At 33.7% G+C, this 72,089-nt stretch overlaps 5 protein-coding genes and 1 long non-coding RNA gene across 13 annotated transcripts; 4 read left to right on the top strand and 2 right to left on the bottom strand.

Annotated features, from left to right (window-relative positions):
• The first annotated feature begins 6,163 nt into the window (after positions 1 to 6,163).
• LOC129889542 (trypsin inhibitor DE-3-like) lies at positions 6,164 to 7,479 on the top strand. The gene is made up of 2 exons (XM_055964896.1): positions 6,164 to 6,485; positions 6,947 to 7,479. Exons 1-2 carry the CDS (start codon positions 6,224 to 6,226, stop codon positions 7,318 to 7,320), a joined length of 636 nt encoding a protein of 211 aa, XP_055820871.1. The 5' UTR covers positions 6,164 to 6,223; the 3' UTR covers positions 7,321 to 7,479.
• Positions 7,480 to 11,769: 4,290 nt separating this feature from the next.
• LOC129889539 (uncharacterized) lies at positions 11,770 to 13,136 on the top strand. The gene is made up of 2 exons (XR_008766927.1): positions 11,770 to 11,922; positions 12,896 to 13,136. It is a non-coding gene; the product is annotated as an uncharacterized LOC129889539 (long non-coding RNA).
• Positions 13,137 to 35,852: 22,716 nt separating this feature from the next.
• On the top strand, positions 35,853 to 40,567 carry LOC129880120 (transcription factor TGA7-like). 3 transcript variants are annotated; one of them, XM_055954018.1, is made up of 9 exons: positions 35,853 to 36,018; positions 37,344 to 37,511; positions 37,592 to 37,669; positions 37,852 to 37,911; positions 37,998 to 38,075; positions 38,156 to 38,213; positions 38,555 to 38,826; positions 39,442 to 39,669; positions 39,969 to 40,567. In XM_055954018.1, exons 2-9 carry the CDS (start codon positions 37,347 to 37,349, stop codon positions 40,119 to 40,121), a joined length of 1,092 nt encoding a protein of 363 aa, XP_055809993.1. In that variant the 5' UTR covers positions 35,853 to 36,018; positions 37,344 to 37,346; the 3' UTR covers positions 40,122 to 40,567. The 3 variants fall into 3 exon arrangements, with proteins under 3 accessions (XP_055809993.1, XP_055809999.1, XP_055809985.1); XM_055954024.1 differs by lacking the exon at positions 35,853 to 36,018 and adding an exon at positions 36,316 to 37,081; XM_055954010.1 differs by lacking the exon at positions 35,853 to 36,018 and having other exon boundaries at positions 37,305 to 37,511.
• Positions 40,568 to 41,159: 592 nt separating this feature from the next.
• On the top strand, positions 41,160 to 46,283 carry LOC129880113 (uncharacterized J domain-containing protein C4H3.01). Its single transcript, XM_055953997.1, has 5 exons — positions 41,160 to 41,562; positions 42,945 to 43,019; positions 44,404 to 44,543; positions 45,171 to 45,308; positions 45,813 to 46,283. The coding sequence occupies exons 1-5, from the start codon at positions 41,289 to 41,291 to the stop codon at positions 46,020 to 46,022; spliced, it is 837 nt and encodes a 278-aa protein (XP_055809972.1). The 5' UTR covers positions 41,160 to 41,288; the 3' UTR covers positions 46,023 to 46,283.
• Positions 46,284 to 46,614: 331 nt separating this feature from the next.
• Positions 46,615 to 52,566, bottom strand: LOC129880087 (phosphopantothenate--cysteine ligase 2-like). Of its 6 annotated transcripts, none has more exons than XM_055953976.1 (11): positions 52,427 to 52,566; positions 50,788 to 50,855; positions 50,368 to 50,546; positions 50,141 to 50,264; positions 50,011 to 50,055; positions 49,809 to 49,894; positions 49,327 to 49,379; positions 49,189 to 49,248; positions 48,909 to 49,010; positions 47,990 to 48,109; positions 46,615 to 47,116 (listed from the first exon to the last, which is right to left on the bottom strand). In XM_055953976.1, the coding sequence occupies exons 3-11, from the start codon at positions 50,510 to 50,512 to the stop codon at positions 46,877 to 46,879; spliced, it is 975 nt and encodes a 324-aa protein (XP_055809951.1). In that variant the 5' UTR covers positions 50,513 to 50,546; positions 50,788 to 50,855; positions 52,427 to 52,566; the 3' UTR covers positions 46,615 to 46,876. The 6 variants fall into 6 exon arrangements, with proteins under 6 accessions (XP_055809951.1, XP_055809935.1, XP_055809926.1 ...); XM_055953960.1 differs by lacking the exon at positions 52,427 to 52,566 and adding an exon at positions 52,173 to 52,404; XM_055953951.1 differs by lacking the exon at positions 50,788 to 50,855.
• Positions 52,567 to 61,989: 9,423 nt separating this feature from the next.
• LOC129880080 (ATP synthase delta chain, chloroplastic) lies at positions 61,990 to 62,984 on the bottom strand. The gene has a single exon (XM_055953927.1). The coding sequence runs from the start codon at positions 62,890 to 62,892 to the stop codon at positions 62,140 to 62,142; it is 753 nt and encodes a 250-aa protein (XP_055809902.1). The 5' UTR covers positions 62,893 to 62,984; the 3' UTR covers positions 61,990 to 62,139.
• Between the last annotated feature and the right edge of the window lie 9,105 nt (positions 62,985 to 72,089).

The following is a 72,089-nucleotide window of genomic DNA, read 5'->3' as shown; positions in this document are numbered from 1 at the left end:
TAGATTAGAATAATACTCATAGATAGTAAGTGTGTCTTGACTCATAGTACAGATCTCTCGATGCAGTTGGTATATCCTAGTTAAGTGTTTCTTATCAAATCTCTCCTTTAAATCCTTACAAATACTGTGTCCATTGTGTGAAACATCAAGCTATTTACTAATTCTTTCGAAATTGAGTTGGTGATCCATGGCAATACAAAAGTATTACATCTATCACATTCATATTCTAAATCTCCTTTATACTGATACTTATGACATTTTCCATCAATAAAATTAATTTTATTCTTTGCTAACAATGCTACTTTCATGAAATTACTCCATCCAGTACAATTTTCAATGTCAGTAAGTTGTTAAGGGATCAAAATTCTAGTTGGAGTATCAGATGGATGAAGATATAGATGGTTTCTGGGATGAATGTCTGAACTTCCCAATCTACTCTGGATTTGTTGCATTCCTTTCCTAACTTGAAGTTTCTAACATTCCAGCTCCATTCGCCATTCTCTGACTTCTTCACTGATCAATTTGAGTTTTCTAAGGTGATTAAGGTCGGTTATCAATTGTTCTTCCAATTCTTGATTGTGCGAAGGGATATGGCTTCAAATTGCTCTTTTACATTAGTTAGAACTCCATTAAACTAAGTTCTGATACCATGTTGAAAGTTATACTTCCTAGCTAAGTGAGAGTCGTAGTGGTCTCAGACTTGAACTATGACTGCTTAAGAGAAATAAAATATTACTTCTCACACATAATAATCAATATGTTGACATGAGCTTTAATAGCCAGCATATTACGGACTTGTGCTATCCCGGTTTCATGAGTGACTTTGAAAATAAGCCCAATTCTCATAGAAAGCAGCTTATTTCCACACTCACATAGGTGAAATTATTCGAGAGTGCTCCTGTAAGTTACACTCCATCCATATGGGCTACAAATTTTCATTAAGAGTTTTTTAAACTCAACCTACACAACTCACTACAAGAAATAATGCACTCACATCATAGGGAGGGATTTTAAAAAATAATGCATTTTTTCACAAGTCACCATATGATTCGTTTTTCCCATTGAACCTGGTTATAAGATCTCTAGTCCCCAGGTTGGATTTTCTCATCTATGACTCATAGATTTAAAGGTTTCAATCTCATCCACCTCGATGTGCTCCTGATCTTTTTTTTTGTTAAGGCCTTAGTAAGAGGATCTACAAGATTATCACAAGATTTGACATAATCAATATTAATGGTGCCACTTGTCAAATACGATCTACAGTAATGTGTTTCCTCTTTATAGGTCTGGATTTACCGTTGTAATAACGGTTTTGAACTCTACCAATTGCAGCGATGCTATCACAATAAATTAAAATAGGAGGAATAGATTTTTCAAAATAAGTTATTTGAAATAATAAATCTCTCAACTAATTCGCTTCTTCACTAGCTGAAGCTAAAACAATTAGTTCAACTTTCATGGTAGATTTAGCAACTATAGTTTGTTTTTTATATTTCCAACAAATAACACCACCACCCAATATAAACATATAACTAGTGGTAGAACAGGAATCACCTGTTAAAGTGTTCCAATCAGCATCAGAAAAGCCTTCAAGTACAGTAGGATATTTTTTATAGAATAAACCACAAGTTTTTGTCCTAATTAAATATCTCACAACTCTTGTTATAGCATGCCAATATTCATTACATGTCTTTCTTGTAAATCTGCTAAGTACTCCTACTCCATATGCAATATCACGCCGAGTATAATCAGTCACATATCTTAAACTTCCAATTAGGCTAGCATATTCCTTTTGATTTATCACATCATTTTCACTTTGAACAGGAAACAAGTGTACACTTGAATCAAAAGGAGTTAAAACATGCCTGCAATCAAGAAAGTTATATTTTTCAAAATTTTCTCAACATAATGTGACTGATCAAGAAAAATTCCATCACATGTTCTAGTAATTTATATTCCAAGAATAAAATTTGCCTCACCAAGATCTTTCATATCAAAATGGCTTCTAATAATATTTTTAGTATCATCAATAACATTCATGTTAGAGCCAAAGACCAATAAATCATCAACATATAGGCAAATAATAACATGTGAATTATTTCAAGACTTATGATATATGTACTTACCACACTCATTTTCTTTAAAACCATTTTCAATCACGCAGGAATCAAACTTTTTATGCCATTGTTTCGGTGCCTGTTTCAAGCCATATACGAATACCTTGCCTGCTTCAACAAAGCACTCGGGTTGATCCATATAATTTTCTCATTAAGGTCTTCATTTTAAAAACAGTTTTTACATTCATTTGATGAATATACAAATCAAATATTACAGCCATAGCAATTAAAAGTCTAATGAATGTAATTCTGGTAACCGGAGAAAAAGTATCAAAAATTCTAGGCTTTCTAGTTGCCTGAAACCTTTAGCAACTAGTCTAGCCTTATATTTATCAATTAATCCATCCAGTTTCAACTTTTTCCGTAAGACTTATTTGCAATCAATTGCTTTACAACCTGGTGGTGAATCAACTAACTTCCAAGTTTTATTAGAAATTAATGATTCCGTTTCATCATTTACCGTCTCTTTATAAAAAAATAGAATCATGTGAAGATAAAGTTTTTTGTAAAGTGAGAGGGTCATCTCTAACATTAAAAACATAAAAATCAGAACCAAAATATTTTTCTAGTCTAGCTCTTTTACTTCTTCTTAACTCAAAATCATCAATTTTTTTATTTTTTAAAGTAGAATAAGAAGAACTAGGCAGTGACAAAATATTTTGTTCAATCCTTTGACCCCCACTATTTTTAGAATCAAAAGAAAATTTATTTTCATGAAAAATAGCATTACCTGATTCTATTATAATATTATCTTCAAGATTAACAAATCTATAGGCTGTCTATTTGAAGCATAACCAAGGCTAGACAATCCCAAACTCTTAGATATCCAAACTTGATTTGTGACTTTTTCACAACTCAAAAGGTGTCAAAAGGCGTATTTGACTCAATAAGCATGGCATTAGTCAATTCAACTAAAGTTCTATTTTTTTATTTTCGCCACACTCACTTGACTCATATTCACGGCATCTATCACTTCTAATTCGTTTTATTTTCTTTCCAAACTGATTTTCAATATCATGGAGATAGATTTTAAAATTTTCAAAAGCATCTCATTAAGTAAACATATGTAAACTTAAAAAAATCATCAATGAAAGTGATAAAATATCGATTTCCTCCATGAGTTAAAATACCTCCAAGTTCACAAATATTAGTGGGAGTTAATTCTAATAAATAAGTTTTTCTTTTAACTTGAAAATGAGGCCTTTCAGTGATTTTGACTTTACTACAAGCCTTACACTTTTGAAATTTCTTTATAATCATTGGGATTAATCCTAAATAACTCTTGATTCCCACATAAAGATCATTAACATGACACAAACGAGCATGCTAAAATTAGTAGAAGAAAGCATATAAACAGAATTAGAAACTTTATTCATTTCAACATTCAGTTTAAATATCTCATCACAAGCATATCCCTTTCCCACAAAAATATCATTTTTCACAATTACATATTGATCAGATTCAATAATCTGTTTGAAGCCTGCTTTATTCAGAAGAAAACTAGACATTAAATTTTTTCTCATTCAAGGAGTATAAAGTACATATTTCAAAGTTAATATCCTTTCAGAGGTTTAACACAATTCAACATCTCTCGTTCTAAGCACTTGAGTAGTGTGAGAATAACCAAGCATGATGGTTTTAGGCTCTCCAAAAGGAGTATATTTTTAAACCAATCTGTCATAACAGACATGAAGGTTTGCACCAAAATTAGTCCACCATCCATCAACATTCTCAATCATATTTATGTTTGTAATCACCGCCACAAAAGGCTCTTCGGTAACATTTGCCTGACGTGTAGGCCCACATTTTTCAGATTCTGCAAAATCAAGCAATATTCCCACTTTTGTCACAGACAAAGCACGCTCTCTTAGCTTGAACTTGTTGATTTTGTGCTTGGTTATGTCTATCATCATTTTTCTTGGGAGGTCTACCATTATTTTTCTTGAAATTTTTGTTTTTATGCATCAAAGAGGATTTTTGTTAGATTTAAGAGTAGCATTATTTGAAGTAACTAAATTTACCTTCGTTGTGATGTTGCTCTCTACTTTTTGTAAAAGTGTATCTTGGTCCCTTGCCTCCTCTTCCATGAGAATTTTCATTATCAGCGTCTCAAAAGAGGTTTCCTTTTGTTTGTAGCGCATAATTTTTTGAAACTCCTTCCAAGAAGGTGGACGTTCTACTATGCCACAAATAATAAGGTTATCTCCAATTTTGACTTTCTTTGACCTAAGCTCTCCAACGATCATTATGAAGTCTTGAGCTTGGTCTACCATTGATTTGTTATCCACCATTTGGAAATGAAATAAATTGGCTAGAAGCATATTTTTTTCGCTCTAGCTTCTTTGGTATCATGTTTACTCTGTAATGCTTTTCAAATATTCTTTGCACTAGAGTAAGTTCTATCATAATAATTATAAAAATTACCAGATATACAATTAAGAATGTAATACCGACACTTGTAGGAATCATCATTATACTTTTCCATTTTCTCTTGATGAGAAATAAGTTCATCAATATCTATAAAGAGTATGTCAACTTTATTAGGATTCTTCTCTGTTAACACATAAGAAACATTGAGAAGACTTAAGTAGAAAAGTACTTTATCCTTCCATCTCTTGAAACGATTACCATTGAATCGAAATGGTTTGTTAAGATCTTTCATCTTGATATCCGCGTATTTTTCAATTGTAGCCATTTTGAATTCTCCTTAAAATTGTTGGTGAAATTACAGGATTGCAAAATTACAACTGAAAAATAAAATGAAGAAAATAAAGTATCTTAAGGTTGAGGCACAGATATCTCGTTCTCTTTAAAGAGATTCAAGCTCAGTACAGTAAATCTTTTCACTGGTCCAGCAGTAGTCCTCTTGATTTGTCTCCTCCAGGATACAACAGTCTTATCACAAAATGTAACTCAACAAACTCTGGACAAGAGTTGAGTCTTAAGCTCTACAAAAAAATACACCTCCCTTCAACTAATAAGAATTCTCTTTTTGACTAACTTTTATGCACTCTATATAAATTATTATGAGTTTTTTTTCTTCATATAAAATATTCATCGGTTATCTAATAGTGGAGATTTGATTTTTAATCATTAGTTGTTTGGCTTACAATTAAACTTTTCATCGTTGATAATTGGTGTTTGCTTAGAAAATAAACAGGTCATCCATCAGACGATTTCGAGAATTGATCCTTAAAATTTAAGATAAACTTACTATAATATCTTTAGTTTGTTCTTGACGTTATATGATAATTTATTATTGTGTATTCTTGATAAATAATTGTAAATTAAAATATTATCAATTATGATTTTTATATATAATATCTCATATATGCCTTTAATAATTTTTGAAACGACTTATTTATAATTTATGTACATATTATTCGGACCATGTCACGATAATTTGTTAGCATTCTAACTCATATCAATGGAAATCCATTAATGTGGACTAAATGATGATAGTATTTGACGCTATGGAGTTATCAAAGTGAATTAAACTATCTCATGTGGATAAATATCAAGTCTCAATTACGTACTGTCAAATGCGTTTAATGAGCCTTTGGCTAATATATCAGCGGTTGAAATAAGTCCTAATATAATGTACATTATGAGCCGTTAAAAATTTGTTGTAAAATATTAATTTAATATTATTCATTATTTAGACTTAAAATTGTCATTATTAATTTTTTATGCGGTTGAAATAAGTCTAATATAATGTATATTATGAGCCGTTAAAATTTGTTGTAAAATATTAATTTAATATTATTCATTATTTAGACATAAAATTGTCATTATTAATTTTTTATGCGGTTGAAATCATTCTAATATAATGTACAATATGAGCCGTTAAAATTTGTTGTAAAATATTAATTTAATATTATTCATTATTTAGACTTAACATTGTCATTATTTTTTTTATGCGGTTGAAGTAATCTAATATAATGTACATTATGAGCCGTTAAAATTTGTTGTAAAATATTAATTTAATATTATTCATTATTTAGAATATCAATTCACATCTTCTCTATAAATTCATCATCCAAATTAACAAAAAATTCATACAACCTACATAGTAAGAAATAAACCAAAAAAAATAAAAATTAAGGATGAAGATCATCGTACTCTTTTTATCACTTGCATTTCTTTTCTTGTCTACCGTAGCCACTTGTACCACTGATACACCAAATAAAGAATTTCCAACTATAAAAGACACAGAGGGTAATCCCCTAAACAAAAACTCAAGGTACTTTATAGTTTCGGCTACATGGGGAGCTGGCGGCGGAGGCGTTAAGCTTGCTAATCTCGGAAATCAAGATCAAAACAACTGTCCCACATCGGTGGTGCAATCCCGAAATGACCTTGATGATGGTATTGTCCAATTGCACTCCCTTCGTACTATATCAGTTGTTATGTATACTACTTTCTCCGTCCAATAATATTTGTCCATTATTGATTATTCACGATTCTTAAGAAACTATAAATAGAAGGACCTTTCAAATCATTCCACCTATTATATATATAAAGAGAAAAAGTCAAAATCACTTATTTATTGAAGTAGTTATATACTTTTCTCTTTTTTTAATATAGCTGATGGGTTGTGTTAATCACTTGAATATTCTTTTTTTAAAATACAACTTGTATTGAACTTTCATGAGAAGCTTGAAAAAATAAGCTATATATACCAAACTTGTTTTAATTTAGACTATAGCTTCTAAAAAATTCATTTCTTTCATAAACTAATTAAAATCATAAAATACTATTGAATTACGTGATTATGTCAAATATAAAAGCACCATTTAATCATTTTTAATTATATTATGTCATAACAGGTAAAGCAGTCTACATCATACCTAATCATCACAAACATGATATCATTACTGAGAAGTCTACCGTACACATCAAATTCTATCTTGATTCTCCGACTTGTTCTGACTATGCCATGTGGAAGGTCGACAACTTTCCTGAACCCGCGGAGAAATACCCTATAAGCACAGGTCGTTCCAGGAACATGAACGTCCAATTTCAGATTAGGTCACTCAGTGACTCGACGTATAAGCTAGTGTTTTGTCCCCAAGGAAATAAACTTACTTGCCAAAATGTTGGCATTGCTTCCGAAAATGGATTTAACCGTTTGGTTCTCACAGAGAATGCAAAGGCATTTGTGTTCAAAAATGAAAAGAGAATCGGGATGTCAATCGTGTAATCTTCAAAACCTTATGAGACTATTTCAAATTAAATAATGTAAGAGCTATGTAATGCAGGGCCTTAGTGCTTATGCATGCTATGTTTTGTAGATGAAAATAAAATAAAATAAATAAATAATGTATCGTATGACCATGCATGCTTTATTTGTTCCATGTGATACTAGTGTTATATTGCTACATACCTTTTTTACTTCCTCTATTTTAATGTATGTGAATTCGTTTAACTAGATTCGAAATTTAAAAAAGAAATAAAGATATTGTTTGAAAGTTATAATTATAAACACGGCTTATAAAATAATCAATCTCAAGAACTAGTGAAGTTGTATCGTTTGATTAACACCAATATTAACCGACGGAAATCGAAGATGGGAACGTTGGGTGGGTGAGGAGGAAACTTAGAATTTACATATGGAACATTTTTTTTCATACTTACATAAATTAGAGAATCAGCCACTAGCAACCAAGAATTGATCTCTTCCTTATGGAGTTATTGCAAATTTGGAGATCTACTAAGGGAGATATTGGCGATTGGAAATGTTTTGAATCGATTCGAGCAGCTGAATAGTTGATGAAGAAGATAACATGGATAACATTTGATTTTGTGTATAAGAGTGTGGATACATTATTTATACGCTATGTATACAATATAGATACATTATATTGCAATATATAAATATTGTATAGCAATGCATATACATCTCTTATACATATTATACATCATATATATATATGATTATATATTGTGCATATAATATAATATAATAAATTATATATACATGCGATCATTTAACTAAAAAATAATCTTGTTGCGCGATACATTTGTGTAAGATAACCCAATTATAATGTTGTGTTCAAAATGGCCCAATTGGTAAATAGTCCAATCCAGGATTCTCTTGATGTATTCCAACTAGAGCTTCAATGGATAAATTGCACATTTACCCATCGTTATTCATTGCATTTCAAATTTTGACTCGTATAAAAAATATGAATTATGTATGAAATTCTTCGTTAATCTGTTACTAAATAGTCCATAACTAACAATATTTTTTTATCATTCATCGGAAATCCATCCTTAAATAAGATTAACGACGGATTTTTATGTTTTAGCAACTAAATTATCTGTCACTAATTCAAAATAATTATTATTTTCAAAGAGGATCAATAGTGCTTCCACTTACCCTCCAGCGTAACTCTATCCCTCAACACATTGATTGATGCCTGATGGCAAAGATGGTCAACCTCTTGAGCAAATCTCATTTGAATTGGTGAGTTTCATTATAGATAAAATAGTTGTTGGATGTGCCTAATACAAAAGAACCAGTAAAAAGATCCAAAAACTTTGAAATTAAAAGGCATATGGCCTTTTACTTCTTTCTCAAAGTATTACCAAGTTGAAAAATACAATCAAGATTTCACTCACCTACATCTTTGACTTGCCATTTGTCACCCCCACACAACAATTTTGTAGTACTACTCTTAACAGCCAAAATTATTATTCAACCTTGAAACACCTACAACTTAAAGAAAAAAGAAGCAAACAGAGGATAATGTTGTTTACATTATTATTATTACTAGAAAAATATATATAATATATATACAATTTGTTAGGCAAAGTACTTTTCAAACTTAGTACACTACCACTTCTCTATGATCTCTTTCCCTTTTTTTTCATTTGTCTTTGTCTATCTTAAACTTCTGGTTTGCTTTCTTTTCTTTCCAATTCCTTGCAACATGGCATTCCCTACTTAAAAAAGAAAGGTAATATCAATAAGCAACAAAGCAAAAGAGATGTACCAGAATATATAGCATATGGAACACACATACAATTCACAAAGTTCTTTTTCCTTTTCCTTTGCTTTTGGATTGCAAAGATTGATCTTCCATAAGCAAGTCCAATCATGTCCAAAATTATTGTTGTGCATGCCCTTTTCTTTACCTTATCATTCATTCATTTGTGATATAGCTCTTTTTATTTTCTCTTAGATTCATTATATATATATATATATATATATATATATATATATATATTGATATTATATTTTATCACATATGTTTTTTGTAATTGATCCAACTTCAAGCTGCTATACATGAGTAGATCAAGCAACGGAGGGTTGGATGTTGGGCTGAATCTAAACGGGTCAAAATCAAATGAGTTAATAAATAAGTGGGGAATGAAACGCCCAAAGGTTAATTGGATTGAGATAACATTGGATAAAGATGCACTCAACACTGAGTCACTAATATCCAACTCGTCAATTAACTCTTATATAGTTTTTATTTATTCATTTGTTGTCCTATAAATTGTTAGAGTACGTAGTAAAATTTTAATTTTTTTTATTATAATTTATAAAATATATCAAATAAAAAAAGGTTTTTTCTAAAAATATTTAATAAAAAAATTATGAGTCAATTTATATTACATATTTAGTCCAAAATCAACTTAGCTAGCTTTTAGATGAACTTAATTAGACGGTCAAAAGGACAGAATTATTAAGTGGGCGAGTCAATATCTGTTCAAATATAAGGGAATCATGTTTTGTTGAATTAATTTTTCCACCCCTTGAATTAATCTAATCAAAAGTTTAAATGTAGGAAAGTTAAACGAGATAATCTTGAAAAACGTTTCATTAGAAAATCAAACCAAAAGAATATTCAGGACTGTGAATGTGATCAATTGAGAATCTATCCATTTTCTTTTATATCCCAACACCAACCATTTGTAGTTAAGACATATAGGAATCATGTACTCCACAAAAGCATCAACCAAGACATAAATATTCCATAGTTTTTTATATATAACCTAAATATGTCTATATATACTGACTATTCCATATAGGGGGGGGGGGGGGGGAGTGTTGAAGAATTGGAAGTATACGTAATTTAAAATGTCACATAGAATCATGAGCCTAAATTCTTCCAACTTTGATTTGAATCATTATGCCTATATATAGTATAAAGTATACACTATTTATACATTGTGTATATACTTTGTAAATTGGATAGGCCAAAGCATTGAGCTGTAATTTTCGCTAATGTTTGAGAGGGGTTATGACTCATCTAGTTATCAACTCAAACTTATTTTAACACGTCCAAAGTCAGGCTAACTCATCAATTAGATACTCAATTTATTTCACAAGTTAATTCCAACTCCAAAAAGAAAAAGGACAAGAGAAGTAGACTTGAATTTTGTGTGTTAAGTGCATTTGCCACTTTGGAAAGCACTTTTAGAATAAGGTTACCCCACAAATAATAAAAGAAAGCAACATGAATGGCTCATAATGTTTCATTCTCCTCTCAATCCACCAAAATCAGTAATTAAGCTCTCTATAGTCTAAAAAGAATATGAAACCAAAGAATATTTTAAAAGGGGAAATGAACGACTTAGATTTTGGAGAATCACCTCTAAATTGCTCCAAATTCTATACCTATATTTGCCCATAAATTGCCCAATAATGCATCCTTAGATCCCATATTGCCTTTGATTTTTCGACGAAGAATGCTCAACTAATCATTTTTCGCGAGCACTAATCACCTTTTCGTAAATAAATTAAAGGCGAAACACAAGCAGTCCAACCCGGCCCATTAAGAGTGAGTTAAAAAGTCGTATGATAGGTGGTAACTATCTTGTACGGTTCGGGGTTATCGATCCTTGTTCTGGGTTGATTTTTTCCCTTAATGGGACAAGGGTGGGGGAGGGGGCATTCTTATTAAGAGAAAAGGCTGGGGGTATTTTACACGACTATATCATGCAACAACAAAAATCAGCTAAATGATTGCATGTATACATAATATATCTATATTGTATAAATATGTCACTGTAACAACCCCTAAAATGTTGTATGTCGGTATTTCAATTCTCGACAAAAATAATACAGCCTCTGTATTTTGGGCATAACTTTTCATAGGTTGGTCCAAATTAGGTGATTCAAATTTCTGGGTAATCACAACATCCTTACCTACAACTTTCATGAAGAACATAACTTCAAATTCGGAGTATAAGTAGGTCAAATAAATTAATCTTTGCAAGATATAGTGCTGTGACGAAATTGAGTGTTGATAGAAGAAAATTCATATCTCACTGTAGGTTGCTCCAAATTGGTTGATTCTTGAACGATATGAAACTAGACTTCCATATCTACAATTCTTATGAAGAAACCAAATCCTAATAAGGAATTTATCTTATTCAAACGTAGCTTCGAAAATGAGTATTCTGTTAAAAAGAACTCATCTTACCTACCATGGAAACATCTAGATGCATTTGACATCATGCATGACATAAATTGTCCTCCATTTAACATCATCCATGACATCAATATATTCCATTAAATTTTCAGATTTTTCTTTATAATTATTTTATTTATTGTTAGGTCCCTCTTTCCCACCTATAAATACCCACCTTATTTCCTCATTTTATTCATCAAGCTTTCCTAAGCATTTCTTCTCTCTATATACTTCTTCTCAAATATAGTTTTAGTTTTAGTAGTATAAAAATACTACTCCGGTTATTCTTATACTCCGGGTAGTACACAAAACGCTCCGGCGAGAAGAAAAGGCTAGGGGTCCAAGAGTGTTCAAATTCGGAGTAAACCTTCGGATTTAAGGTATGTAAGGCTTTCATAGCATTGGATTGAGTTCGTCCATGCGCCCAATATTTAAATTTATTATAATTGAGTTATAGTTGAGTTTTATTCAAATCTTGAATTCTAGATGAATTAATTCTTCTTCTATTGAGTTTGATATATTTATGCATTAATATTATTATTATTGTTATCTCTCATATTATTGGAATTATTGTTCATGGCTACTTTCCCATGAATTCTAATTGATTTGATGTTCATGAATATTTTTACATATGTTTTGAGTAAAGATGTTGGCTTTTTATTATTTTTATTGATAAAAAGAGAGTTATATGAATTAATACTATATATGTATTTTATTGAGTTTTGAAAGAGTAAAAGAGTTGAATTTGAATGAATTTGAGAAAATGATATTTTGAGCAAGATGTTTTGATGAGATGTAAATGATGTTTTTGGAAGTATAATGATTGATGAACATGAAATGAGATGAGTTTGATGATTTAAATTAAAGTCCAATGAGACTAGATGATGAGTTTAATATGAGCACATATTTTGGGAGTAGTATTGAGCACCGAGTTGGGTAAGAGTTTAATTGACTCAAACCCCAGAACTACGTAGCCAGCGTAGGATGGAGGCTATGCCTCTTAAGTCCCAAAAAGAGGACTTTGATGAATGGATCCAAGATGGTGATGTCCTTTACCCTGGCAAGGTATTGGATGGATGTGGCAACGACATCGCTTCGTTGTATCATCGCTAGCTCATAAGTGATGGTTGTCGGTTAGAGAAACTCCCAACTGAGTAAGCATTGCTTATTACTATTATTTTTATTATTATATTTTAAACTTGCATTACATATTCATGTTGAGATGATGTTGAGTTCTGAGCTGAGTTTTCTTGAGAGGAGTTTCTTGATATCTGTCCTTACCTTCCTGCCATTTTACATACTCGTACATTCCACGTACTGACGTCATTCGACCTGCATCGTTTTATGATGCAGATACAGGTGTTAGAGATCCTCAACAGGCGCATCGTTGAAGATCATTTCTTTTCAGCTATTTGGTGAGTCCTTCTTGTATTCGAAGGAACTCCTTATCCTTTTATTATTGTTGAGTGTGATGTTTCTTTTGAGGTAGCCATGGACATGTCATTGGCACCATCTAAGAGTATTAGAGGCTTCATAGACAGAGTCTGATGATGTAATCGGAGTAGTTCTCCTTAGAAACTACTTCTTCTAAGAATTATATATTTTTCCTTTGATTATGACAATCCCACATTAGTATTATTAAGTCTTCCGCTGATGAACAAATGAGTAATGAGACCAAATGGTTCTCTCGGAAGCCAGAGATGGTTTCTGAGTGCCGGCCACGCCTAGGGTACCCTCTCGGGGCGTGACAAACTTGGTATCAGAGCACAGAGTTCAAGAGTCCTAGGGTGTCTATGAAGCCGTGTCTAGTAGAGTCTTGTTTATGGGTGTGTCGTGCACCACACTTATAATCAGGAAGCTATAGGACATTAGGAATTATTTCACTTCTTTCATAATCTGAGTTCGTGCGATAGAGTTTAACTCTATAAAAGCTTTCTTTCTAATTCGTGCGTTTACACGTTTCAGACATGCCTCCTAAACGTTCAGCCAGTCAGAGGAACGCTCCCAGCACTGAGGTTCCACAGTCAGTGATGCCTCCACGGAGAACTAGGGGCCGACCTGCAAGGTCTACTGAGGTACCCCAAGTACCTACTGTTCAGACCACTCCTACTTCTGAGGATGATTTTCGAGGAGCGATTGCTATGCTCACCCAGTTGGTGGCTGCTCGAAATAGTAGCCAGAGTTCACCAACTCCTAGCTCTAGTTATCAAGAGCCGTCTGCTGCCACGAGGATCAGAGATTTTCTGAGAATGAATCCACCGGTCTTCACGGGTTCTAACGTTGATGAAGACCCCCAAAATTTCATTGATGAGATGTGGAAGATACTAAAAGCGATGCATGCTACAGAGATTGAGGGTGTTGAGTTGGTGTCTTATCAACTCAAGGATGTCGCAAATGTCTGGTATAACCAGTGGGAAGAAAGTAGAGGTGAAGATGCAGAGCCTGCTCTTTGGGATGAGTTTGAAAGAGCATTTCTTGATAACTTTTTTCCCCAAGAGCTACGTGAAGCAAAAATTGAGGAGTTTGTGAACCTCAAGCAAGAGAGTATGACTGTGAAAGAATATAGTTTGAAGTTTATTCAATTGTCCAAATATGCCCCAGAAATGATTCCCCATATGAGGTCTAAGATGAGGAAGTTTGTCTCTGGCCTAGGCAAACATGTAAAGAAAGAATGTAAGGCAATGCTAATGATTTCTGACATGGATTTTTCTAGATTGATGGTGTATGCTCAGCAGGTTGAGGATGATAAGAAAAAGGACCGAGAAGAACACCTAAGCAAGAAGGCTAAGTCTGCTGGGCATGAGAATGAGCAGAAGCAAGGGAAGGGTAACAAGTCTTTCTTTCAGAAAAGGTCTTCCAATTATGCACCTTCCCCAACAAATACTTTTACACCTAATACCAGGTATGATCAAAGATCTCTAAGTCACCAAAACTTCCGATCTCAAGGTTCTCAGTCCCAATTAAGTATGGCTCAAGGTTCTAGAGGGAAACCACCATGTGCTAGATGTGGAAGGCTCCATTTGGGAGAGTGTCGTGTGGGCACCAATGCTTGCTACGGATGTGGAAAGATAGGTCACTTCCAGAATGAGTGTCCTTCAAAAAGGCAGGGAGATGGAAGTAGTAGAGCTCAGTTTTCTTCTGCAGCTCCACAGAATAGAGGTAATCATAGAGGTGCAGCTTCAAGTGCAGGTGGGGGAACCAACCGCCTGTATGCTATGGGTAGTCGCCAAGACCAAGAAAACGCACCCGATGTTGTTACTGGTATGCTTCGAGTCCTTTCTTTTGATGTGTATGCATTACTTGATCCAGGTGCTACATTATCTTTTGTGACTCCTTACTTGGCTAGTAAATTTGAGATCCTTCCTGAGTGTCTTCTTGAGCCTTTCAGTGTGTCTACTCCTGTTGGTGATTCTATCTTAGCTGAGAGGGTCTATAGAAATTGTACTGTGTCAATCTATCATAGGGATACCATGGCTGACTTAGTTGAGTTGGACATGGTTGATTTTGATGTGATTCTTGGTATGGACTGGCTTTATTCTTGTTATGCTTCGGTTGATTGTAGGACCCGAATTGTCAAGTTTCAATTTCCAAACGAGCCTATCTTAGAGTGGAAGGGGAATTCTGTAGTGCCTAGGGGTAAATTTATTTCCTACCTTAAGGCCAGAAAATTAATCTCTAAGGGATGTATATATCATATAGTTCGAGTCAAAAATATTAATGATCAGACTCCATCTTTTGAGTCAGTTCCCATTGTGAATGAGTTTCCTGAAGTCTTTCCTGAGGATCTACCCGGAATTCCTCCTGATAGAGAGATAAACTTTGGTATTGATATCCTTCCTGATACACAACCTATCTCTATTCCTCCTTATAGGATGGCTCCTGCTGAGTTGAAAGAGTTGAAAGAACAACTGAAAGACCTCCTAGATAAGGGGTTTATTAGGCCAAGTGTCTCACCCTGGGGCGCTCCTGTCCTATTCGTGCGAAAGAAAGATGGGTCCCTTAGAATGTGCATTGATTACCGACAACTAAACAAGGTCACCATTAAAAACAAGTACCCTCTCCCCAGAATAGATGATTTATTTGACCAACTTCAGGGTGCCACATGTTTCTCTAAGATAGACCTCAGATCAGGCTATCACCAGTTGAAAGTGAGAGAATGCGACATCCCGAAGACGGCTTTTCGAACCCGCTATGGTCATTTTGAGTTTCTTGTTATGTCCTTTGGATTGACAAATGCTCCAGCAGCTTTTATGGACCTCATGAACCGAGTATTCAAGCCATACCTAGATACGTTTGTAATTGTCTTCATCGATGATATTTTGGTCTACTCTAGAAGTAAGAGTGAGCATGCTAATCACCTTAGGATTGTCCTTCAAACTCTTAAGGAGAAGGAGTTGTATGCTAAGTTTTCAAAGTGTGAGTTTTGGCTTGAGTCTGTAGCATTCCTAGGTCATATTATATCTGGGGATGGAATCCAAGTTGATACTCAAAAGATTGAGGCAATTAAGAACTGGCCCCGACCCACCTCTCCAACCGACATAAGGAGTTTCTTAGGTTTGGCTGGTTACTACAGGAGGTTTGTTGAGGGATTTTCATCCATATCCTCACCATTGACTAAGCTGACTCAGAAGAAGGCTAAGTTTCAATGGTCTGATGCTTGTGAGAAAAGTTTTCAAGAGTTGAAAGCTAGATTGACTACTGCTCCAGTACTATCCCTACCCGAAGGAATGGATGGTTTTGTAATCTATTGTGATGCTTCAAGAGTTGGGTTGGGATGTGTATTGATGCAGAAAGGTAAGGTCATTGCCTATGCCTCCAGGCAGCTTAAGACTCATGAGAGGAACTACCCCACTCATGACCTTGAGTTGGCAGCTGTGGTATTTGCTCTTAAGATTTGGCGTCACTATCTTTATGGTGTACATGTGGATGTGTTCACAGACCATAAGAGCTTACAGTATGTATTCAGCCAGAAGGAGCTGAATTTGAGGCAAAGGAGATGGCTAGAGTTGCTCAAGGATTATGACATAAGCATTCTCTACCACCCAGGTAAAGCAAATGTAGTTGCTGATGCTCTTAGCAGGTTATCTATGGGGAGTACAACTCATGTGGAAGAGGAAAAGAAGGAGTTGGCAAAGGAAGTGCATAGACTTGCGCGTTTGGGAGTTCAACTTATTGACTCTAGTGAGGGTGGTACAATAGTACGAAATGGAGCCGAATCATCTCTAGTTGCAGAGGTGAAAGAAAAGCAAGATCAGGACCCTATTCTTCTTCAACTGAAGGATGAGGTTCACAAGCAGAAGGTAATGACTTTTACCAAAGGGGGAGATGGAGTGTTGAGATATCAAGAAAGATTATGTGTTCCAAGTGTTGATAGTATTAGGGAGAGAATCATGAAAGAAGCCCATAATTCTAAGTATTCCATCCATCCAGGTTCAACAAAGATGTATCATGACTTGAGAGAAGTATACTGGTGGAGTGGAATGAAGAGAGATATAGCAGAGTTTGTGTCCAAGTGCCCAAATTGCCAACAAGTTAAAGTTGAGCACCAAAGGCCTTGTGGAGTGGCTCAGAATATAGAGATACCGGAATGGAAGTGGGAAATGATCAATATGGACTTCATTACCGGTTTACCACGAACCCGCAAACAACATGACTCTATTTGGGTGATTGTGGATAGGATGACCAAATCGGCCCATTTCTTGCCGGTTAAGACTACGAACATTGCAGAGGATTATGCCAAACTGTATCTTAGAGAGATTGTTAGACTGCATGGAGTTCCTTTGTCTATCATCTCTGATAGGGGAGCTCAATTTACTGCTCAGTTTTGGAAATCATTTCAGAAGGGCTTGGGTTCAAGAGTGAACCTTAGTACTGCTTTTCATCCGCAAACAGATGGCCAGGCAGAGCGTACGATACAGACTTTGGAGGATATGTTAAGAGCCTGTGTTATTGACTTCAAAGGTAATTGGGATGATGATTTACCTCTTATTGAGTTTGCATACAATAATAGTTTCCATTCGAGTATTCAAATGGCTCCTTATGAAGCTCTGTATGGGAGGAGATGTAGATCACCAATTGGTTGGTTTGAAGTTGGTGAAGCTGAGTTGATTGGACCAGACTTGGTTCACCAAGCTATGGAGAAGGTGAAAACCATACAAGAGAGGTTGAGGACTGCTCAAAGTCGCCAAAAATCCTACACTGATGTTAGAAGAAGAGATTTAGAGTTCGAAGTGTACGATTGGGTATACTTGAAAGTTTCACCCATGAAGGGTGTGATGAGATTTGGAAAGAAAGGGAAGCTTAGTCCCCGCTACATTGGTCCTTATCAGATTATGAGGAGGGTAGGTAACGTAGCCTATGAATTGGAGTTGCCTCCAGAATTAGCTGCTATTCATCCCGTGTTTCACATCTCTATGCTTAAGAAGTGTTTGGGAGATCCTTCACTTGTTGTCCCAGCTGAGAGCATTGGGGTGAAAGAGAGTTTGAGTTATGAAGAGATTCCAGTTCAAATTCTTGATCGTCAGGTTCGCAAATTAAGAACTAAGGAAGTGGCATCTGTCAAAGTCCTATGGCGAAATCAATTTGTTGAAGAGGCTACATGGGAAGCTGAAGAAGATATGAAGGCTAACTATCCTCATCTATTTATGCCTTTTGATGACGATATTCAAGGTAATATTCCTTACTTCTACCTTTGAGTCGATGTTTATTCTTGAGTTTGAGTCATTAACCATTTGAGTATCGGAGTTGATGTATTGATGATATTCATTCTTTATGTCTCCTATTTTCATCTTCATTCGAGGACGAATGATCCCAAGGGGGAGATATTGTAACAACCCCTAAAATGTTGTATGTCGGTATTTCAATTCTCGACAAAAATAATACAGCCTCTGTATTTTGGGCATAACTTTTCATAGGTTGGTCCAAATTAGGTGATTCAAATTTCTGGGTAATCACAACATCCTTACCGACAACTTTCATGAAGAACATAACTTCAAATTCGGAGTATAAGTAGGTCAAATAAATTAATCTTTGCAAGATATAGTGCTGTGACGAAATTGAGTGTTGATAGAAGAAAATTCATATCTCACTGTAGGTTGCTCCAAATTGGTTGATTCTTGAACGATATGAAACTAGACTTCCATATCTACAATTCTTATGAAGAAACCAAATCCTAATAAGGAATTTATCTTATTCAAACGTAGCTTCGAAAATGAGTATTCTGTTAAAAAGAACTCATCTTACCTACCATGGAAACATCTAGATGCATTTGACATCATGCATGACATAAATTGTCCTCCATTTAACATCATCCATGACATCAATATATTCCATTAAATTTTCAGATTTTTCTTTATAATTATTTTATTTATTGTTAGGTCCCTCTTTCCCACCTATAAATACCCACCTTATTTCCTCATTTTATTCATCAAGCTTTCCTAAGCATTTCTTCTCTCTATATACTTCTTCTCAAATATAGTTTTAGTTTTAGTAGTATAAAAATACTACTCCGGTTATTCTTATACTCCGGGTAGTACACAAAACGCTCCGGCGAGAAGAAAAGGCTAGGGGTCCAAGAGTGTTCAAATTCGGAGTAAACCTTCGGATTTAAGGTATGTAAGGCTTTCATAGCATTGGATTGAGTTCGTCCATGCGCCCAATATTTAAATTTATTATAATTGAGTTATAGTTGAGTTTTATTCAAATCTTGAATTCTAGATGAATTAATTCTTCTTCTATTGAGTTTGATATATTTATGCATTAATATTATTATTATTGTTATCTCTCATATTATTGGAATTATTGTTCATGGCTACTTTCCCATGAATTCTAATTGATTTGATGTTCATGAATATTTTTACATATGTTTTGAGTAAAGATGTTGGCTTTTTATTATTTTTATTGATAAAAAGAGAGTTATATGAATTAATACTATATATGTATTTTATTGAGTTTTGAAAGAGTAAAAGAGTTGAATTTGAATGAATTTGAGAAAATGATATTTTGAGCAAGATGTTTTGATGAGATGTAAATGATGTTTTTGGAAGTATAATGATTGATGAACATGAAATGAGATGAGTTTGATGATTTAAATTAAAGTCCAATGAGACTAGATGATGAGTTTAATATGAGCACATATTTTGGGAGTAGTATTGAGCACCGAGTTGGGTAAGAGTTTAATTGACTCAAACCCCAGAACTACGTAGCCAGCGTAGGATGGAGGCTATGCCTCTTAAGTCCCAAAAAGAGGACTTTGATGAATGGATCCAAGATGGTGATGTCCTTTACCCTGGCAAGGTATTGGATGGATGTGGCAACGACATCGCTTCGTTGTATCATCGCTAGCTCATAAGTAATGGTTGTCGGTTAGAGAAACTCCCAACTGAGTAAGCATTGCTTATTACTATTATTTTTATTATTATATTTTAAACTTGCATTACATATTCATGTTGAGATGATGTTGAGTTCTGAGCTGAGTTTTCTTGAGAGGAGTTTCTTGATATCTGTCCTTACCTTCCTGCCATTTTACATACTCGTACATTCCACGTACTGACGTCATTCGACCTGCATCGTTTTATGATGCAGATACAGGTGTTAGAGATCCTCAACAGGCGCATCGTTGAAGATCATTTCTTTTCAGCTATTTGGTGAGTCCTTCTTGTATTCGAAGGAACTCCTTATCCTTTTATTATTGTTGAGTGTGATGTTTCTTTTGAGGTAGCCATGGACATGTCATTGGCACCATCTAAGAGTATTAGAGGCTTCATAGACAGAGTCTGATGATGTAATCGGAGTAGTTCTCCTTAGAAACTACTTCTTCTAAGAATTATATATTTTTCCTTTGATTATGACAATCCCACATTAGTGTTATTAAGTCTTCCGCTGATGAACAAATGAGTAATGAGACCAAATGGTTCTCTCGGAAGCCAGAGATGGTTTCTGAGTGCCGGCCACGCCTAGGGTACCCTCTCGGGGCGTGACAGTCACGACCCAGAAATTGAGGTCATGATGGCACGCATCCCAAATCCCATCTCGATGCGTAAGCCGAAAAGTAAAACCATAAGAGACTCCCAAAGGGAAATCAGGCCACAAATAAATGCGAAATAGAAAACAATAACTAAAATGTCCCAAAAACTAGTGTCATAAATTTTAAGAGCATTGAAATAAAAATATGAATCTGAATACATAGTTTAAGTTTCTATATATAGAAAAGACTGTAAATGAAAGATGGACTAGCGATGATCTGGATCCCAAGATCTCAACATTGATCCGATGATGATGAATCTACGAGAATTAACTACCACGCTGGGTACCCTGACCAGTATCTACATCAAAAAAGGACACAGAAGTAGGGGTAAGTACAATCCATATGTACTCAGTAGGTTTAATCGACTGAGTATAAGAAATTAATCAAAAATTATGAAATAAACTAAGGAACGCTTTCACCTGCACGCAGAAAAGTCCCACTCTGGCTGTGCTGCCGCAAATTTATATAGAACGGCGTGAATATAGAAACACATAATTACAGTTCAATATCACAATTAAACAGATAGAACAGTTATCACAGGTATCAATGCAATGCAATGCACTATGATAATGCAATGATATGATAGTACAGTAGGGCCAAGGCTGTCACACAACCTGTCGTGTACACTTGCTGAGCTATGCTATCAAGCAGGATCCATAGGGGTCTCGCAGACTATATACCTCATCACAATCTCAATGTATCAACTACCTCGCCACCAAACTCATGGCCAAGGACTCATGATACTAATGTCTCGTTCGCTTGCCATCTATCTCGTGGTCAAGGATACAAAAGATATCACATTTTCTTTCTCAAAAGGATTTTCACAATCTTCAACTTTCCAATGATCATTGATAATATGAATGAGGATGGATAAAATCACATTATATATAAGGCATGGAGATAATATTCAACTCAATGTGTAGTACAAGGTTCAAAGTTCTCAAAACTTAACCGAAACATGATATTCACCCTAACGACAATAATGGGAAGGAATTACATCTAATTAGGTATTTATCACTTTCTCAACAATATCTCAATAATCAGGCATACTCAAAACCCTCAACTCAACCCTCAGGTGGACATTACAAATCAAATAACCTCTTTACATCTCCACATAGTTAAGTCATAGATTGCACAATCTCAATCATAAATAAAATATCACATAAGACCCTAACACGAGCTACACAACACATATAATCCCCCACACAGGCATCACATAATTAATTATCAGTCCCAAAATACATTAAAGCCCTGTCCCAAAGTCTACAACATAGAATTTGACTAATTACCCCAATTCAACCCCAAGAAGGATAGCCAAACCTACCTTAATTGTCGAAACTGCACTAGAACGCTCTTACGAACAAACAACCTTTGAATTCGACACCTGAAAGGATAACCCACTATCAAGAATGAAATATACGAGTCATAAAGAGTTCGATGACACCCATACTTATAGGTTTCATAATCGGGGGTAAAACAATCCAAAAATTAATTAATTTAGAAAAGGGTCAATCTGTAATTTTATTGAAAAATCACGTTCTACTCGTAATAAGGAACTAATGGTTGAAAAATCCATAAAATTAGAGTTCAACACGAGTTAGAAATCACCAATTACCATAAATTTGGATTAGGGAAGAACATGAGGTTTTGGAGTTTGAAATAAAAATTTAAGTGTTAAAATCTTCAAATAATTAATGAAAAAGGAAGGTTTTAAGTTAAAAATTACTTACCCAACGATTTTACTCGAACACCTCTTCTCAAAATCACCCCAAGAAGCTCAAGAACTCAAAAATGGTGAAAATGGGGTTTCTCCGAAGTTGAAGACTATTCAAGTCATTGTTACACATCGCGAGTCATTAAACCTCGCAATCGCAAAGCACAAAGACATTCCCCTTCGCGATCGCGGAGACCCTTCTCGCGATCGCGAAGCACACTGTAAAAAAAGAGCCTTCGCGATCGCGTGACCCCACGTTGAGATCGCGGTGAAGGAAAAGTGTTGCACTAGAATGCTGAACTTGCAGATTTTGTCCAAGTATAAAACGCTCTCGGTTGGAGCCTCGAAAATAATTCGGAATCCCATACTCACATCCATCTATGCACTCGTACCAAATTCGACGTTCCGGACTCAATGGAACTATGGAATTTGAATTTGAGGTCTCCTTGACCCGAAATTTGTTAAGTCGCAACTAAACTAGTTTCGGCATTTGAAATACCCAAAATATCCTTGAACCTCTAAAAATTACAACGAAGCCATTTCTAGCGTTAGAATCACCCCCCGAACCCATTGAAATCATCAAAAATCCAATCCGAGCCTCCGAACTCGATTTGTTGACCAAAGTCAAACTTAACTCTTTTAAAACTATATTTCCAACTTGAGACCTCAAATTCACATATTAATCCCAAATCTATTTTCGACGACGCTCTTAGACCAATTTCCACGTTTCAAAGCTGATGGAACTGATGGAATCGCGTTTCGAGACCCGTAGCTCCGTTTGATACCAAAAATCACTTTTTCTCAACTCAACTCTATAGAAATCAATTTTTCCATTTCACTATCTATTAAGGCTTTAACATATTCGACCACACAAACTGAAAAAATAATACTCGGGGACACTAATGATAGGGATAAAATGATAATTTCGCACTAATTTTTGAAAATGACCCTCAAGGTCATTACAAAATATATATTATCCATATACACTGTTATACAATATTTCTACATTGCAGCAGTTCATCTTATTCAACAAGCTTTTTTTTTTAACCCAGACCATCTAAGATCTCATTTAAAATCCCAAATTTCAGATGTGAGTTTCTCTCAATGTTTTGAGTCTTTTGATATATCATTCACTAGAAATAATTCACATCTGCGATAGGTCGAATTTTAAAATTTGAGCTTGAAGTTCTTCAATGCGAATTTCAGTGGACATCAACTCAAATTTTAGATATGGGCTCTTCTCAATATCTCAATTCATTTGTTATATTATTTACTCAAAATGATTCACGTTTACAACTGATCAAATTTTAAAATTTAAGCTTTGAAGCTCTTCAACGGTAGATTTCAAACTCAGTGATGGAAGATTTTGAGTTGGGTGAGACATCAATCCATGTCCAACACGGATAGACTCGATAAAGATTTTTAATGACTGAATTTCATTTAATTTTATTAAGAACTTTTAGAGGCAAAGATGATTGGAAATTTTTGCGATCTTTAATTAAATTAAACGTAAATTACTCTAAAGACCAATATCACTCATCTTTAAGTATACACCTTTTGTATTTCTAAATCATAAAAATTGATAGTATCATGAAAATTCCTACACGATTTTGTTCTCTTCATATAATAGTGAATAAATTAGTAATAAAATTAAACTTATTCCCAATCACATCCTTTGAGGAATAGAATGGGTATTTATTTTATGAGTATTTTATATTTTTATTGATCTTTCAAGAATCTATACCTAAATTAGTTGTCACAAAAAAAAAAATAAGTGAAGCTTTTTGCCTAACATCTGGACTATATTTTAAACTTTAATTTCTCAAGGAAGATTCGTGGTTTTTCATCTTTGTGTTTAAGAACCCAAAACCAATTAATTAACTATTTGATGATGATTTTTTTTAATAAAAAAACGTGAATGTGGGAGGTTTAGTCTCAGGGTGAAAGAAAGTTTATAGAAAATGAAAGTGGGGCCATCATAAAATAATTAAATAAAATCAGCAAAAAGATACTTTTACTACTTTTTAATTTTTGAGTGAACGACGTTTAATATCCGTATTAATATTCAACTAATTCAAATTTGTGTATTGCAAAATTCAATTTTAGGTGTCACGTTTCTAACAAAAAAAATTCTATATCAAAAGCTTAAAAATCAAAATTCTCTAATTAAAGGTAGAAGAATTTTAACTATCCCACCGTAACATAATAAATACTATTATTAAAGATCATGAAATTAAACTAAAAGCTTATGTTGTTGTAGAGATTATAAAGAAAGAAAAACTAATTAAAGTCTCAAGTTGAGGTAGCGTGAAAACAACTCAGAATTGTTTAATTATGATTATATGGTTTCAATAATTCTTTTCCCTACTTACACAAAAATCTACAGTCCATTTTAGCTTGATCATCTTGAACTAATATATGTAGTATATTTCATTGAATTATGTGATTATCTCATTTTTAAATTTTAACTTTTTAAAGGTGTATTTTTATTTATTTAATTATATTTTTATTAAATTTTTTCACGTGCGTGCTAACGCTTATGAATAACTTTTTATTTTATAATTGGTGGGGACGAGTCTTAAAGTTAATAAACACCTCCGCCAGCTTTGATACTCCTTTTTGGATCTTCTCCGGTGTTTAATATCTGCATGAAATCTCAACTAATTTAGATTCGTTGTCACAAAAAAACTTATTAAAGGAACACCAAGTGCACCCTATTATGATTTTTATCATACCTTGAATATGAAATTTCTCATTATTCTATCCATTCTACTAGAGCCTTTCTGGCAGCTTTGATAACCTTATGTGTCTTCAACATATATCTTTTGCTCTTAAGATATTTCAATTAACAGTGAGTATTGTTTAACTGCTATTGGTAACTTTGAGTGGCCAACTCTTTTAGTGGTGATCTTTCAGCCAATAATGCTATTTTTTTCATTGGAAAAAATTATACAAAAAGAAAAAAAATATCCAAAAAAGAAGAAGAAAAAAAGTTAAGCATTACTCAATAATGGTAGGCAATTGAGTATTTTATTAAGACATTACAACTTGGCATTCCTTCTTTGCTGCCCCCCCCCCCCAACCCCCACCTCACATATTCCCATCCGATGTTCAGTGTCCGATATCTGTATTGAAATTCAACTATTTTGAATTCGTGCCGCGTAGGGCTGGGGAAGGAAGGATTTTTCCATACCTAGAGCTCATGTCCGAAACTTCTGATTAAGGGAGGAGCAGCTTCATCTATTACACCACTTACGTTGATGGTCACAACTTTTAACAATAGTATATATAACTTTGTCATATATATATATATATATATATATATATATATATATATATATATATATATATATATATATATATATATATATATATATATATATTCATTATTGTTTTATAATGTTATTGCTAATCTGATGCAGAAACTTTACACAAGAGCCTGAAAATTGAAGAAACAAGATAATCAATTTATAATTAGGCCTAGGATATACTAGTATATGTATTGTATATTGTTTTCCATATCATGATGTATAGTGTGTATGCATCACTTTTACTATATCATGCAACACGCATAATATGCTTTTGACTAGGGTTTGCTAAATAGTTATTGCTTTCTCGATATTTTTCGTATTTCATAGGTCCAACATTTCCTTGGTCCCTGCGCATAAAGTAAGTTTAATGTACGAGAATATAATTGATATTTGAGTCATTAACATAAGCAAAATAATAACCACTACTAATTAATATACTTTTTATTAATTTTTATATAATATGTTCAAAATATATTAGGATGTAACATTATCAACATATTATGTTATATGCAAAGGTAAATCCAGAATATGAAGTTATCATGATCAGTTTAAAACTAAGTTGATCCTATAATTATAACTGAGTTCACAATCATGTTATCATGATCAGTTTAAAACTAAGTTGATACTATAATATAACTGAGTTCACAATTATGTTATCATGATCAGTTTAAAACTAAGTTGATACTATAATTATAACTGAGTTCACAATCATGTAATATAATAAGATTTTGAACAAAAGCTATCGAATTCACATTAACCCGTATCAAAACGTCAAGATCTTCAGTGATAATATATACTCTTATATTTTTTAATACTACACATAATCTTAATAGTGCCAAGTAGGTATACAAGGATTTTAGTATCACTATAGCTAGTCTAATTATAAAATTCAGAGCAAATTTTATTCTGATTGGGGTGGGAATATCCTTATCTTAACTTTTTGGAACATGGAAATAAAAAACAATATTTGATATGTGTTTTCATTAGTTAATTGTCTTTCTAAAAGTTTGGATAATTGGGTGTTTAACTCTAAATTCTAATAGTTAATTAGGATAAATGTTTAAATGACTTTCTCGAAGAGGAAGAGCCACCTCTCTCTATCACAAAGGAAAAAAGAAAATGTTCAAAATTTGATTGTATGGTCAATAAATCAATCATGGAGTAGTCTTCTCAAACCCCATATCAAAGCTAAAAAGAACTTGTCATTATCAACTTATTAAAAGAGTTAAAACGCGTTTGCTTTAAAAATCTTTAAAAATATTTATGGTAGAAAAAATTAATTGAGAAATGAATTTCGGACATAACTTAGCTCTTAAAATTAAGTCATGAGTTAAAGATAGATGAAAAATTAGGGATGATTACTTAAATCCCATAGTGAAAAAGTCCAATTACAATTTATCTTAATTTTTTTGATAATTATCCGAATTTCCTTTTTTTTAAGATTTCTGATACATACGAATGACACTGATACATCGCGATTTGATACATAAGTCCTTTTCATGATACATCGCTAGTTGATACAAACCAAACATTGTAATATCAATAAAACTTATGAATCAGCTTATAACACCTAATATATCATGAACACAACAAAAATAGCAATAAAACATAAGTTTTACAGATACATTGTGTGTTTGATTTGTATCAACTAGCGATATATCATGAAAAATGACTTATGTATCAAATCGCGATGTATCAGTGTCATTCGTATGTATCAGAAGATGGACTTTTGAAATTTTTACAACTGATAAGGAATAATTGAAAATATAAAAATATAACGTGTGTAATTTGGTAATTTTTTCAAAAAATTATACATAAGGAGAAAAAACTGATTTTCTCGCACCTTGTTAGTTAGAGCGAGGAAGGCATAACATGGGGCACGTACATCTGGATAAAACCAATGAATTTGACTCTAATATCATAAATTATGTTTTCACCTCATTTAAAAATTTAAATTATAAAAGAAAAAATAATTTTAAATAAGATGATCAGACACTCAACATGGTACTAAGGCAAAGATTTTGGGTTTGATCAATTTCATCATGACCTGATTTTTTAAATGATATGATCTCACACTTCGACATGTATTTAGTTGAATAATAATTTCTGCACTATAAGAGTTAATTCCTGATCATCTAAGTATTGAGAAAATTCTACTTTCGTTATTATTGAATTTTTTTCCTATAAAATTATTGAACTATAATTTTATGTTTTAGAAAGATATATTATTCATAACGAATCTCTTTCTCTTACTATTTTTTTAGTTCATATGTTATGTCATATTAATTTCTTATTTTTTATATCATAACTAATTTTATTTTTTTATTCATCTATTTCGCTAAAAATATCTTTCCGTTTACTTTTTTTTCTTTTTGCTTTGGATATTTTATTTTAACTTTTTTTTTTTTGGAGGGGGGCTGATAATGAATGGAAAAGAGTCGGTGCCCATGCAAAAATAATGGGTTGATGAAAAGTTGGCGATGAGGTATTCACAATAATTTGAATGCTTTGCCTTTTTAGATTTAGAGGGAAATGACAAAAGAATTAAAAGGAGAAGAAGATGAAGGAAAAAAGGAAAATGATTTTAGATTGATGTGTTTAATATTTTTTTAAAAAATAAATCTAAATTTTACTATATTTTTAAATTTATAGGTTTAAAATATAATATTTATCGAATTTTATGCACATATACATATATCCCGTGCTAATAATATTAACTTACGTTAAATTCAATGATGCATCTAAAATTTTAATTAAGGAGGTTATCTTGGCGTCACTCTTCATGGCGTGGCAATGCCTACTTGCAACATTTGCAAAAGTCCTTCATGTACGTATAATAAGATTCTAAAGTTATCCTTTTCAAAGAATTATTGTTTTCAGATTTTGACAGGTGAAAATTATTTAGCCACCTGATTAAAAATGTTAAGAACTTTTTAAAAATATATATATGAATATATTCAGAATCTATTATTTATTAAAATCTTGTCTTACAGTCTAAAATATTAGGCTAGATTAAACCCGTAGCACTAAGGCCTCGAACAAATCAATAGTTTGGGTTTAATTGTCACCAAAGGCGAACCTGAAATTTTAACCTTATAAATTTTGAATTTAATAATAATGATTTTAAATATTAATAACTAAATATTTGTATATATTTAACAAATTTTGTAATATAAATATATTATTAAAATAAAAATTATTGAGTTCTACCGAGCTCGTACTGTCGCGCCCGTCTTTCTCATGCTCCGTGACAACGGCGGTATCCTTAATGGAGGGGCCAATATTTGCGTCACTAGTCATGGCGTGTCATTATATATGCCTACTTGCAATTGCAAATTTAAAGACTTTCTTGTACAAGATTCTAAACGTATCCTTTTCCAAGGAATCAATGTGTTTAAGACTAATTATTTTCCTATTAGTCCAAGGAAAGGGGACATATAATCTCAATTCTCACCGGCCATAATTAGTGAGGGAGTTAAAATTTTATTTAGAAATTTCAAAATATAAATAAATAAATATTCAATATATACTATATATATATATATATAAAAAAAAACTAAAGTAATAATAGTATAATCGTAGTCAATGAGGGAGTCAGAATTTCATTTAGTGATTTCAAAATATGAATAAATAAATATTCAACATTTACTATATATATATATATACAATAACAACAACTACCCAGTGAAATATATATATATATATAAAAATTAAAATAATCATAGTATAATTTTTGACCGACTACGTTCGAAGCTGATTTGGCTAAACAAATAAATTGATGATCAGTAGCTAATTCAACAGCAGTAATTTGATTTTATTGGCAGATGAATCCCTAGCCCCAAGCTGACTCTACCTCTGAGTTCGCATACAAACTACATCAGCAGAAGAATAAGCAAACGTTGCCCATTTTAAACCAATCGAATGGTCAGAAAAGAATCGATTCCCCCCCTCCCCCCCCTCCCCGCCCCCCCCCCCCCCCACAATTATCACAACACAAACACGTTATAATCAAGAAATGACAAAATAAATGACAATTGTACGTACCTATTATGGTCTATTTTAATTAACTAGCTAGTGATTTGCAATAATAGGGAACTACTAGCTAGCTACATTGACATCCTAGTACACTAATTTTAGGGTTAGAATACTTAGCTCGTCATAAGACCTTAAATCAAAGCATAATACATAAATATATTTTTTAATTTGACTTTATCTAGAATTTATGGCCTTCAATTTTGGTGTACATAAATAAACACTTAAATTTATATAAAATTGAATAAGTAGACACACGTGTCCTACGTGGCACAATACATATTGTAGGACGTCACATCAGACACAAAATTGTTATGTAATATGACATGTAGGACGAATGTGTCAATTTGATCAAGTTTTGAATAGTTAAAATGTCTACTTAGCACTAGTAAAGTTATAGGTCATAATTGTCAGTCAGAGCCAAGTTAAGAGTCATGTTTATATATTATGCCTCAAATCAACATATAATTTCTTTATTTTTATTTTTATTTTTTTGGCTTTCCTTTTATTATTCTCTATATCTCAAAAAGAGCTTTTAACTTCTCAAATAGTAATAGCATGACATACAAAAAATGAGGTTTTGGGAGTTTTAGAGTCTGTTTGGATTAGCTGATTAAAAATATCTGATAAATATTAAGTGTTGAAAAATGCATTTAGGTGCTAATTTTATGAATAAATAGTTATGTATTTGAATAGAAGTATTAAAATTGATAATTAGTACTTTTCTATTAAAATGAATAAAGTATCGGATTTTTTTTTGTGATTTGGTTTGATTTATTGGGTTTTTGTGAACACTGAACACCCCTACTTTTGGTGTTTTGTCTATACAAGCCAAAATATTAATAAACTAGTTTGACCAATTAATTATAAGCTTACACAAACACCACTTTAATTTATTTTTTTGGTTTTAATAACAATTACTTTATTTTATGGAAACACAGCTAGCCAAGTTGGCTAAGTTTTCTTCATTTTCTGCCAAATAAATGAGTAGAAAAAGGGTTTGGTCCATGGGAAAATGATAGAAAGAAGCTGAGAGTCTGTATTTTGCTTCCTTTTCTTTTTCTTTTTCTATTTATAGAAAAGAGTTCAATATTTTTTATAAAGCTTTTACACTTTTAAGTAATCTTCTTAGAAACATGGCTTCTTTTGTTTTGGTGCTTTTACGCTGTTGTTCAATCAAGTTGATGATAATTTCCAAAATAAGATTTTAAAAAAAAAGTGATGGTTATATTATATATATTGAGTACACTATGATACAACAAGTCTACAACATTTAATTGCAAAAAAAAAAGTGTAAATCAAACATCTTGTTAGTCTAAAATGATTAATTTGGAGTGAAATTAAATTGACTAGAAATAAAAAGGGAAAGTGAAAAATAAATCTATATTGGATAAATTTGACTTTCAAAAAATTAAAGAGAAGTTTTGTATTAATTAAATATCTTATAGGTAAGGCAAACAAAAATGTAGAGGAGACAAGCAGTCAACATGTTGAAACCGTGCTGCAATAGCTAGCTGAACTATTGAGAGTGTGAGTTTTTTTATCTAAAATATATATCACTTAATAGTTAGCAAAATACACCTAGACTAATTTCTGATGATGTGTGTACAGTCTTTCTTTTCTTTTGTTTGAAAAATTTTGCCACGTGAAAAAATAATTTCACCGTGGTAAATCTAAGTAAATTAATATTAGGTTAAAAGTTAAAATAATCACGATCACCGTATAAATTAATTTATTCCAATTGTGATCCACTTTTTTAATAGTGGTCTCGTCTCTGCCGTGACATCGACATCTCTGACTTGAAAGGGAAGAGTTTTGGATTTTAAAGAAATCAATTAAAAATAAATTAAAAATTAATGTGTTAGCAAATACAACTGTTATATATGCCAGATGGACGAAGATTTTATGAACAAATGCGCCTAGAAGAATTTTTAGACAACATTTAGTCTAGCCAACATCTAGGTGTATTTCGCTAACTATTGGGTGATAGTTCAAGTAGAAAACTCACGCTCTCAAAGTTCAGGTATGAAACTCAATAACATAGGATAATTAGGTGTGTTTTTGATGCTTAACAACAACAACATACCCAGTGAAATCCTACAAGTGAGGTTTGGGGAGGGTAGGATGTATGCAGACCTTACCACTACCTCATGGAGATAGAGAGGTTGTTTCCGAAAGACCCTCGGCTCAAAAGTCACAATCCCAAGTAAAAGAGAAAAATAATATATATAGCATAATGACACAAAAAAATAAAAAGCGATGCAAATTTTACAAGACAAGAAAAATAATGATAGCAAAGTAATGTGATAAAGTGATAATCAAAGGTAATAACAACACAACTATAAAGGCACGCCTAGACCTACGACCACCCTAAACCGGCACACGTTCAGACACCATTCTATCCTTACTAGCCTTCTACCCTAATCTACGACCTCCACTCATTTTTATCTAAGGTCATGTTTTCCGTGATATGGAGTAGCGCCATATCTTGTCAATCACCTCTCTCCAATACTTTTTCGGTCTACCCCTACCCCTCCGCATAACCCCAAAATCCAACCGCTCACACCTCCTAATTGAGGCGTCGACATCCTCCTCTGCACATGTCCAAACCATCTCAGTCTCGTTTCTCTCATCTTGTCTACCACAGATGAAAAACTGTTGATGGAAAGTGTTAAAAGAAAACTCGGGTGTGACTCAACCTTAAAAGCTAACTCACTAGAGAGAATTGCCCAAGTCATATTAAAGAAGCCCCTCGCCCCCTCCTCTCTCCCTTCCATCACCGATGTGGAATTCTTCATTCATCACCTCCTCCACGCCAAATGCTATCTGGTCCTCAAAGGCATGCATGCCCGGATATGTCCAGTCTCTATAGGGCGTGGATAATTTATTTGGGGGATCAATATTAAAGGTCTAACTTTGAAACTATATTAAATAAAAGTTAAATTTAACTCCACTCACAAAACTAGTTCATGAGGAAAGTATTTAAGGAATTTTTGGACCACTTTCATCACCGATATGATATTCTTTATTCATCACTAAGTTTAGTAAAAAAAACATGATTAAATCTGACCAAATATCACCTGATTTATAGAGATTTTTTTTATGGAAGACATTGAAGTTGATTTCACATTGTGTCAAGTCCAACTTTTATTTCTTTTTTCATCAAATTGCCTTTGCTTTTTTCTCCTAATCGCTATCAAGCTTCGATCAATATGACTTTATTAGCTTACAAGTGGGATTATTCAAAGTTACTCCTTCACTAAAGTTTTTCTTTAAGAAAAATAAGTAAATTTTCTAATTATTTTAAAAATTATTAATATTTAGACAAATACTCTGAGAGGTATGGGGTAGGGGTAATGTGGGGGTGGTTGGGATGGAGATAAGTTGTGGAGCGAGGATGAGGGATGTTGGGGTAGGAATGACACAATCAATTTGAAACGTCAGTTCTTGAACTTGTTTTTTTTCTATTTTCACTAGAAAAGTCATTTCCCTCATCATTGTTAAGAAATTCATTTTGTTAGAAAAATATTTTGACCAATCAAACATAAAAAAAATTAAAAAATATTTTTGATAAATATTTTCCTCCATACCAAACACACCATTAGTTTCGACTTTTTAATTATTTGACAAATTATTTTCGAAATTAGCTTTGATACACTATTTAATAGTGTAAAAGACTTTGTACTATACGCTCATCTAGAAGATAATAATAGGTAATTGACCTCAGGACTAGTTATCTGAAAAATAAAATAACCAACCTATATGTTTTTATTTTCTTTTTTAAAATTTGTTAGTGCCAAAAGTTGTTATACCATTATTATTTTTATATATGTTGGAACACCTCATCTCCACCTTGTATAAACTGTCTTTCTAGTGGTTTGATTTTTGTAATATTAGATTATCAGTGACGGATTCATAATTTTCACTAATAGATTCTGAAAAATAAAAATATAGTGTTTGAGATTTGAACTTGAAACCTCAAAATAATTTTGAACCCCTCATCACTAAGTAAACGTCTAATCTAATACTGAGGAAGTTCAAAATCTGTATATATACATATATTATTTTAAAAATACTTGGAGTAACTGGTAAAGTTGCTGCCATGTGACCAGGAGGTCACGGGTTCAAGCCTTGGAAACAGCCTCTGGCAGAAATGCAAGGCAAGGCTGCGTACAATAGACCCTTGTGGTCGGGCCCTTCCCCGGACCCCGCGCATAGCGGGAGCTTTAGTGCACCGGGCTGCCCATACATATATTATTTTAAAAATACTCTTTATATATCGTATAATAATTTGGCATAGCCACTAGATCCGCCCCTGTTAGGTATGTGGGTAAATCATAACCAACTAAAGTACAATTTTATGAATATGAAATATACTACATAAAAAATGAAAAAGAAAATGAAATGAACATCTCAAAATATTCACTATGTATTAAAAATATAAAAATCAGCGACATACAAATATTATCGCTAAGAAGAAAAATATGTCGTTAATTTTATCTAACAATGAATCGTCGATTGATTATCAAAATATTTTGCCAGCTGAAAGCAATTTATTGATCAATTAGCGATAAAATTAGTAGCTAATTCTAGTGTGTGTGTTTTTGGAAGCAATTGTTATAGAAGCCTTCATTTGCAACATTTTTTGGGGCGCTTGACAATGAATTTTTTTTTATTAAGACCATTACTTTCCTCATAATGTGATATGAGCTCTAATATAGATATCAAGCACCAAATAAAAAACAAATAAAAACATTTTATGAGAGAAGTATGTGAATAAGTACAATATCATCTCTGAAAATAATTTAATATTTTATATCAAGTGGTTAACACAATTTAATTAGTCTGATAAATCAATTAAAAAATATATAATTTTTCATTATATCAGGCCTACCCACATGAGAAGAGTGTCAGTGACATCAAACAATTAATTAAACAAATTAAAGTGATAAAACAATACAATTCAACTATATTATATATATATATATATATATATATATATATATGAAAATTTTAATCTATAAATGAAGAATTGATCTATTGCTATAGAAAACTAAGTACTCACACTTGCCCAAATAGAAAAATTGTTATATAAAAAAGTCATCAAGATCCTTATAATACTCATACATGTTTTGGATCATCCCCATTTTAATATATCCATCAATGTTCTTAAAAATTTCGTACAAGATAAGAACCCCTTTTCTCAATATACTATAGTATATATTATTTCTCGTTTTAATATATATGACATAATTTGATTCAAAATAAATTTTTAAGTGAAACAAGAGATCTTTGAAATTTGGTATATATAAAACATAGTATAATCGATGTGAACTATAATAACTTTTTATTAAGAATAACATGATAAGTTTATAATTACATGTTTACAAATATATAAATATGTAAGAAAAATAATCAAACAAAGTATTAATAAAATAATATCATATAAATTAAAACAGAAAAAATAAAAGAATTTAAAATATTGCTACCATTACATGTTTAAGAACAAGCACTGTTTAAAAGCCAAATGGTTACTTTTTCCCTTTAAAAAACTAGTTAAGATAAAAAGAAAAAGCATTAAGCCAAATGAGCCATGAGAAAGGGCCAATAAAATAACTGTTTGTTATTAGAGAGGAATTTACAATTTAAAATTTATGTTTTTAAAATGTTATTTAATTCAATGACCGAGTTATTATGTTCAGAATTTAATATTTATGTGTATCTACTATATTTCTTTAACTCATACGATTAAGCCAAAGTTATTGGTTCGACTCCGTGGCTTTAAAATTGTATACCCACCCCTACTTGTCATGTTATGTGATGGATCAAACAAGAGATCGAGAATTTGATAAAATTCAATAATGTTTCAAGATTGATTCAAGATATAAATAATTATTATACAAGTGTAAAAATAAGTATATATAAATTTAATATATATTAAATAATATTCTTTAAATTCAGAATTCAGGACGTATAAATTCTAACCCGTAAGGATGGTAGGTTAGTTAAAGTTTGTTACAAATAATTATGAATATGCCAAGTCCGTCTGTGTGTGCCTATGTATATTATATAAATATTTTTTGATAATGACATAAAGCCTTCAAAAAATTGACAACCATTTTCAAAAGGTGAATCAAATTATTTTAATACTTTGTGGTTTTTATTTTTTTCCTTTATAATACTTTAATCTTTGTTTATAAATTACTATAAACTTTCTTTTGTCAGTTTATTATTTTTCTCTGCCTTTATTCAGCTGCCCTCTAAATGCCACTTTTTTCCCTTCTTCCTTTGTATAATTCTGAAAAACTTTCATTAGCTTCAATTCCATAATTCAATTTTAATTTTTCTTGATTAACTCCAATTTGCAGAAGAGTTTCTTCATAGTGATGAACAGGTTAGCCTCTTAATCTAAGTTTTCTTTAGTATTAATGTTTTGCCTAAAAAGTTGAATTCTTGAATAATATATGAACACACACACAGCTGTAGGTGTATGTTTTTGTGTATTCAAGGGTGTAAGAGGTTCATCTGAGTTCTCTTCGCTAGAAAATTATACTGTATATACAAAATTTTAAAAAAAACTATGTATATATAGTACATGTTGAATTTCTTTGGTGTGGCTTATTCATATGTTTGCTTGTTTGTATTTTAAATTTCCTTAGTGAAAATTCTCGTTAGCCTTATATACTAGAGGTCTATTTATTTGTTTATTTGATTACATAAAATAATATGGATGAACTCTAGCCACCTTTAATTTTTGGTTTGATGAGAAACATAAAAGGCCTTTTCAAAATAGCAAACAATTTCTGAAACAGAGTGTTTAGTCAAGCTCAGGTTCTTCTAATATACTTTTTTTGTTTCCTAATGAGAGGTTTATGATTAGAAAATTAAAAACTTAATTAATCATTAAGTTATTCTTACCTTTGCATATGAATTATTGTGAAAACTAATCATTAGTAGAGTCGAAAAAAGGTTACTGTAAGAACCAATAATTGACATATGCAACAGTTACTTGGTAAGTTATTGTGTTCCTATTCTAGGTGTTCTTTAAAGAAGAATATTACCAAAAGTCTTATTTATTTCCTTAAATCTTTATCTAGTTTGATGGATTTCCTTATTGGAGTCTCTCTTCTTCTTTTTTTACGCGTTAGACGGAGGGGATTGATGGTCAAGGGCATGGAGTATAGACCATGATTCATTTCCTCAACCATCATTTGTGTTTATTGTGTTTCAGTAATCGCACTATTTTGTTGTTATTGTTCCTTTTCTGAATGCTCTGTACTGTTTTCCTTATTAGTTGCTATGTTTTCTTCACTATCGTTTTTTCCTTTTCATAACTACTTTGATTTGCTGCACTTGAGTTGAGGGTCCTTCAGAAACATTCTCTCTACCTCCACGAGGTAAGGGTAAGGTCTGGATATACTCTACCCTCCCAGACCCCACGTGTGGGATTTCACCGGGTATGTTGTTGTTGGTAGAAACTCAATTGCAGTCTATATCATGTCATCAAACTATAAGGCGTCTTGTTCAGAGATTTCTTTTCTAGAATTTGCTGCATCCTCCAAAAGTGCATCATGTATCTCATAATCCGAAAAAATACTTGTTTGTCATACGATCATTTCTTAGTTTCTTACAAATGATTTTTTAGCTGTAACTCTAGTACTCTATCTGCAGTAATCTAAAATTCGCATCTAAGTTATGCATTCTTTCTCTTTTATTCAGTCGATGAACATGAGTTCTACATCAACTCAATTTGCCCCCACAAGAAGGATGGGCATATTCGAACCGTTCCACCATATGAGTATGTGGGAAGACGTGTTTAGAGGTGATATTATGCCCAGCGCTGGTGCGTGTATGGTCACACCGACAAATGACAGGGCAGATGACAAGGTAAAGAACATACATCGATTTTCTGGCTAATAAAATCCAAGTTTCTACAGTTATTGAACTGATATTTTTGGTTATTGTAGTCGGGATATACTTCTAGCGACCAACTTATACCCTCTGGCTCTGAGGATAATCAAGCAGGAAAGAGTATTTCAGACAAGGTGAGCTTAACAGACCTTTAATTCCCTATTTATCTGTCGTTTCTGTATTTTTATGTTTTAGGTGAAAGTATTGAAACACTCGCGTTGATTATCAAGTGTCGCAAAATTTAACCAAAACAAATAGATAGACGAAATGTACCTCTTATGTTAAAGGCTAAGTATATTTTTATATTGAAAGCTAGGTACAACGGCGTCTAGCACAGAATCGTGAAGCTGCACGTAAAAGCCGTATGAGGAAAAAGGTATGGGAAAGTTGTAATATTTTTTTTTACGGTGTAGATATTTGATGAATTCCTACCTTGATTCCTTTTCCAACTCTTTTCTACAGGCTTATGTTCAGCAGCTTGAAAAAAGCAATTTAAAGCTAGCACAACTTGAAATGGAACTTGAGAGAGCTCGACAGCAGGTCAGTGAAATTCTCTCCTGCGCGTTTCTAACTTGTATACAGTATCATATTAACTCACATCATGTAATGAATTATTGCAGGGACTGTACATTTTAGGTTCAAATGGTAATATGGGGCTAAGTTCAACAATTAATCCAGGTTTGCATATACTGGATTTGTAGCTTAATAGCTCATTTTTCATTTTCTGTTCATGATTAATTTGAATTATCAACTGTTCTTTAGAATCTTAATGCTAACTCAGCTAGACCTGCTCAAATCTCGTGTGTAATATAACAGACTACTTCCACTTTTTCATCAGGTTATGTTACGCACTGTTGTCTAGCTAAAATCTTCACAATGTCTATTAGAAAATGGCAAATTGCATGCTAGTATAAGAAGAATGAAGAATGTGACCCTATTTACTTGAACGTCATGTGACTTTCTCGAAAACAGCTTGTGTGTATCGTGAATTTTGTTCCTAAATGGTGCTGCCTATGCAGGAATAGCTGCATTTGAAATGGAGTATAGCCTCTGGGTTGAAGAGCAACAAAAAAAGAACGTAGAGTTGAGGAACATTTTGCAATCCCATGTAAGCGAAATGGAGCTCCAGTTGCTGGTAGAAACCGTCTTAAACCACTACTACAATCTCTTCCGAATGAAAGCTGATGCTGCAAAAGCTGATGTGTTTTACTTGATGTCTGGGATGTGGAGAACTTCGGTGGAGCGATTTTTCCTCTGGATTGGAGGATTCAAGCCATCTGAACTCATAAATGTATGTAGTCCTTGGTGCATTTTCACTGCTCTGTAACTTAGTAATATTCGTTTATTATAGCTCCCATAGTGTAGCTCATACATAAATATCCTGTAGTCATCCACCTATATACATAAATGTCTCGGGGTCGTCATATTGCCAATTGTATGTTAAAAGAGGCTCCCAAATTTCCTCTAGTGTTTTCTTGTGACAACAAATTCAACTCCTGCCGCGACGATTTTCACATATTTATCCTTGCTGCATGATTGAGACTCTCATCTAATGATGTTTAGATCTAGTTGCATCTCTAACATTCATGTAGATAGAATACTGAAATCTATCTTGAATAAAACTCAAGCATATTCGAAACCTTTTAATGGAAGTGAGTCAAGTCACCGTCCATTAGTCCCACTCATATTCTTTTCATCTCTTGTGCTTTATGCACTTGTTTCAAATGAATAATCCTTTATCCAACTCTTGGATTTTTGTACTCTATGGGTAGAAAGTGTTAGTGTCTCATTTACACATTCACGATGCAATTAACACTTGCACAATAAGCACTGTCCATTAGTATTCAAATCCACTTGTGTTATTACTTTTAAGTATGAGATTTCTCATTGTACGTCAATTTTATAGATCGTGATGCCACAGCTTGAGCCATTGTCAGATCAGCAGATCGTGAAAATCTGTAATCTACGACACTGTTGTCAGCAAGCTGAGGATGCTCTCACTCAGGGAATGGATAAACTTCAGCAGACTCTGGCACAGAACATCCTAACTATGACCACTGGAATGGGAAGTTACAGTTCTCAGATGGTTTCCAGTATGGAGAAGTTAGAAGCACTTGAGAGTTTCGTTAACCAGGTAACACTTTCTATTACTCCCTCCGTTTCAATTTGTTTTTCTAGTTTTGACTTGGCACAGAGTTTAAGAAAGTAAAAAAAGACTTTTGAATCTTGTGGTCTTAAACTAAAAATATGTAGAATATACCAAAATGTCCTTCAATCGTGTTGTCTTAAACATGTCATGTGGAAAGTTAGAATTAAATAGTTGCCAGAAACGGAAAGAGGCATTCTTTCCATTCTTAATAAGTGATTGTTTTGGCATATGTTGATACTTATCAAATGATAAATCTTTGATGTTGCTCATATTTTCTTTAACAGGCAGATCACCTTAGACAGCAAACTCTACAACAAATGTCACTTGTCTTGACTACACGCCAATCAGCCAGGGGGCTGCTCGCTTTTGGGGAGTATCTTCAACGTCTTCGTGCTTTAAGTTCTCTTTGGGCTGCTCGTCCTCGTGAACCTACCTAGCCTCTTATGAACAAACAGATGAAGATGACTTAGTTTCCTCGGCTGTAGCTGTTAACTACGCCTGAACGAGCTGTATAAGGAAAATGTAATCAAAGTCTTGTCTGGACTGATATAGTTTTCAGGTGGTGCACTGGCAAGTTTCAAGAATTTAATGTGCATAGGGAAGGGGGATGTGTATAATTCTAGAATAAGGTGATAAGAACTTGATGAGAGTAGAGAAACTTAACTATGAAACTCAGAGAATTCTGAAAAATGTGATTTTTACATATGGTGAAAACTGAAAAATGTATTATGGAGAGAGTTTTCTCCCACTTATTTTAGTTTGAAAAGAGTAGGTTTGACCACATCTCAGTGCTCATAAAGGCACTAGGAGATGCTGGTCAATACTCTCTCCTATTTGAATCTTATTTTACAAGTAATAAAACATCCTGATATCTTTATCATTATTACCAAGGTTAAGTCTGCTAATTTATATGTTGCTCTGATTCATATCGAATTCTTCTAAATACAAAAGTATTCGACACGCATCCGTCGACATTTTTGAAGAGTCTAAGAGATGTCACACAAGATATTTTCTGGTGCACAAATTCAACAGGAAAATCATGAAAAACGATCGAACTATATAAAACTATTGTCCTTTTCTTAATTTTTCATTTTCTTTCTCTCAAAAATAGACAAATAAATTAGCACTAGGGTATAGCCTAGTGATTAATGAAGTGGTTGAGAATCATGAGGTTTCAGATTCAAATCTCAGTCATCTCTTTTAATCTTGGTGGACAAAGTTATTTGGTATATGTTATCAGTGGAAGGTGATAAATATCATGTGGAATTAATGGAGGTGTGTAAATCGATTGAAACACCATGGTTACAAATAGAAAATAGCCAAATAAATTGACACATCACATAGATCTTGTTTTTAATGTAAAGGTCGAGGGTAAAACAGTCATTAGTTAAAAAATGTCCTCCAACTATAACGAAATAAACCGTCCACATAATTAGAAGGGAATTTTTGAGGAACAAAAAAAAATAAAAAAAAAATTAGATTCACAAAAGATTCATTTCTCTATCACTTCATCAAATCTTCTTTTCCAATTAATTTCTACTCCATTAATGGCATAAAAATTCGAAATACTCTTTGCAGAAAAATTGCTGTGAAAATCGAAAATTATGAGCAATTTGAGATCGATTTGTAGACCTCAAGCTGTGTATTTTTCAATCACTCGTTGTTGTTTCAGAGACTTGTTGGGGAAATCCGCAGTTAGGGTTTCAACCCGAAGCTCTAATTCAGTCCCTCGATGGACGAAACCATCGGTGCTGCAATCATGGTACCATATTTCGAGAAGAATTGAAACGTGGGATCATCGATTGAATCAGCAGAGGAAAATGGTGACTACTTCTGCTTATAATTGGAACGATTCCAAGTCTCCCTATGAAACTCTCGGTATGTTTTTGGTTTGAGTTTTCTGTTTTTCAGGATTTTTATTCATTGTACTAGTACTGAACTACTCCTCCATTTCAATTTATTTGTCTGGTTTTAACTTAAACACAAATTTTAAAAAATAAAGAAGAGTTTTGAAGGTTGTAGTCTTAAACTAAAAATATGTAGATTGTATAAAATGTTCTTTGGAAAGTTGAAATTAAGGAGTTGCCGGAAAAAAAAAACTTTTTTAAACGGATTAAAAAAGAAAGTAATACGTGCAAATTGAAATGGAGGAGTAACACTTATTATACACAATTACATGTAGTTAGATTTTAAATGATTTTATTTTTGTAAGAAGAAATTTTAGACTATTTCTGTATAAAATATTTACTCTTGGTTTGCTTGGATTTAATTTATATACAGTGACAGTGAAAAATCTTTTTTTGGCAGAAATTGGTGATAGCAAGCAATTTACCATATATTCTAGGTTACCAAATCTATGTTTAGAATGACACTTGTTACTCTTCTTAGTTTTTTACTTAATATAATATTGACCTGACATGTGTTTACATGGAGTTGCATGGTCAGTGAGGATTCATATAGTCATCCCCAATTTGTTTGGGACAGAGGCGTATTTGTTGTCAAAGAATAAAAGTTGAACTCAATTTCACTGGGAACTATGATGAGAAAAATATCTTATAGAAAATGTGAAGGAAGAACGGAAGTGAAATAAGGATATGGTGAATTTTCAAATAGATGCAGAAATAATAGTTTCTGATCAAAGATGTATTTGAATTGAATATTGGTTAGGAACATTTGTGTTGTGTTAAATACTTGAGTTTTAGCAAAATATAGAGGATCTAGGAGTTGCAAAACTGCGTTAAAAAACAAATTATTAGCTCTGCTAGCTCAAGTTAACATATCAGAAAAACCAGGACGGTGGAAAAATAAATTCTAAGGATACATCTTTGCAAGAAATTGTCGATTTCTGTAGCAAATCCTTCTAAGCAACAGGGTGCATTTTCATAGTTCAAGAGTTCTATGTGTATGAGTTTTCAAATTTTAGTCTTTCCGTTTCTTGCCTTTTCTATAATTCTTTTTTTTTGTTGTTGGTGTTTATCCGATCTGGCTTCATAAAGGACATCTTCATCTTGGGATATATGTGTAAAAGTGTCATATGCTTATACAGACAATCTCATTGCAACTTATCAAACTTTTATGAAGTGTCTATACACTACCGACTTGGTAGTTTCTGGTTTTGGTAATAAGACACACTGAAACTACGTTTTGAGCCCCTTCATATTAGCGGACTATAAATCACAGTGGAGTCCTTACCTCACACTTTGTACATTTGAGTGCTTTTGCATTATTTGCAAAAACTGATGCAATGCTTCTGTGTACAGAACTCGAAAGGGATGCAGACGAAGAACAAATAAAGGTGGCATATAGACGTTTGGCGAAGTTTTACCATCCAGATGGTTTGTGCTTAATCTTATAGTTGTCATTTTAGTGCATGCCTCACATATGCATTTTCTCTTTGTATACTTTTTTTTGGGGGGGGGAAATCAGCATCAGTATGTTTGTGTACTTGTATTTGACCTGATGCTAGTTTTGACCTGAGCCAAGGGTCTTTTGGAAACAGCCTCTCCACCTCCTTGAGGTAGTAGGAAGGTCTGCGTACACTCTACCCTCCCTAGACCCCACTTAGCGGGATTTCACTGGGTATATTGTTGTTTTGTTTGTATGCGTGTACGCAAAAAAAAAATTGTTTGGTACGCTACTCTTTGGTATCCAATTCATTGCCACGGATTAGAAAAAAGAAGACTCTCTTTGTTTCTGTTCACTCCCTTGTATAGAAGAAGAAAGACTTTATAAATACATATGCTTGTATATGTGTGCGTAAATGTGACAAGTTGGTTCTGCACCCATATGTTTGGACACTTTGTACGCTCATCTTCAATTAGTAGAGCTTTCCTGTAATATTACACTTCCTTTTTCCCCGACTCCCAATCCAACACCTCCCCCCTCCCCAAACCAGGATCCACTCTCTGGCTTTTGCTATGACTTGAGTTATCTTCACTATTAGAATGCCTTTCTATGTTTTTTAAGAGCCTTGGATAGAATCTCTCTTTAGCTTTGGAACTGATTTATATGATGTGTTTTTGTTCTAGTGAATGACCTATACCTGTAGCACAAAAGCCAGATTTTGATAATCTAGAGTAGGCTTGTCAGAAAGCTAACTCATGAATTGATGTTAAGAAAATATTTTTTCTGTTTCACGGGATCATTTCCATCAATATTTAATTTGATCTATTGAGGTGTTCCATTTCTCACAAGTGGGAAATGGAAATATCATAGATAAGATTTTAGTTGTGCACAGAGTTGATGGCAGTTGCTCGTAAGAAACATTTAATAATCATACAAAAAACAAAATCCTAGCTCAACCTGTTTGGTCAAACTACTACAGTTGTGTGAACGTCCATTTTCACTATCATGAAATCTTAATGAACAAAATTTCAGTAAGTTAGGCCTTGTTTCCTCGTTAGGCTGTTGAAAATTCGAAATTTAAGAAAGCAATGATCTTATCAAGAATATTTATATGTTATTGGACCCCAAATTTTAAATGGTTGGCAATTCGAGAATATAAGCTTCAATGGAGGGACAAGTTATGCTGGTATATATTTTATTTTCCTTCTGAATTGAGGGTGGGTGGAGTGATCTCCTTGTTCTGTGTAAAAATGTAGAAAAAAATAAATAATGGTTACCATCTCTTGTTGGTTCAGAGAATCAATTTCCTAGAGCCCTTGTATGGGCTGTTCTCTTCTACCTGGAACTAACTTACTTCTCTTTCATCCTCTTAAGTTTATAATGGCAGAGGGACTCTTGAGGAAGGAGAAACTGCTGAAGGTCGATTCATTAAGATTCAAGCTGCTTACGAGCTGCTTATAGATGAAGACGAACGGAGAAAATATGATAAAGACAATCGAGTAAACCCCATGAAGGTGAAAATTTACAATAATGTTGATAGTTGTTGATTTATTATCTTTCATGAATTACAAAAAAAAATTGCTTATTATCCAAGTAGTATCAGATATTAATCTAAAAGTGGGATAGAATCTAAATGACTCTGTTCTACATATAGCCTCTTGTTGATGTGTGTAAGCGGATTTTGCTAGGCCAAATGAACATGATTTAATGAACTCCTTTCAGTATATCTCATAGTGCCTCTTAAAATATCTGAGTGATTGTTTTAAGGTGCAAACTACCAAATTTTGCGCATGGAAAGGGAAATGTATATGAAAATAAGAAATTACATATTCCTTTTGCTTTTTGTGGATGTTGTACATATTCAATGGACAAGATTTCAGGAATCGGGTTTTTTTTTGGTTGATAAGTCTTCAGTGTAGACAGAATTTGCCAATACTAAGATTAGTGATTTTGCAAATTCTAGTATTCATGACACCATAATTAGTCCCAAAACGTTTACTTGTCAGATGTCTAGATTAGTTTATATCTTTTACTGTCAATGAAGCGTTTCCTTAATGTGGTGCTATTTGTTCTCTAGCTTCTGGGGCCTGCAGTATCTTCATTTTCTCATACTGACATTATGCTATCCTGTTATTCGTCAGGCATCCGAAGCATGGATGGAGTGGCTTATGAAAAAGCGAAAAGCATTTGACCAACGGGGTGATATGGCCATTGCTGCATGGGCTGAACAGCAGCAGCTAGAATTAAATCTGAAGGCCCGCCGCCTTGCTCGTTCAAAGGTATAGAACTGCTATTAGTACACTTTTTGTATCTCTGAGTGCTAGCGGGCTAATCATGCATTCTGTATTGTCCTTGTTAACTTATGCAATGCATTTTATCTTTGGTAATGCACCGATGAATATCACTTCAAGATGCAATGCACATATTAAGATGTGCTTTGATATCCTTTAATCTCTCGGTAATATAACGTGGCTCTGAAAATCCCACGTAGAAAAATACTATAACATATATTGGGATGGTGTTAATCAATTCATCACTCTCCAGTTTTTTTCTTCTTAGTTCCTCTCTTCTCGCTGTAGTCATGGATGTTCGTCATTTGGTTAACTAGCATTAGCCATATACCCAGCAGGTCACTCAATCTGCATTATACCATACATGTGATGCAATTTTCATTGCTCATTCCTTGTGTCCTTTCCTTCATTCCACTCCTAGAGACTATAAATATGATGCAGATTTCTTCCCTAGTGTCATCTAAAATTTTATCTGACAAAATGGACTTTCAGATGGATCCTGAAGAAGAAAGGAGAATTATTGCTAAAGAGAGAAAGGCTTCTGTGGAGAATTTTAACAATACGTTAAAGCGGCATACACTTGTCTTAAGGAAAAGAGATATAATGCGGCGAAAAGCAGAGGAAGAAAAGAAAAGGGTCATTAGCAGGCTTCTTGCTGCTGAAGGTCTGGAGCTTGCGGAGGAGGACGATAAGAATCTATAGGGGAGATGCAACGTGCATTGGTTCGCCTCCATTCACCTGGTGAAGAATACAGTATTTTGGAAAGCTGCTTCAGGTTAAAACAATGTCTTGTGCAATAGAGGAAGAAGAAATAGTTGTATATATGATATCTCCCTTATGTCAGCTTTACAAATGGAAAAATAGTATCTTTTTAAATTATTTAGATGAATATCAACCATAGGTTGACTTTGTACTATACTGCAGTGTCGACTCATTTTCTCTGTGTATATTGATGCTTTCATAGATGCTGCATCTCTTTCTGCTAATACTGCTGCTCCTTAGTTAACAAAGATCGAGACGGTTCGATCAAATCTTGTTTAGTGTTCATTTGTGTCTTTTAACTATGAGATAGCAGGTGAAGATCCAGGTACCTAGTGAAATAGTTGAGATTTGTGTGAGCTCATCCTAACACTACCTTCATACGAGACTCACGTCAAGTTAAGAGGTTAAAGGGTGGTTCCAGTTACCATATTATCTGTATGAGCTATCACCAAGAAATACATCATACCCAGAGAAAACGGAGCAATATGGTGCTGCTAACTTATAAATGAGAACAGCAAGAAATCAAAGCCAATAAAGAAAGAACATATTCTTGCTAATAAATTCAGTAGTACAGCGCCATTTTTCGTTCACGAAATTATTCTTTAACAAGATAAACAAAAAAAAAAGACTCCTCAATTGGAACAACTAAAAAACACCCTTTTTCTTTTTCTTCTTTCAAGAGAGCCTGTGGAAGTTGGTTAGGTGGGATGGAATGGTGTATCCAGATGTAATGCAATCTCCAAGGAAGTCAGATTCATAAATCCACAAAATAATTGTTGGTCAGTCCTTAGAGATCATGCATCAGAATGGTTGATGTATGTTGAATGCCTTTCCACAACAAGCTTAATCAATGGATTCTCAACATCAGCCCCAGGTTGAGTTGTGTCCCGACGAACTGTGATTTTTTCCTGCTCTGTGACAACTATAACTTCCTCTTTACGAGTTTGAAGTTCATTAGCTACCACCATATGCATCTTGTACTTTTTGAGGGCCATATCAGCCTTCCCTAAAAGGATATCTATATCTGTCTCCAGCTGTTAAGAAGTAAATGTTGATATACAGGTCACAAACGTATATATGTATAGTTCTGGGGAAACAACAGTGCTTTGATCTAGAAAAGTCGAGGATATACTGACCACTCAGTAAAGTCCCTATAGAACTTGATTTTTTTTTAAATTGTCCCAGAGTGAAACAAAACGTTTCATCCAATTAATGGCAATCATACAGGGTAATTCAATGAAAAAGACCATGTTATGGAACAAGTCAAAAAACTATTGACAATCATGTGTCTTTGATTAACCCGAGACTTCAACAAAATGGTTTAAAGTTATAATTTTCAACTTAAAAGTGTTTTATTCTAAAACATAAAAAGTTGCTAAGCAAGATTAGACTACTAATTTCACATTTATCAAATGCACGTAAGTATATCACATCCCATCCCCTACCACCACCAAGGCACCAACCGAACCATAAGATGGAATGAAGGGAGAAACTAAGCACTCCTTTCGATCATATTTTATGTGAACATTCTGACTATGCATGCCAGTTGAGTTAGTTCGACTATACTTTTTTCTCTTGCTTGAAAAATTAAAAAATAAGAAGTAATTGTTAAAGACTCCATATGTTAACTTGATGGGAAAAAGATCACATTATTATGTCAAATAAGAACTTGAAACATCAGAGAAAATAAAAATGGAGCTGCGTGAATAAGATGAAGAAAATAGGAATTTGATCTTTTATTTTTTGAAAAGGAAAATAGGAGTTTGATCTTATTAGTTCCAGAAATTGGCATATGCACAGTTCTGCTCAATATATATTCGACATGGTTAATTGTTCGGTCACCATATTTTTACAGGTATCGCAGACTTCAACATTGGTAAAGGAAACTCAAGAGATGATCAGCTAACCTTGAAAGATATGCAGAAGGCCACAGGTGCCCACTCATTTCTAAGCACATAAAGCATCTTTGGTACTTGAGCAAGCCGCATGTCTAAAGGACCAGATGCTGACTGGATCTTATGCATCGTCTGTAAAAAGGAGCTTTTATTTAGCAGAAACCAGAAGATGAGAGACAAACTAACATTTCTACCTACCAAAGTAAAAGGCAAGTTCTAAAGAACGACGGTAAGGGCAGCAATATTGCATGTAAGTGAATATTGGCCCTCTAAAAGGCCCAACATATCCATAAGATGAGTGTCGATAGATGTGCAATCGTACAAGATTAGATAACACCAAAAATGATCACGTCCATTAGGAGGTGCAAGTAGCCCATATAGAAGACAAAATAAGAGAATATCGCTTGAGATAGTTTGGCCACATGTTGTGTAGGCCTCCAGATTCACCGGTGCAAGGACGTGAATACATGATGATTGAAGGTGTTAAAAGAGGAAGAGGTAGACCTAAAATCACATGGAAAAGATTCATCTCAACATAATTAGAATATCTCAGAATCCAGACAGATTTAGCAAAAGGTAGAAACCAACCGAAGTTGAAAATCCGTAATCATGATGCCTACTAGAAGGCTAGTTCTTACTAGAAGATTCTTATTAGATATATACTCGCTAGAGTATATTAAGTATGGAGTATTGAAATATTACGAACCCTAACAGAATATTTATGATATTGAGGATTCACACGCCCGACTCCAATTAGCTTGTGATTGAGGTGTAGTTATTATTGTTATACACATTACTATTTCTGGTACTGGAACATAGAGGACAGGAGACAAGAAATAAGAAAAACAGAATTTCACAACGATCGAACTGCATCCAACCGTTTCCAGTGCAAATTCAACCAAAACAATACCAAGGAAGAATAAATGATTACCATGCTCTCCCACGGTACATAGAAGTCAGAAACTGCAGCTGCAAGATAGAACACAGCACTAGGACCAAGGCTCCTGAAAGACACAGCTATCATCCGAAGAATCTGTTTAACACAAACCACATTTAATACTCTTTTTACAAGCATTCATACAACATATTAGATATGGAGCATATTGCTTACTCAAAGTTGAAGTTTTAATAATTAAGTACACCAAATAGATTTGTACCAATCTACTGAACATAACCTACTTATCATACAAGTAAATAACTACTAACATGACCTGCAAATATTCAAAAATTGTTGTAAACGGTAATTTCAGCAGGAAGCCGCCATTAACTGCCTGCAATTAGAACTTGTTAAGTTAATTACCGTCAAATGTAAGTGAAATTTTGTCCGAATAATCGATTAAGATCCTTACAGAATGAGTTTCAGTAATAGCTCTCTTCACCACTTCAGCATGCGAAGGATCCACTGAAATAGTTCCAAGAAAAATAAAATGTCAGTGCGACTTGAAAAGCATAAAATGGTCAACAACATCAGACAGGTTCAAAATATTCCAAGCAATGGTTATAAATATCCTCAACCCCCAAGGTAACACCCAACAAGCCTGGGATGCAGATAAGATCAATATAAAGGAATTACGAAGATCAATATGAACAAAAAATACTTTTTAAATTCCATCACATCATTATATTTCCTCCTTCTATGATTATCCACATTTGTTTTAATCGGTCTTCATCACCTCTTTAATGTAAAGTATGAAAAGTATTGATCAATTGGATATTATCGATATGAGCCTACACAGTATATACAGAATGTTTTATTAAATTCACCATGCAGTTCTATGCTGCTAGAAATCAAGAAAGCATTGATGTCTGTTAAAATGAAAAAATAACAGACCTTGAATACTTGTATCATCAGTTGAAGTAAAACACTCAAGCAATGGATCGTCAGGCAGCGATCTGCAAAATGGCTGGCAGGTTCCCCTGCATATGTAGAGTTTCATGGACTTCAAAATCAAGTCAGGAGCATATACTATTTTTCAAAGGGAAGAATCATGATCAGGATAATGGTGCTACATAGCAATGCACTTGATACAAACCTACGATAAAGAAAGATGACAGAGTAACCAGCCTTCAAAAAGTACCTGCAATTTCAGTTTAATTTGAATGTAAGACGTTACATGAACCAAATGCGTACTAGAAATTTAAATATGGTGTTTCATGATATACTCTGTGGAAGCAGATCCTCTATGACCAGAGCTAAAGTTGTCAATATAACGAACACATCGCTTCTCCAAAGGAACAGTTGTACCGCCAGAAGTCACACACACCACCCTGTTTGCTTTTCCATTCTCTGAACACGATAAAGACAGTCAAAATAAAGTCCATGGCATTGTCATTGGCCAGATTTTAGAAAGGAAGTTCAAACAATAGAAGCTACAAGAGCTGAATGGAACCAAATTTGCCTGATGATGAATTCCGGTCGACAAATTCCTTCAATTTTGTCTCTATTTCAGCAGCATCTTTTAGTGGTGGAGCAGATTCAAAGAATGCCTTGATTTTGAGTGTTGGTGTTTCTGGTGCATGATCAGTGTTATTCATTGAATCCGTGGAAATCCTTGCTGAGATTGTTTATCTAAAATATGACAACTCACCACGATCACAACCTCAGAACAACCAATTCATCGATCAACAGCAAGTTCAATAACAGGGAATTTCCAAGATATATATATTAGCTAGAGATCCACATCAACAACTTCACTAAAAGTTAAATGGGAAAAAGGAGGGACGATAAATGTGCTTTTAATACAATTTCAGCCCCTCAATTAAGCTAATTTCATAAATTAGTGATAATAGAAATGTTGTGCAGACCAGACCTGATTCAAGGCTTCGATTAAAAGAATTGAGCTTTTCAAAAGTGCACCCCTTTAAGTTTTCTAATCACCTACAAGAAGAAGAATACAAAGGACAACAATCGTCATGCGAATGCGACACATGTGAGTTCATCACATTACGCGACTTCCCAACAATCTCACTCTCTAAGAGTTTTTATCAATTTATTCCTACCAACTATACTTCATCTTGGGATGAATAGGCCCAAATAGAACACAATGTATATGGATGATTCATCTAGCTGACTCCAACTACAACTATTTTGCGATTGACTCATAGTTGGTTGATTATAAGAATTACACATCAATGTCACAGGAGAAGGAAGAATACATCAAGCACTTCAAAAGTATCAAGAATTGAGAATGAGGTATGTGCTTCGAATTGATCAAGACGTAAACTTTAAACTGCAAATTGCTAGAAAACTTACTAATACGGTAAATACCCAGATACAAAATCATCCTTTTAAGACATTATTAAAGTTTTCACCTTGTGCAATGAAGCAAGAGAGAAGAGAAGCTAAAAGAGAAGAACACTCAATTTTGATATATAAAACATTCATAATAACCAAGAAATGAGAATGAAGTATGCACTTCAAATTGATCAAGACGAAAACTTTAAATTCCGAATGGCTTGAAAAAACATACTAAACCCCACATAAAGACCAGCCAAAAGTAATATAGTACTCCTATTAAGGTTTTAACATTTATCCCAAAACTAGAACAAGATAGTTTAAAGCTTTTACATTTTATATATCGAAAAGAGAAAACAAAATAGCACTAAAGTTTCCACCACTAATAACACATCAACTTGGAGAGGAACAGGCCTAAGTAACGCGAAATTAGTGAAAAAGACAGAATTTTCGCTAACGGGTTCATCATCTACTGTATATACATTTTTTAACAATAGCACTAAAGTTTCCACCACTAAAAACACATCAACTTGGAGACGAAGAGGCCTAAGTAACGCGACATTAGTGGAAAAGGCATGATTTTCATTAAGGGTTCATCATCTTCTATATAAACATTTTTAAAAATTGACCTTTGTATATACAGTGTGATTTTCGAGTGAATCAATGAACCCCTCCCACCCCCCACCCCCAAACCCATCTAGCTCCGCCCCTGAGCGGAAATAGATACAGACAATTGAATATAGCCGATCTCAACTTGTTTAGAATCAAATCTTTAAATCAATTGACTGATTGAATTACACACTAATAACATTCAAAATATTCAAGAAATGAGAATGAACTCTCTACCTTAAAAGGGTCAAAACAAGAACCATTAAAATACCCAAATAAAAATCAGGTAATAGTACTAAAATTTCTCACATTTATCAACAACAAAAGGTTAAAGATAGTAGTAACATTCACCTGATGCAATGGAGGAGAAACAGCTAAAAAAGATTCGATTTTTATTTTCTTTTTTATAAACCCAGATAGATTTGGGGATCAAAACTTAAAGATTATTTATAAATCTACAAATTTGAGTGAAATTGGGCAACTGGCTTTTTAACTTTCAGAGTTTAGTTGATGAGAAATTCAGAGATGGAAAAAAATTTATAGGTAAACAAATATGTGTAAATTAGGAGTATATTAAAAAAAAAAAAAAAGTAGATAATTATTACTCCTACTGTAATTAATAGCCGCCGAGCTCCCGCCAACCACTTGGTCAGATTTTGAGGGCTATTTATTTACGTTTTGAAAGGAGTTTGAGATAGCTTGAATATGTGATTGAAAATAGATGAATATTTTATTATGAAAAGATTAATTATGAATCGGATTCAAAAAAAAAGTATTAGAGGTAGATTAAAAAAGTATTAGGGAAAATGACGTAATTAAGGATATAAGCTTAAATTGAAAAATTTGGAGAAGACGAATTAAGATAAAGATTAGTATATAGAAGTGTGTCCCATACTAGTAGATAAGAGCACTCACTCTTGTTGCCCTTAAGGGGCCGTTTGGCTTCAACGAAAAATTTGAAAAAAAATTAGAAATTAGTGTTTGGCCATATAATTTTTCATTACTTGATAATATATTTGGCAAACATCCCAAGTTTTCAAAATCTACAAAAACTTAGTATTTGGAACAAGTTCTAATATCTAAAAAAATTTAAAAATTACTTCAAACTTTTATATTTTATAAAAACACTCATCATTTATTAATTCTAACTAATATTTATTTACCAACTTACTTCATTAATGTGACCAACTAACACCTTAAATAACATTTCTATCTATTAATAAAGGAAAAATAGTTACTCGCCGAAAAAGGTTACATTTGCTCTTTGTCATACTTTTTTGATATATTTGTCCTTGTCATCTAACTTTAGGCACATATATGTTCTTTGACCATTAAGTATATGTCCACTTTTATTATATCCTATGTGGCACTTACGTGGCGTGCTTACATGAATATATATATTTGTCCTATTTAATATTTTTTTCTAATTTAATTATTATATCCAACTCAATATTATTCTCACTCATTTAACCCATAAAATTAAACTCCTAAATATCCACTAATTTATAAGTAATTCTATTAGGAGTCGTTTGGTTCATTAAAAAAAAATTGAGATAAAATATGGAATCATTTAATTTCGTATTTGGTTGAATTTTTATTTTCAACATTAGTTATATCATTATTGTGGTATTATTTTTTTGTTTCTTTTTACTTATTAATTTTAATAAATCAACAAAGATTTATCATTTTCTTTCTGTTATGTATGGATGTATCTATCCAAGTGGGACCCACCCACTTGGATAGTTGGGCAAGTTAGGCAACAAATTGACTCTTTGTAATGCCTATATAATATGCACATTCTGTGCAAATGAATTAGAGAATACATACAGAAAAACACGCACAACTCCTCTCTTTTCCTCTTTCCCTCATTATCTCTTTTGTTATTATTTTCTTCTTCTTAAATTATTAATCTAGTCTATTTTACAACACGTTATCAGCACGAGGCTCCGGCTAATTTTTCAAGGTAACAAAAGTGGTAAGAGTTTTATTTAGTTTTATTTTTATAAAATGGCAAATATTTCCAAAATTGAATTTACTGCTCTTGATATCTCTGGAAAAGGCTACTCATCATGGGCACTTGATGCCGAAATTCATTTAGAATCAATGGATCTGGCAGACACCATTAAAGATGACAATATGGCATCCAATCAAGACCGTGCTAAAGCCATGATATTTCTCCGTCACCATCTTGACGAGGGGCTAAAATTGCAATATCTCACATTAAAAGACCCCCTTAAATTGTGGAAAAATTTAAAAGAAAGATATGACCACCTGAAGTTGGTCATGCTTCCACAAGCTCGTCATGATTGGCTAAATCTAAGATTAATGGATTTCAAAAATATAACTGAATATAATTCTGCTCTGTTTAGAATTATAGCTCAGTTAAATTTATGGGGAGAAGAGATCACTGAGCAAGATAAACTTGAAAAGACATACTCCACATTTCCACCCGTGAATATGCCCATGCAGCAGCAATATCGCAAAAAAGAATTTAAAAAATATTCTGAATTACTTTCTCACCTTCTTATTGCTGAAAGACATAATGAACTATTAATGAAAAATCATGATAGTCGGCCAGTTGGTTCTTTGCCACTCCCTGAAGTGAATCAGGCAAATTCTAACCAACAAGAAAGAGGCCATGACCCCAGACGTGATCGTGATCGTGGTCGTAATCAAAGAAGAAATTTTAATCATGATACTCGGCTGGCACCGAGAAATAACCAGCAATATAAAAGGCAGGGTAAAAAGCCAAAAGCTTTACCAAAGAATAATTCAGAAACAATATGTCATAGATGTGGATGTGTGGGGTACTGGTCGCGAATTTGCCGGTCGTCAAAACGTCTGGTTCAGCTATGTCAGGCATCATTAAAAAGGGCAAAAAATAATCCAGAGATAAATTTTATCTCTGAAGATAATATTGAGCCTATGCATCTGGATGTAGCTGATTTCTTTAATTTTCCAGACGAAAATATGAATATTGACAAGACTAATAATATGTAAATATTTTTCTTTTTATCTGTATTAAATATGATGTTTGTATTTTTCTAATCAATGTAAATAAATAAAAAATTGTGTAATATACCATGTGTTAATACGTATTTTATTTCTTATTGAAGAAAATATGGAAATGCCTCAAATCTTATTTGGATCAATGATAAATCACGAGGATATTTGTGTAATTGATAGTGGAACAACCCATGCTATATTTAAAGACGAGAAATATTTTTCCGATTTACTTAGAAGAAAAGCTAATGTTACTACAATTTCTGGTAATTCAAAAATGATAGAAGGCTCCGGAAGAGCTACTATAATTCTGCCTAAGGGGACAAAAATTGTTATAGAAGATGCACTATTTTCTTCTAAATTCCCAAGAAACTTATTAAGTTTTAAAGATATCCGCAGAAATGGATATCATGTTGAGACATTAAATGAAATGAATATTGAATATCTTGGTATAACCAAGAGTGTCTCAGGCCAGAAATATATTTTGGAAAAATTACCAACTCTGTCATCTGGCCTATATTATGCACAAATTAGTGCAATTGAAGCAAATATGATCGTAAACCAGAAGTTTACTGATCCAAATATATTTGTGTTATGGCATGATCGAATAGGTCATCCTGGATCAATAATGATGAGATGAATTCTTGAAAATTCAATTGGACATCCGTTAAAGAACCAGAAGATTCTTACAAATGATGAATTTTCATGTGCTGCTTGTTATCAAGGCAAATTAATTGCCAGACCATCGACCCTGAAGGTCGGCATCGAATCTCCTGGATTTTTAGAGCGTATACATGGAGATATATGTGGACCTATTCATCCACCTAGTGGGTTGTTTAGATATTTTATGATCCTAATAGATGCATCATCTAGATGGTCTCATGTGTGCCTGTTATCATCTCGCAACCTGGCGTTTGCGAAGTTGTTAGCACAAATAATAAGATTGAGAGTGCAATTCCCAGATTATCCAATTAAGGTCATTCGCCTTGATAATGCTGGAGAATTTACATCCCAAGCATTTAATGATTATTGCTTATCAATTGGGATAAAAATTGAACATCTTGTTGCTCATGTTCATACTCAAAATGGCCTTGCAGAGTCATTTATTAAGCGCCTACAATTAATAGCAAGACCTTTACTAATGAAAACAAAATTGTCAATTACTGTTTGGGGTCATGCTATCTTACATGCAGCAGCACTTGTACGTCTTCGACCGACACATTATAATAAATACTTTCCGTCACAATTAGTATTTGGTTATGAACCAAATATAGCCCATTTAAGAATTTTTGGTTGTGCGGTATACGTGCCTGTAGCACCACCACAACGTACAAAAATGGGCCCTCAACGAAGGTTGGGCATATATGTTGGGTTTGACTCACCCTCCATAATTCGATACCTTGAACCATTGACTGAAGACTTATTCACTGCTCGATTTGCAGATTGTCGGTTTGATGAAATAATTTTCCCGCCATTAGGGGGAGAGAAAAAGGAACCCGAAAAAGAAAAAGAAATTGCGTGGAAAGTTTCATCACTATCACATTTTGATCCACGTACCCGCACATGTGAACAGGAGGTCCAGAAGATCATCCACTTGCAGAAAATAGCAAATCAAATGCCAGATGCATTTACTGATTTGAAACGGATAACTAAGTCACATATCCCTGCAGTGAATGTACCTATCCGGATTGATGTCCCAAAAGGACCATCTACAAGTATCATAGCTTCTGAATCCCAAACACGCCAGAAGCGTGGTAGACCGTTGGGTTCAAAGAATAAAAATCCTAGAAAGAGAAGCGTGAGAAATAATAAAGATGCTACTACAAAAGAACCTCCTGAAGAAGGTCAAGATTTGAGTAATCCTGATATTCTTGAAGAAATCAGTGAACCTGAGACTCAAGTGAATGAAGAACTTTCAATAATTTCTACAGGTGATGAGATAAATCTAGATCGATCAAAAATTACGGTGGATAATATTTTTGCATATAATGTTGCACTTAACCTCATGCAAGATAGTGAAAGTCTTGAGCCTAAATCCGTCGAAGAATGTCGACGTAGATGTGATTGGCCAGAATGGCAAAAGGCAATTCAATCAGAATTAGACTCACTTGCTAAACGTGAGGTTTTTGGACCTGTAGTCCAAACCCCTGAAGGTGTAAAACCAGTTGGCTATAAATGGATTTTTGTTAGAAAACGAAATGAGAGAAATGAAATTGTAAGATATAAGGCACGCCTTGTTGCACAAGGATTCTCTCAAAGACCCGGAGTCAACTATGAAGAAACATATTCACCGGTTATGGATGGAATAACATTTCGATATCTCATCAGTTTAGCTGTACATAAAAATCTTGAAATACACCTAATGGATATGGTTGCAGCTTACCTTTATGGTTCACTTGATAATGAAATTTACATGAAAATCCCAGAAGGATTAAAATTGCCTGAAGCATGCAAAAAGTCTCGGGAAGTATACTCAATAAAACTCCAAAGATCATTATATGGTCTAAAACAATCAGGGCGTATGTGGTATAATCGCCTCAGTGAGTACTTGATAAATGAAGGCTATATAAATGATGTCATTTGTCCATGTGTTTTTATTAAGAAAACGGAATCAGAGTTTGTTATACTCGCCGTTTATGTTGATGACATAATGTAACACCCCTTAAAATGTTATTGATTCATGGATCCTTTCATTCATGAAGTCCAAATAAATTATCAAAAAAACTATTTAATTCAAACATGAAACTTTATGGATTTTCATATCATGATTCTAATTGCATAGATTATTAAATATTTGAAGTTTAATCACCTATCTTATGTTAGTTTACGTTGGCTCTTAAATGCATTAATTTTTTTTTTGATTTATGAAAGGTCCTTATATGAAGACATAAAAATGTTTTAAAGTATTTTGATCATAATTATTTCTCTCGTGACTAAAGTATTTTTATCATATTATGATCTCTCATGCCTAAAGTATTTTGATCATAACTATTTCTCTCATGACTAAAGTATTTTGATTATATTATGATCTCTCATGCCTAAAGTATTTTGATCATAATTATGTTCTCTCATGACTAAAGTATTTTTGATTATATTATGATCTCTCATGCCTAAAGTATTTTGATCATTTTCTCTCATGCCTAAAGTATTTTGATCATAACTATTTCTCTCATGACTAAAGTATTTTGATTATATTATGATCTCTCATGCCTAAAGTATTTTGATCATAATTATGTTCTCTCATGACCAAAGTATTTTTGATCATATTATGATCTCTCATGCCTAAAGTATTTTGATCATTTTCTCTCATGCTTAAAGTATTTTGATCATGTTCTAAAAGTATTTTGATCATGTTCTAAAAGTATTTTGATCATGTTCTCTCATGCCTAAAGTAATTTGGGCATAAATTTTTATCTAATAGTCCAAATTAGATGATTCAAATTTCTGAGTAACCACAACATCATTACCTACAACTTTCATGAAGAACACATCTTAAGATTCGGAGTTTAAGTAGATCAAATAAATTGATCTTTGCAAGATATAGTGCTATGACGGAATGGAGTGTTTGTAGAATAAAATTCATATCTAGATGTAGAATGCTCCAAATTAGGTGATTCAAATTTCTGAGTAACCACAACATCATTACCTACAACATTCATGAAGAACACATCTTACTCCTTCTCAAATATAGTTTGAGTTCTGAGCTGAGTTTTCTTGAGAGGAGTTTCTTAATATCTGTCCTTACCTTCCTGCCATTTTACATACTCGTACATTCCACGTACTGACGTCATTCGACCTGCATCATTTTATGATGCAGATACAAGTGTTAGAGATCCTCAATAGGCGCATCGTTGAAGATCATTTCTTTTCGGCTATTTGGTGAGTCCTTCTTATATTCGAAGGAACTCCTTATCCTTTTATTATTGTTGAGTGTGATGTTTCTTTTGAGGTAGCCATGGACATGTCATTGGCACCATCTAAGAGTATTAGAGGCTTCATAGACAGAGTTTGATGATGTAATCCGAATAGTTCTCCTTAGAAACTACTTCTTCTAAGAATTATCATTTTTTTTCTTTCCATATTGATGATGACAAGCCCACATTAGTATTCTTAAGTCTTCCGCTGATGAACAAATGAGTAATGAGACCAAGTGGTTCTCTCGGAAGCCAGAGATGGTTTCTGAGTGCCGGCCACGCCTAGGGTACCCTCTCGGGGCGTGACACATAAATCTCATTGGAACTCCTGAAGAGGTCCAAAAGGCAATTGAATATTTAAAGAAAGAATTTGAAATGAAAGACCCTGGAAAGACAAAACTTTGTCTAGGTCTGCAAATTGAACATTTAGCAGACGGAGTTTTTGTCCATCAATCTGCCTACACTGAGAAAATCTTAAAAAGATTTTACATGGACAAAGCACATCCATTAAGTACTCCAATGGTTGTTCGATCACTTGAAGTGGAAAAGGATCAATTTCGACCTCCAGAAGAGGATGAAGAAATTCTTGGTCCTGAAGTACCATATCTCAGTGTTATTGGCGCACTTATGTACCTTGCTAATGCAACTAGGCCTGATATAACATTTTCTGTCAATTTGCTAGCAAGGTATAGTTCATCCCCAACGCGAAGGCATTGGAACGGTATCAAACATATTTTGGGATACCTGAAGGGTACTATTGATATAGGTTTGTTTTATACTAACAAAGGTTGCGCAGACCTTATTGGTTATGCAGATGCAGGTTATTTATCAGACCCACATAAAGCTCGATCTCAGACAGGTTATCTGTTTACACACGGAGGGACTGCTATATCATGGCGATCTACAAAACAGTCCATTGTTGCTACTTCTTCAAATCATGCTGAAATAATAGCAATTCATGAAGCAAGTAGAGAATGTGTGTGGTTGAGATCGATGATACAGTTCATCAAAGAAAGATGTGGTCTGGAAAATAATGTTAAAATACCCACAATTATATTTGAAGACAATGCCGCGTGCATAGCTCAATTGAAAGGTGGCTTCATAAAAGGAGACATAACGAAACACATTTCACCAAAATTATTCTTCACACATAATCTTCAGAAGAATGGTGAAATTGATGTACAACAAGTTCGTTCAAGTGATAATCTTGCAGATTTATTCACAAAGGCATTACCAACATCAACTTTTGAGAAGCTAAGGCATAAGGTTGGAATGCGCCGTCTCCAAAATATCAAATGAAGTTTTCATCAGGGGGAGTAAAATACGCGCTGCACTCTTTTTTCCTTAACCAAGGTTTTGTCCCACTGGGTTTTCCTGGTAAGGTTTTTGATGAGGCAGCATTCAAGGCGTATTACCATATGTGTGTACTCTTTTTCCTTCACTAGGCTTTTTCCTACTGGATTTTTCCTAAGTAAGGTTTTAACGAGGCACAACATCTATGGAGGCACATTACACGTGGACATCCAAGGGGGAGTGTTATGTATGGATGTATCTATCCAAGTGGGACCCACCCACTTGGATAGTTGGGCAAGTTAGGCAACAAATTGACTCTTTGTAATGCCTATATAATATGCACATTCTGTGCAAATAAATTAGAGAATACATACAGAAAAACACGCACAACTCCTCTCTTTTCCTCTTTCCTCATTATCTCTTTTGTTATTATTTTCTCCTTCTTAAATTATTAATCTAGTCTATTTTACAACACTTTCGCTATATTAAACAGTCGCTAATAAATACTGCATTTTCGTAATTGTAACTCTCACACGACATATAAGCTCCTACTACGTTTTTCTCCGAAGCAAGTTCGCTTCCAACCGTAGCAACGAAAGAACAAATTAAAAAATAGTAAATTTGATGAATATTCATTTTATATGATATTGTCTTTATCATACTTCTTTATTGTTTAAGTCAAAAATAATTTCGTTCCAAACTCCTTTCTTTTTCCATTTATCTTTTATTGTTTGCCGACTGAAAAGAGGTCTCATTCCAATTTTATTTTCATGCTTGTAGGAAAGAAGATCGAGACTGTCAACTTGATAAATGCAGAAAACAATTGAAGGTGTTTTAGTTTGTTCAATGTAGTTGAAGACCTACAACAAGACGATGTGTTATTGGTTCCCGAAAGAGTTATATTTTCATTAGCTAAACCCTTTTTTATCCTGTCTTTGAATTCGTATTTTATTTGTACATAAATAATAAATAAAGGCCTTTTCAACCTATGTTGCAGTGTCTCCAATAATATATTCTTACTTCGTTTTTTCCCTAATAAATTATCAAATTTGATGCTTTTTAATCCTGCGCTAATATAATTGCAGTGAAGAAGGCTTACTTAAATGATATCTTGTCTTAGATTAATTATTCATACTCATCAAATTTATTTGAGTTACAACTTTAATAACCATTAACAAGGATATTTAGTAAAATAATTTTTTAATAAATAAATTTGTAAGGGGCGTATCAATTTCATAGCAAACTAGCAAAAGAGAATGGATGAAATATTATTTTTATATATCGCATTCAATATAAAACAACAATCATGAGTAAAAAAAATATCAACTATCAAAACACTCTTATACTATACTAGAAGTTAAAAGCCAACGTTAAAATTAGAAATAGAAGCTCATTCAAGTTTATCTATTGTAAAATCAAAATCATGATTTAGAACATTACTTAAGTCATTCATGTCTCAATTTAGCTTTTAGATTTTAATTTGATTATGAAATTACTTACGTTTTGTTATTTTATTTTATAATTATTGTTTTATATAAAAATATCTTGCTCGTCTGTTCAGGAATGATAAATAAGACTTAATAGGTCAAGTAACGAATTTTATAGCCAATTGAAAGGATATCCCAATCCCTTGAAAATACTTAACTTGTTTGGAGTTTGTCATTTTATGTGGTAGAGGAAACTCTCTTAGGCTCAGTTGTCGTTTTTCATTTCTCTAAATTCAAATTATCTAAATTTTAATCAATAATTTATTTTTATAATATTATCATGAAACAATAGTAATTTTCATATAAATTCTAAGCATTTAAGTTTTGATTTTAACTTTAAAAATTAAAAACGAAATTTGCTTGTGAAAGACATTTGAAAACCCATCACATATATGTGGACTCGATTATTTCAATTTTTCTGTTATAGATATTTAAATCGGCTCGAAAAATCAACTATCAGTCAATCCGATCTAAATTTGCATACAACAACTAATTTATATTCATCCAAAAATTTAGAACAGTATGTTTTAATTTGCCTTTTGAGCAAAATTATATATTACAAAATTAATCACTGAAAAAAATAATTAAAATTTAGAAACATAACAATTAATTATTTTTTAATTATACAGCTAATTGAATATCCCCAATTTCAATCTGAGCAGCAATATCTTCAAGTTGTTTCTTCACACTCATATCAATCAATTTTGATCCTGAATTTCCATACCTTATTGTAAATCCAGCAACAAGAGATTCATCAATCACTGTTTTGATCCTCACATTTTTCGCTCCGGTTAATCGTTGAACTCCTTTCGCGATCTGTGCTAAGTGTTCCGATTCAAGTTTCACCACTGAAGTCACCACAGCAAGTTCAGTATCAGTCAATGTATTGTACACTTTTTCGAATTCCTTAACAATGTCTTTGATTAATTCAATTCTCTTCATGTCCACAAGGATGTTGAGGAAGTTCGCTACGTGTGGTTGAATACTTGTGGATGAAACGATCTCGTCTACGAGTTCACGTTTCTTCTCTTCTCTGACGATAGGACTTACGAAGAATTGGTAAACCGCATCATCGTCGAAGATTTTCTCGAGTTTTTCGAGATCGGCTGTGGTTTGTTCTAGGGTTTCGTTGGACTTAGCTACGTCAGCAAGTGCGTTGGCGTAGCTACCGGCGGCGGAATCTGCCATTTTTGCTCCGAGAGCACCGCCACCACGGCCGCGGCGGGAGATACGTTTGGAGCGGAGTTTGATAGTGAGTTTTGGGAGCTTGAGGCCGCCGGAGAAGGAGAGCTTTGCGACTGGTCCAGTGATGAGTTGAGTCGGCGGCGGTGAACGGGATTGGAAAGTTATCGGAGTTTGTTGTAGAGCCGCCATTGATGAAAATCGAATCTCTATGCTCGAGAAAAGTGTGTGTGTGTGTGTGAGAGAGAGAGAGAGAAGAGAATGGTGGTTTGAGAGTGAGAAATGAGAAAAGGGATTATGGAGGTTAATGGACGGATGAGATTGAAGGGAAAGGAGTGATCGACGGTTATGAAGGGATAAGATTATCTCTTATTTCCGGTGAAGGATAGCCTCTTATCTTTTAGTTTATGGGGATAAGGAGTTGACACGTGTGTACTTCATATTTGATAAGCTATTCGAAATAAATGAAGGGACCAACAGTGAAATTCCAAAACGTGGGGTCTGGTGATAGAATATTCAATTTTTTTTTACTGTTTTATAAAAGTAGAGAGACTGTTTTTAAAAAGAAAATTGACTTAAATACATCAAACACAAATAATAATAATAAAATTATAAAAAAGCGTAACAATAAATAAAACATTAGTATATAGTCTACGAAAAAGAGATTTGCATACGGCCTAAGCACTAACAAGCTAAATGAAGAACCAATATATATGTGAATGAGGAAGAAAATAAATAAAATATAAATTTAATATAAAATACACATTTTAAATATTAATTGGTGTGTGGATTTCAACGCACAAAACAAATCTGGGTATACATTTTAGGGTGAGATTAATTTCATTTTAAAATGGTCTAGGAAATCAAAAATATAAATTTATAGTTAAAAATTCAGTAATAAACTAATAGAGAATTTGACTATGTTCTCTTTTTCTAGCTTACCAATAAATGTTCTTTGACTTTGTGTATTCACAGCATTAAAAAGTTTTTTTTTTCTATTATAAGATGAACAAGGAATTAATGAAAAGGAAAGATTTATAATAAATCCATATAGAGCAAAAATATTATGTAATAAAGACGTTAGTGTAACAATATTAATTATGAGGGTCTACTTTAAGTTGAGCAAAGAATGACAGAGATAAATTAATTATTATTTACGTAAACATAAAAAAGGGAAATGCCAACCAGAGGGAAGTCATTTTAAATTTCTAACAGAGTTGACTATAAAGCTTTATCCTTCATTAAGAAAAGGGAAAGGATAAAATAAGTAGTAATAAACATATGATATATATATATATATATATTACAGGTTAATCCATAATCGTTATTAAGAAGTTAATAAGCTAATCATATACTAAGGGTAAATAATTATACCTATATAATAATTTACATAATAAAGCAGTAAATTAAAGTAACATCATATTTTTTTGGGAAAATCAAGTGAAAAACTATAAGAGTCTTACATGATTAAACTGAGAGGTTTCCCTTTTGGGAACCTCCGAAAAATTTGAAATCGAAAAACGCCACACCCACACAATCACACTTATTATTATTTCAAACTTTAGTACAAACCAGAGAAAGATTTTAGGAAAGTAGGATCTGTGTATATGAAAGGGAAGGGAAATATGTTGAAAGTTTTTCTCTCTAAGGATTCTCAAAGCTCTGCTCCTTCTGTCTACTAACTCACTCTTATATAGACTTAGAGATATGAAATGAAAGGTCGAGGACACGCTATTGTCACGACCCAAGCCTAGGGCCTAGACGTGACACGGCGAATGAGAAACCCGAAAGTACCTCACCCAAGCCTCTTAGCATTCATTAAACATTTCATTGGTAATGGAAAACAATAATAAGCGGAAATAAAAACATTTTATCCATTTACGTCCAAACATACCTCTACTAATAAACTTGGCGGGGGCTAAGACATGTCCCTAGCTCACCCTCAATATAAGTGCCACGAAAAGCTTTAATAAAAGTCTTACTATTCTACATAACAAAAGCTTAGAATAAAAAGGATGTTGTTCCCGAAACATGGGAACTCACCACAAGCATATCTTCAAACTAATACGAGTTAGCCATGTGGAGGAGATCGAGGAGCGACGTCGGTTCCTACATGGTGATATCATGTAGGCAAAAGTATGCGTTAGTACTTTGAATGTACTAAGTATGTGAGTATGCTATGAAATGAAGAACATAAAAGGGACATGAGAAATCAATATGCACAAGTGAATGAATGCGTTAGACATCATCATAGGAAACCTTAAAATATTTATTTTTGTGGGGAAATGACCATAACCGACATTTAAGACCATGCGAGCTATTACATGGAATCCAACATAAGCCCCTACGTTGGCACGGGGAGACTACTTGCCAGGTAGAACTCCATTCAGATTACATTTAATTATTTAACATTTAGTGGCTACAAAGGCCTAGCCGACAAGGGCTCCTATGGTGGCACATAGTTAATGCAACATGAGACTTTACTTAAGGACCCCTTAGGTCGAGTCCCTATCTACATGCTACATTCGGTGCTAGGTCAAATCCCACGGAATAACATTTATATATCATAATAACATAAGCATTGTATGACTTTAGACATCAAATCATCATCGGTGGAATAGCTCATTAAAACCTTTGGTTTATAATATCATCGTGACTACCATGTCCTATTTACCGTTCTACTAATGAACCTTGGTTTATAAGAAAATTAGATCTACAATCAGTGATGGCATTCCGGGTACCATGCTAATCGGAACTTCCATTTTGGGAAAATGTTCAAAAGCATTGACGGTTTATAGGGAGGTCAAACATGCCATATCATAACCTTAAATATTTCATTTGATTCAATGTGAGAATTGTCCTTTCACATTGAAACCTTAATTTGGCTAAGAAGCCATTTTATCAATCAAGCATTTCATAAAGACATTTCATTTGATTCAATGTGAGAATTGTCCTTTCACATTGAAACCTTAATTTGGCTAAGAAGCCCTTTTATCAATCAATCATTCAATCATTTCACAAGACTCCCTTAAATATAGGCATTTGCTTCATAAACTTTCATTTAGAGTCAAACTTTCAATCCAACTTCATTTCAACATAAGAAGACTAGGTGGGTTCATTTCATATAACTTTTAACTACATTTAAAGAATACTTGTATGCATAAGAGTGATATGAATGCATAAAATCAAACATCTAAAAAAATACCCCACCATATGCACTTTAAAACTACTTTCAAGCCTTCATATAAGTACCTTGATAAACCATCCATTTTATGTAAATAAGAATCAACATAATTCAATATAGGTAATAAACTTCAAATATTCAAGAATCTATACATTTGAAATCGTTGTATGGAAATTCATAAAATTTCTCATCACTTGAAATTAAGAGTCAATATGCATATATATCAATAGGAATAAATAAACCTACAATATACCATAATCTATGCATTTGGAACCATTATGTAAAATACCATAAGATTTCATCATTTAGAATTTATATACAAAGTTGAGAAAAATATTTGGGCTCCATGGTGGAAGAACCCATGGATGAAAACCCACATACCTTAGGGAGGAACTTGAAGAAGAAGTGAAGAAGTCTTGGTGTTAGGTCTTCAAAGGGAAGGTTGAATCCTTGAGTTTGATAGAAAAATTGGAGAGGATGATTTGAGAGAGAAGAGGATGAAGTTTAGGGTTCTTTAGAGAGGTGAAAAACTGAAAATAATGAGCCTAAAACGTCCTTTGTTAGTGTATATATGTTTAGGAAAAATGCCCAAACTGCTCTTCATCAAAATTCTGGAAATTGGGCAAAAATCTTGCTGGCGCTATAATGGCGCGTCACGCCACTGCAGTGCCAAGCCAAAATAGGCTTAAAACCCTGCACATCTAATAGTGGCGCGTCGCGACAAGGACCAAACTACTGGAGCGCCAGGCCTGAAATTCCTGCAGTGGTCGCCCAGGCCTGAAATTTCTGCAGTACTAGTCTGTAGTAAAATGGCCATAACTTTTGACTCCGAACTCCAATAATTGCAATCTCGGTGGCGTTGGAAAGAAGACTCAAATACCTTTAATTTGGTAGGTCATGGTTCACCCAGATTGTTATATTCAAAGAGATATGGTCGTTGGAAGTTGACCCTTATACGAACTCATTCGGAAACTTAGCCAAAACGAATTCTTTGGACTTAGCTTGGTTGTAGGGATCCCTTATGACCCTAAATCACATATAATACCCTTGAATTACTTAGGAATTGATACTAACTCATGAATTCACTTTAAAGTCGTCGAGTACGATCCTATACGTACATGAAAAAAATGCTACGGGTCTTGGCGTAGGAATTTTTTTTGGGGTGTTACAGCTATGTGGCTCAATTATTTATGGCCGACATATTGATAAGATTTTCTTAATAATGCGCATCGGGTACTCATTGGGATCCATCGTCACATTCATTATTAATTGCATCTTTCCATACTGACAGACATCTTGACTTAGACAGATGCGTGCTTATCAATAGTTTTTCCCTTGGCGGATAGTGATAAAGTGACAGCACTTACAAGACACTTGTGGGCATACCCATACGGCACACTATATACATTCATAATTAGCAATCCATTCATCTTTATGTCTTTCCACCTTTATCGAATTAGCTGCATCATCTTTGTCGTTGCCTTCTGGATATATCCGTATTCTATGTTTCTAGATTATGCAAAGCAATAGAATCAAAACTCATGCCTAAATCGTCGTCTTCATATGGGTCTTGGGCATCCTGATAATTATTGTTCCAGTCTACTTCTGAACTTAGTGTTCTTATTGGGATGGTATTGGTATCTTCGTCTGACAGTATTTTTTCATTTTCTGGATTTGGACTGTCTTTACTAATAACATGCTTATCATGTTCATGGTCTTGAAAAAAATATTCTAAAGTCTGCTTAATTATGACTTCAATTTTATTATTTTTTTTCTTTTTTATAACCATATTCTTCTTAGAATTATCTTTGTGGAAAGTTTTAGGTAATCTTCTTCGTGAGGAAGAAGATTCCTCTTCTTCACTTTTTGGCAAAGTGACAGTCATTAACGGGTTTGATATGTCTTTACCGGCCACCGTTTGAATCGGACTAGCTGTACATTAATCTGATACAGTAGATTTTTGAGCATTCAAAGATGAATGCACACCATTCTCATCCATTTTTGATTGAGATGAAAAACTCATGTCTTCACTCTGAGTACTTGTATTATTTATTTTGAAAATAAACTTTCCTTGGAAGGTTTCAAGCTGCTTCAAGAGTCTCATGTTTTCTTGAACGAGAGCCTCATTTTTGGTATTTAGTGTCACGCCCCGAGAGGGTACCCTAGGCGTGGCCGGCACTCAGAAACCATCTCTGGCTTCCGAGAGAACCACTTGGTCTCATTACTCATTTGTTCATCAGCGGAAGACTTAATAATACTAATGTGGGATTGTCATAATCAAAGGAAAAATAGATAATTCTTAGAAGAAGTAGTTTCTAAGGAGAACTACTCCGATTACATCATCAGACTCTGTCTATGAAGCCTCTAATACTCTTAGATGGTGCCAATGACATGTCCATGGCTACCTTAAAAGAAACATCACACTCAACAATAATAAAAGGATAAGGAGTTCCTTCGAATACAAGAAGGACTCACCAAATAGCTGAAAAGAAATGATCTTCAACGATGCGCCTGTTGAGGATCTCTAACACCTGTATCTGCATCATAAAACGATGCAGGTCGAATGACGTCAGTACGTGGAATGTACGAGTATGTAAAATGGCAGGAAGGTAAGGATAGATATCAAGATACTCCTCTCAATAAAACTCAGCTTAGAACTCAACATCATCTCAACATGAATATGTAATGCAAGTTTAAAATATAATAATAAAAATAATAGTAATAAGCAATGCTTACTCAGTTGAGAGTTTCTCTAACCGACAACCATCACTTATGAGCTAGCGATGATACAACGAAGCGATGTCGTTGCCACATCCATCCAATACCTTGCCAGGGTAAAGGACATCACCATCTTGGATCCATTCATCAAAGTCCTCTTTTTGGGACTTAAGAGGCATAGCCTCCATCCTACGCTGGCTACGTAGTTCTGGGGTTTGAGTCAATTAAACTCTTACCCAACTCGGTGCTCAATACTACTCCCAAAATATGTGCTCATATTAAACTTATCATCTAGTCTCATTGGACTTTAATTTAAATCATCAAACTCATCTCATTTCATGTTCATCAATCATTATACTTCCAAAAATATCATTTACATCTCATCAAAACATTTTGCTCAAAATATCATTTTCTCAAATTCATTCAAATTCAACTCTTTTACTCTTTCAAAACTCAATAAAATACATATATAGTATTAATTCATATAACTCTCTTTTTATCAAAAAAATAATAAAAAGCCAACATCTTTACTCAAAACATATGTAAAAATATTCATGAACATCAAATCAATTAGGATTCATGGGAAAGTAGCCATGAACAATAATTCCAATAATATGAGAGATAACAATAATAATAATATTAATGCATAAATATATCAAACTCAATAGAAGAAGAATTAATTCATCTAGAATTCAAGATTTGAATAAAACTCAACTATAACTCAATTATAATAAATTTAAATATTGGGCGCATGGACGAACTCAATCCAATGCTATGAAAGCCTTACATACCTTAAATCCGAAGGTTTACTCCGAATTGGAATACTCTTGGATCCCTAGCCTTTTCTTCTCGCCGGAGCGTTTTGTGTACTACCCGGAGTATAAGAATAACCGGAGTAGTATTTTTATACTACTAATACTAAAACTATATTTGAGAAGAAGTATATAGAAAGAAGAAATGCTTAGGAAAGCTTGATGAATAAAATGAGGAAATAAGGTGAGTATTTATAGGTGGGAAAGAGGGACCTAACAATAAATAAAATAATTATAAAGAAAAATCTGAAAATTTAATGGAATATATTGATGTCATGGATGATGTTAAATGGAGGACAATTTATGTCATGCATGATGTCAAATGCATCTAGATGTTTCCATGGTAGGTAAGATGAGTTCTTTTTAACAGAATACTTATTTTCGAAGCTACGTTTGAATAAGATAAATTCCTTATTAGGATTTGGTTTCTTCATAAGAATTGTAGATATGGAAGTCTAGTTTCATATCGTTCAAGAATCAACCAATTTGGAGCAACCTACAGTGAGATATGAATTTTCTTCTATCAACACTCAATTCCGTCACAGTACTATATCTTGCAAAGATTAATTTATTTGACCTACTTATACTCCGAATTTGAAGTTATGTTCTTCATGAAAGTTGTAGGTAAGGATATTGTAATTACCCAAAAATTTGAATCATCTAATTTGGACCAACCTATGAAAAGTTATGCCCAAAATACAAAGGCTGTATTATTTTTGTCGAGAATTGAAATACCGACATACAACATTTTAGGGGTTGTTACAATATCTCCCCCTTGGGATCATTCGTCCTCGAATGAAGATGAAAATAGGAGACATAAAGAATGAATATCATCAATACATCAACTCCGATACTTAAATGGTTAATGACTCAAACTCAAGAATAAACATCGACTCAAAGGTAGAAGTAAGGAATATTACCTTGAATATCGTCATAAGAAGGCATAAATAGATGAGGATAGTTAGCCTTCATATCTTCTTCAGCTTCCCATGTAGCCTCTTCAATAAATTGATTTCGCCATAGGACTTTGACAGATGCCACTTCCTTAGTTCTTAATTTGCGAACCTGACGATCAAGAATTTGAACTGGAATCTCTTCATAACTCAAACTCTCTTTCACCCCAATGCTCTCAGCTGGGACAACAAGTGAAGGATCTCCCAAACACTTCTTAAGCATAGAGATGTGAAACACGGGATGAATAGCAGCTAATTCTGGAGGCAACTCCAATTCATAGGCTACGTTACCTACCCTCCTCATAATCTGATAAGGACCAATGTAGCGGGGACTAAGCTTCCCTTTCTTTCCAAATCTCATCACACCCTTCATGGGTGAAACTTTCAAGTATACCCAATCGTACACTTCGAACTCTAAATCTCTTCTTCTAACATCAGTGTAGGATTTTTGGCGACTTTGAGCAGTCCTCAACCTCTCTTGTATGGTTTTCACCTTCTCCATAGCTTGGTGAACCAAGTCTGGTCCAATCAACTCAGCTTCACCAACTTCAAACCAACCAATTGGTGATCGACATCTCCTCCCATACAGAGCTTCATAAGGAGCCATTTGAATACTCGAATGGAAACTATTATTGTATGCAAACTCAATAAGAGGTAAATGATCATCCCAATTACCTTTGAAGTCAATGACACAGGCTCTTAACATATCCTCCAAAGTCTGTATCGTACGCTCTGCCTGGCCATCTGTTTGCGGATGAAAAGCAGTACTAAGGTTCACTCTTGAACCCAAGCCCTTCTGAAATGACTTCCAAAACTGAGCAGTAAATTGAGCTCCCCTATCAGAGATGATAGACAAAGGAACTCCATGCAGTCTAACAATCTCTCTAAGATACAGTTTGGCATAATCCTCTGCAGTGTTCGTAGTCTTAACCGGCAAGAAATAGGCCGATTTGGTCATCCTATCCACAATCACCCAAATAGAGTCATGTTGTTTGCGGGTTCGTGGTAAACCGGTAATGAAGTCCATATTGATCATTTCCCACTTCCATTCTGGTATCTCTATATTCTGAGCCACTCCACAAGGCCTTTGGTGCTCAACTTTAACTTGTTGGCAATTTGGGCACTTGGACACAAACTCTGCTATATCTCTCTTCATTTCACTCCACCAGTATACTTCTCTCAAGTCATGATACATCTTTGTTGAACCTGGATGGATGGAATACTTAGAATTATGGGTTTCTTTCATGATTCTCTCCCTAATACCATCAACACTTGGAACACATAATCTTTCTTGATATCTCAACACTCCATCTCCCCCTTTGGTAAAAGCCATTACCTTCTGCTTGTGAACCTCATCCTTCAGTTGAAGAAGAATAGGGTCCTGATCTTGCTTTTCTTTCACCTCTGCAACTAGAGATGATTCGGCTCCATTTCGTACTATTGTACCACCATCACTAGAGTCAATAAGTTGAACTCCCAAACGCGCAAGTCTATGCACTTCCTTTGCCAACTCCTTCTTTTCCTCTTCCACATGAGTTGTACTTCCCATAGATAACCTGCTAAGAGCATCAGCAACTACATTTGCTTTACCTGGGTGGTAGAGAATGCTCATGTCATAATCCTTGAGCAACTCTAGCCATCTCCTTTGCCTCAAATTCAGCTCCTTCTGGCTGAATACATACTGCAAGCTCTTATGGTCTGTGAACACATCCACATGTACAC

Source organism: Solanum dulcamara, chromosome 1, assembly GCF_947179165.1.
Source record: "Solanum dulcamara chromosome 1, daSolDulc1.2, whole genome shotgun sequence".
In the NCBI taxonomy this organism is placed as follows: domain Eukaryota; kingdom Viridiplantae; phylum Streptophyta; class Magnoliopsida; order Solanales; family Solanaceae; genus Solanum; species Solanum dulcamara.
The sequence above is the reverse complement of the archived record's forward strand: the minus strand, read 5'-3'. Positions and strand labels throughout refer to the sequence as shown.

Excerpts from the sequence above, each read along its gene's own strand:
- LOC129889542 (XM_055964896.1), top strand. The coding sequence starts at position 6,224 with ATGAAGATCATCGTACTCTTTTTATCACTTGCATTTCTTTTCTTGTCT. Across the intron at positions 6,486-6,946 it reads CCGAAATGACCTTGATGATG|GTAAAGCAGTCTACATCATA; the intron begins GTATTGTCCAAT and ends ATGTCATAACAG.
- LOC129880120 (XM_055954010.1), top strand. The coding sequence starts at position 37,320 with ATGCATTCTTTCTCTTTTATTCAGTCGATGAACATGAGTTCTACATCA. Across the intron at positions 37,670-37,851 it reads GAAAGAGTATTTCAGACAAG|GTACAACGGCGTCTAGCACA; the intron begins GTGAGCTTAACA and ends ATTGAAAGCTAG. Across the intron at positions 37,912-37,997 it reads AAAGCCGTATGAGGAAAAAG|GCTTATGTTCAGCAGCTTGA; the intron begins GTATGGGAAAGT and ends TCTTTTCTACAG.
- LOC129880113 (XM_055953997.1), top strand. The coding sequence starts at position 41,289 with ATGAGCAATTTGAGATCGATTTGTAGACCTCAAGCTGTGTATTTTTCA. Across the intron at positions 41,563-42,944 it reads GTCTCCCTATGAAACTCTCG|AACTCGAAAGGGATGCAGAC; the intron begins GTATGTTTTTGG and ends TTCTGTGTACAG. Across the intron at positions 45,309-45,812 it reads GCCGCCTTGCTCGTTCAAAG|ATGGATCCTGAAGAAGAAAG; the intron begins GTATAGAACTGC and ends ATGGACTTTCAG.
- LOC129880087 (XM_055953976.1), bottom strand. The coding sequence starts at position 50,512 with ATGAATAACACTGATCATGCACCAGAAACACCAACACTCAAAATCAAG. Across the intron at positions 50,056-50,140 it reads AGAGGATCTGCTTCCACAGA|GTACTTTTTGAAGGCTGGTT; the intron begins GTATATCATGAA and ends CTGAAATTGCAG. Across the intron at positions 49,895-50,010 it reads GTCATCTTTCTTTATCGTAG|GGGAACCTGCCAGCCATTTT; the intron begins GTTTGTATCAAG and ends CTACATATGCAG.
- LOC129880080 (XM_055953927.1), bottom strand. The coding sequence starts at position 62,892 with ATGGCGGCTCTACAACAAACTCCGATAACTTTCCAATCCCGTTCACCG.